General features: G+C 32.5%; 1 protein-coding gene and 1 long non-coding RNA gene across 2 annotated transcripts; both read right to left on the bottom strand.

Annotated features, from left to right (window-relative positions):
- Positions 1-19,560: 19,560 nt before the first annotated feature.
- On the bottom strand, positions 19,561-20,521 carry LOC134259958 (uncharacterized). The gene is made up of 3 exons (XR_009990436.1): positions 20,253-20,521; positions 19,925-19,998; positions 19,561-19,748 (listed from the first exon to the last, which is right to left on the bottom strand). It is a non-coding gene; the product is annotated as an uncharacterized LOC134259958 (long non-coding RNA).
- An 8,322-nt stretch (positions 20,522-28,843) lies between these two features.
- Positions 28,844-67,166, bottom strand: LOC134259957 (probable serine/threonine-protein kinase pats1; the record flags this gene model as incomplete). The annotated part of the gene is made up of 4 exons (XM_062742550.1): positions 28,844-28,850; positions 29,092-29,206; positions 57,991-58,230; positions 66,909-67,166. Coding segments are annotated over 4 exons (620 nt in total), but the record flags the coding sequence as incomplete, so codon positions are not given.
- Between the last annotated feature and the right edge of the window lie 4,923 nt (positions 67,167-72,089).

Genomic DNA, 72,089 nt, shown 5'->3' with positions numbered 1-72,089 from the left:
ACAATTTTCAATACCTATATAATATCTATCTTTGCAAAAAAAAGTGGGGAGGGGGCTAAGCCCTCCAGTCCCCCCCCCCCACCCCTGGTTTAGACGCCTATGTTGAGTATGAACATATGGAGGGGTAGATGGATAGATAATAAAAATCAAATAGGCAAAATAATATAACTGATGCATCAAAGAAGTCTTGAATAAACATTTAAACAAGCAAATTAAAATTGTGGTCCCCCAGCTGCATTTCATTTCCGGAATTTTTCACTGAGACCTTCTCGATTGGCTCATGCATTGCACCTCGAAGATTTGAATGGACCGGAGCGAACTTCAAGTGGTGACTTCAATTGCTTCAAATCTTTCACTTATCATACCCACTTCACACATATTTTCGATTACCAGAGGGGTCTGAGTTTTCCAGGGGGGGGGGGGGTCCATGGTAGCTATTTTCTTGTTTTAGTATATACTTTTTTTTATCTGTTTATTCAAATTCGGTCATTTTTACTTTATGGAAGTTTTTTTTAGTCCTAATCATCGTTCCATGTTTTATTATAATTTTGACATGTTTAATTAGTATTTTTCTTAGATAAAAAATATATATATATATAAAATTACCCCTTCGGGTACCCCATAAAAAGATATCAAGAGTTATCCCCCTCTAGATCTGAATATCTCTGTAGTTACAGTAAACAAACTCCATTATGTAGCATTATGTACAAAACAGGAATCGTGGAAGGCGTGAAAATGACGTCAAATATCATTCACGCTGGCTATATGTGGTGTTGTTATTTGAAAGATCGCTTTTTAGCGCCGATGTAAGGAAAATAAATCTACACAGTTTCTTAAAGAGGAGAAGATTCTCTTTCGATCTATTATTGTAACACATATGCAACCGGTTCGTCAAACGAGTGAAAAAAACTCTCCGAACAAATGCTTACATTTGACTATCCATAATCATAGCAATATACGAATCTGGCGAGTCGTGTTTGGTATCATTATATTCAGAATGATCAGCTGTATCTACCACTGTACAAAGAAATCTGAATATATCCTCTGTTGTTCAATAAACAGCGGAATAAAAGAATGCGGTTTTACGACGCGCTAAAATCGTGACGTTTTATTTCAGAACATGCTTGAAGATTTGAAAGGAATTTAAACAAAATACAGCGTTAAAAAATTAAAAAATTATAATTTTTAGATTGTTTAACAATTTATCTTTACAGTTCAATTAGACTTTTTGAAGTTAGAGACACGAAAATGTGTTAAATACGCCTTTTAAAATTGGTAGTTTTGTATACTGTCACATAGCGTAATAAATAACGTAAAATGACTAGTGGATGCTAATCTAAGTAATCATATTTTAGTTTGACGACTGGTAATAATTTCTTATGTATGATGTTTTAAAACTTTGCAAAGATGGACAATTCTTTAAAAATTCTGGCAAATTATTCCATAGCTGGGAACCATAAATTGTGAAAGATCTTCTATAATATTCTGTTTTAGCCCTCGGAATGTACAATGAATTACTTTGACTCAATCTTGTAGCTCTGTTGTTTACTTCCTGTACAAACTTGAAAACATCTAAATAATCTGGAGTTAATCCGTGAAGAACTTTAAAAACAAGGATGACAGTTCTATACATAAAATAATCATTAATTGGCATCCATCTCAGTTGTAAAAACATTTCCGATGTAGGTGTATAAAAAGTTGTATTTAAAATCACTCTAGCAGCTCGCTTTTGGAGTTTACATAGTTTGCTAAGACTTTCTTTGTTTTTCATATTGCCCCAAACAGTACAGCAATAATTAAAATGGGGAAATACAATTGTACTAAAAATTTTTAACAATAACTCAGAGGACATGAATGATCTTAATCTAGACAAAACACTTATTTTGGAAGCATGTTTTTTCGTTAAAATCTCAACGTGTTCAGACCATGTAAGACACTTGTCAATGTAGACACCAAGTAGTTTTGCACAAGATACATTTTCAATCACAATACTACCCACTTTAATAGATAAATTCCTACAGTTTCTTAATCTTTGTTCCGTACCAATTAACATGCACTGATTTTTTTTTAAGATTGATTGTTAACTTGTTTTTCTCCATCCAACCTAGTGTATTGATAAGATCGCTATGTAATTTATTCTCAATAACATCGATACTCTTATCTGAGACATCCTGAGTTGTATCATTAGCATACATGTGAGCCGCTGAGTGTTTTAAGCAGTCTGGGTAGTCATTGACGTAAAGGATAAAGATCAATGGCCCAAGTATTGATCCTTGAGGGACGCCTATAGTTATGTCTAATTTTTCTGACTGAGTACCATTCCATCTAACACACTGTGTCCTATTCGACAAGTACGATTTGAACCAATTAAAAGAGTCTTTGCAAATTCCAAAAGAAAGTAGTTTGTGGAGAAGTATATTATGATTCACCGTATCAAATGCTTTGCTGAGATCAACAAATAAAACACCAGTAAGTTTACCACTATCAATGTTTTGTAACCATTTTTCGATTACACTATGAATTCGAAGTGCTGTCTCGCATGAATGCTTAGGTCTAAAACCCAATTGTTTTTCATTGATAAGATTGTTATGCGTAAGGTATTCATAAAAAGAATTGTGAACATGCCTTTCTAAGACTTTGCTTATGATAGGTAATATCGAAACTGGGCGATAATTATTGAGCAAAAAAATTCTCACCAGCTTTATACAATGGTGTAACCCTAGCACTTTTCCACTCATCAACAAAAACACCCGACTTGATTGAACAATTCAAAATATGCGTTAAAATATTTCCTAAGACATGAATACTTTGCTTTAGGATTTTAACAGAAATTTCATCTAAACCAGTAGCTTTTGAGTTAGACATAGAAAGTACTTCGTCGATAAGAAAGCTTTCACTAACAAAAGGTATGGAAAATGAACCTTCTGGCATTTGTTGGGGAACCATGGGTAGGGAGTTGTCGAAATTAGAAGCAAATTTATGTCCGATATTAGAAAAGAAGTCATTGAATTTGTTTGCGATTTCTTGAGGACAAGTAATTGTTTCACCATCGACTTCTAAATGAGTTGTTGTGGATTGAGTTCGTTTCGAGGGAAGAAATTCCTTTATACGATCCCATATTCTTGGGCTTAGCGTGTGCCTGCTCGATAACTCGTTTACAAAATCGCGTTTCGCTTCGTTGACCTGGATCCCAACTCGGTATCGTGCCGCTTTGTAAGCTTTCCAATCGGCATCGGATTTAGATTTGAGTGCTCTCCGATGTAGAAAGTCACATTGTCGCATTTCTGACAATATGTTGTCATTAATCCACTTCTCAGAATCCGCCCTGATGCGCCTTTCCCTCATTGGAAAATGTTTATCAATGACTTTAAAGAAAGTGTCTTTAAATAAGGCCCACATATCATTTACATTTTCCAGGTTTCTAATTATGTTCCAGTCCGTGGAAGCAAGGTCGGATAGGAATGCATATTCGTCTGCATGTTTCATATCTCTATATTTGATGTAAACATGTTGTTTATTTTCTTTAATTGTTTTGTTTCTAATTGTATACACTAAATGATGGTCACTAATGCCGATAGGAATAATTCCAGAATTAAAGTAGAGGAATTTTCGCTAACATAGATGTGGTCGATGAGGGTTTCGGAATGTGATGTGACTCGCGTTGGCGTGTTAATAACTTGGTGTAAGCCGTTTATTTCCATCTGAGATTTGAAACTGGTGTTTTTAAGTTCATCGATGTTAAAATCACCAAGAATTACTACCTCACTACTGTCTGTCATTATTTCGTCAACTACGCTTTCGAATGTAGAAACCCATTCAGCTTTTGCGTCCGGTGGTCTAAAGACGACAGCAGTTATGATTTTCGGTGAGTTATATTGCTTAATATCCAAAGAAAGCATTTCCATGTTGTCGCGTATCTGTACGTTGGATATGGTCCATTTTTCTTTAGCATCTACAAGTACACCCCCTCCATTCCGATTTCTGTCTCGCCGAACTAAATTATATCCCTTTATCTGAACTTCAGCGTCGAGGATATTTCCATCTAATTTACTTTCAGTCATAGCAAATATGTCAAATTTACCATTTCGTAACAATATTTTTATTTGGTCTAATTTGTTTCGGAGTCCAAAGACGTTTAGATGACCGAATGTCACACCTTTTGGGAGACCTTGGACAAGGTCATCAACAGACTGATCTAAATCGTAATGATTAGCTATTAAGTCAATACAAGTATCACAGATCCATTCAGTTGTGGCCAAGACTTCTAAATTACCTTGATTGTTTCCACTGACCTTTGCCTTGCAGCCGAAACTCTTAAGGTTGGTTGAGCACATAGCGGTCCTAGATTAAACTGTATATCGTTTGACAGAACCAGGCATATAAGAGACACAGATACTGAGCTGTATTCACTTCACGCTTTGTAACTCGCAATCCTTTAGTACTGTCCATTGAAATAAGTTTTGATAAAATTTCTTTTCCATAACACAGAATTTTCAAATTTGTCACCGGCCATTGCGTTTCTGGTCTAAGAACGGAACCCCCGTCAATTTCATTTTTGAAAAGAACAGTTGGTAACTGAAGAATTAACAGAATTATGAAGACTGATGTCCAACTGACCACGGCGGCCATATTTAATTGTATCATCAGCTCATACATATATATTTTTTTGTTCTTCTTAATTTGTTTTCTATATACATTTCTATTGAATATATGCATGTATATATTTATAATTTTCAATGTAGCTAATATTTACTTGTACATGTATGACTTTGATCTTTGTATTGTGGAAAGGACTTATATAGGCAGTGCCAGCTGTCCAATCCTTTTATGTTCTTCATAATAAACTATTGTTTAAATAAATAAATTGGTTAAGTTAAACCCCTTTGGGTAGGATGGGGCCACAATGGGGATCAAAGTTTCACATTGCAATATATAAGCCTAGGGATAATCTTCCCTAGAACAGAAAAGCCATGATTGATTTTGTACGGATATGGAAGGCATTGGAAGAAGCGTACATGTAGTGTACATGGTGTAGATTAAAGTTTATAATGCTGTTTAAATTGTACTAAAGTTAAAACCGGAGACATATTCCAACTGATGATAAATACACTAGTAGAAAAGATATTTCACATACAGCAAAACTCGTTTACTTCGAACACGGATATAGCGAAGTTATTGTAAATCCCAAACTTTATAAATTTAACAAATTCCTTGTATGGATATAAGTGTAATGGATGTAGCAAAGTAATTTAATAGGTTCCGGTGACTTTGTTATAACTTTGTTTTACTGTATTTCATAAATTAGTATTATTTTTGTTAAAATGAATTATACACCCTTTTTAATTTCACAGAATGAACACGATGGGCTGCATCATAGTTTGAAGGAAAAGGTTACACTATTTATTACAGACAGAAAGAAAACATCATTGAACACCACCAACTAATAAGACTCCAAAGGTGGGAAAATATATGTCATGTAACCATTTTAGAATTTTAATGAAATTACTACATTTCATAAATTTATAAAATCAAATTGACCATTAAGTACCTTAATAATAATGTAGCATAAACTGAAGAGTTTTAAATTGATGAATGATAAATACATGTACATACGTATATTATGTAATAATTATTTTAGTAAAAATGGAAAATAAAATATTAAAAGCTGTCAAAAAGCATAGATCAGAGTTCAGTGGATTCCGTGACAATACTTGCCGATAGATAATGTTAACCAGGCAGCAATTCTCTTCCCAATGATCTTAAATGCTTTTAGAAGAGGCTAATAAACAAAGAACAGTCACTTACTACAAATGAGAAGCAGGGGAGATTAGTGATATTCTGTTTGGCATGACTGCACCTTACAAAGATGTAAAACCTTTAAAAGTGTAATTACATAAACAATGATTATTTGATTAATGTATCTAGTAATACATATTTTTATGATTAATATTAATTTTTCAAATGTTTTTTTTGTTGACATTTTACTGTTCATTAATGAAAAAAATAATTTGTATTGTATTTGAATTTGAAAATGTAAAGGAATTTATTTTGAAATGTAAACTGATATTCGTTCATGTAAACATGGACCGGCGTTTTTCAAAAGGTTGTTAACTCTAACATGGTGTTAACCTGTTGTTAACTTATGCGTTAAATTTAACCACATGGTTAAATGTTTTTCAAAAGTTTGTTAACGTTTAACCACGTGTTAACAATGTGTTAACTTTAATCCACCCTCAATACCTGTGTTAAAAATATTAATATATTTCGTATATTGGACTCTGACAAAAGAAGATGCTTCATCTATTTTGGTGAAATTATTAAAATCACAATGATTATGTGCAAATGATTTTTTTTAATTTTCCATAGAATATGGTATCTATGAAACCTACTCAGCCTTTTGGTTTGGCTATTTTTAAAATCATTGATAGATATCATACCGACACGCAAAAGAAACGCAACAAGCAGTAATCTACAAATGTTTGATTTTTTTATCTTATGATTTTTAAAAGCGAATAAAGTGAGGCTAAAATCACTTTTCAGAACATCAGAGACTTGATAAAATTGTTAAAGATTTACTTTCTACTATACTAAGTAACATATGAATGTTAAAACACCCCTCCCAGCCACTCGCGTAAAATGTAGGACTGTCCTACACAACAATCGCAGCTTAATTTCTACGATACATTAGGTTCATTAACATCAAGATCTGAGCGAAGGAAATATTCTTTGGCATTTTTAAATGCCCGTTTTTCAGATGATTAGGTCGAATTTTCTCTAACTTAGAGCAGTGTAGCCACCCTTTGACTTCCGGTACAAGAACTTTCCGTAATGCATATTTAACGTAAGACGCAAGACCCTGTTTAGGCGTAATGTAGTGAAATTTCGCATCAGCAACTCTCCATCACAGTGAAATTTTCCAGCTAAAGCACTGAAAATGCGTACATAAGAAATTTTCAAGTAACCTTTGAGTCTACTTAACAGAAATCAAAAATTGCATATTTAACGTTAAATATGCAATTTTTGATTTCTGTTAAGTAGACTCAAACTTGACTTCCAGACATGGTATGGAAATCGTTCAACCGTTAAATTACCAATGTTTACCAAATTGAAAGTATTCATATGTTTAAGTTATAAAAATCCTTACTTAATTATTTCCCCCTAAAGTAGGGTGTTGCGTTTCTTTTGCGTGTCAGTATATTATCTTGATAACTGAAATCCTCAAAAAATTATATTTTGTTGGTTTTTGTCAACATGAATTATCTCCCCTATTCAGCTTGAAATTAGAAATAATACTGCACATATATAGATATAATTTTATGTAAAGGAGAAAGTCCGAAAACTGTCCATTCTGTGAGAGAAAGAACTGTTCGAGGCCCGAAGGGCCGAGAATAGTTTTTTCTCTCACAGAATGGACAGTTTTCGGACTTTATCCTACTTTAAACATTTTCTCTATTGTTAACTTAATAAACTGTCCCATGTGATGGTTTTGTATTTGCTATGATTATGTAACACACTTGATTGTACAGAAAGTGATAGGTGAAAACAATAGCTGCATTGTTTAGCTTAATGGACAGTGCCAGGTAAATTTAAATTTAAATGATAGCTCACTTGATTTCTGACTACTTCCCATGTAAAGCTTCATAAGCAAGGTTGTCCTTATCGGATGGAAAAAGTAATATTACATATTTCTCCAAAATACAGGCCATAGGGTGGTGAATACTCTAAAGTAGATTAGGCACAAGCAGAGGCCTGTGGTGTAGGTAAGCAGATTCTAAAGTTAGTGTTCCAGTTTAAAAATATCACAAATCTTTGTGAACAATCAAGATTTTAGGACACTATACGAATCATTCTTTGAGAACAAGAGTGGTGACCCGCATGTATGAAGCTGAGATTGAAGAATGGCTAATAATAGAGAAAATCAGGTCACAAATCTGTTATAGTTTGATCCTAAATTGAACCAACAATGAAAAGCAACATGGAGTAAATGAAATAATTCGTGGAAATATGGGGGATTCAGATGATGGGAAGTGTACGAAAAAAAAATGAAAATTTGTGATTCTTGTCCCAAAAATGATTCTGACTGCAGTGCAACTAGTAAGATTATCATTTCATCAGGAAATATACCTTTCTCATTAAAGTTAATTTGCTTTTGGATATATTTTTATTTGTTGGATATATATTCATGGAATGGATCTACCATATCCAGCATTCATTTACAAATGCTGCAAAGAGGATTGAACGTTTGTGTATTAAAAAAGAATCTTCTGGATGTGGATGTTCTAAAATTATTATGCATCAGGATTTTCATATGTATCTTAATTGCATTGGATTTGTCTTTTCCAAAGATGATATACTGTTGAACATTTCATATACAAATGTTTGATATTTATGCACAATTGTGTATTAAATAAAAAAATTATTTGTCTGTTTTCATCACTAATGAAGTTCAGAAGGTATATTGCATTTTGTAGGCATTTAGATTACATAAATTCCTTAAAATATACATAATTACACTTTTTTGCAACATTTAAAACCTGTACATTAAGTTTTCTTTAAAATTGTACATTGAGTTGACAAAAACTGTCGATTAAGTTAAGAATTGAGAGTTTTTTCAACTTAATGTACAGTTACAGGTGACTTAATGTACAGGTTTTAAATATCCAAATATACTATCCAATATAAAGTACTAAAAACACAAAGGATTACATAACAAAAATGTTTTAATAATGAAAATAAATAATTGTGTTGAATATGGATTTCAAACTATAACGAAATTGTTTTGAAATGTTATTTACGTTTTCACATGTATAAATACATGTATATACTTGACTTTTATTTGATCTTGACTAAAAGTGGATTTCCCATTTTTTGTATGAAACTCTTCAATGACTTTTGGAAATTAATAATCATTTGCACAAAAATGTTTTTATTATTTTATTTACCATAAGGTATGGTGTCTTTGAAATCAGCTCTGCCTTTCTGTTTGGCTGTAGTGTATTTTTTCTTTAAATTTTTATCATAATAGCTGAATTCAGCTGTAAATCCATTTAAAATTAAAATTTTAGTTTTTCTCGACATGGATTATCTCCCCTTTTCAGCTTAAAATTAAAAACTATTACTGGACGTGGTAATATTTCGATTTATTATGAAAATTAAATAATTTCATTGTATTTGAGATTGGAAATGTAATAAACCTGGATCGTTTTGCGTCGAGAAAAGTGCAAAATGTAATAACGCAAAATGTAACAACAAAATTTATAGAATGTACATTTTTCGTTAATACATTTTGTGTCGAGATAAACGCAAAATGTTTAACGTGCTTTTTTGTTGTTACATTTTTGCATTATTTTTCCATTCAAGACAACGCAAAATGTAATAAAACAATATGTAATAAAACAAAATACAATTAATTTTTTGATTGCGTTTAACATATACATATTACCAACATGGAAAACACGTTCTAAAAATATTTAGAACTAGAACATTGAGACCAGCGTTAGGGTTTTTACGGACATAAATACCTCAAAATGTATTTTTTCTGACTCTGACTTTCGTTATATTGAATTCACTTAATTAAAAAGCATTAATTTAATTATAATTGGCATATTTTTTTATCGATTTATTAAATTTATAACCATGTACACATATTTTATTACTATATATTGACCATAGGTCCATTAAAAGCTGTTGATATACATGGTCGGCATTTGTACATTGGTTAACAAAATTAATAAAAAGTGTATGTGTGTGTCAAGCGAGGAGGGGCAGGGATAGGAAGGGGTGTTTACTTCGTGTGTTTATTATTCTATTACTATGGACATGCAGAAACAATCCTTTATAGATGGCGAGAGAGAGAGAGAGAGAGAGAGAGAGAGAGAGAGAGAGAGAGAGAGAGAGAGAGAGAGAGAGAGAGAGAGAGAATTTTGTCTTTGCTTGTCTACAATGCTGTTGATTTGCATGGAAGAGTATCGTTAAATTATTGTCAATAAACACCTTCCCGCTATATATTTAAATCTGCCTGTACAAATAGGGTTTTTAAAAATGATTCCTTACATTTGCCTATAAAAAAGCAAATAAACACTGCTGAATAACCACCCCCTTCCAACAAGTAAATTAAATCAATATATATAATCAAATTCATTAATAGTAAGAAATTGCATATACATGTATCTCTTTTTTCCCTTTGTTTTCTTTTCTTTTCATTTGCCACCATTCTTTTGAAAATTGTACTAAATCTTGCTGACCAAAAAGTATGTTATAACATTTTGCGTTCTTGACTTTTGCTTAAAATCGACGCAAAATGTAACAACGCAAAAGTAATAATCTAAAAATCGTACTATTACATTTTTCGTTGATCTCGACGCAAAATGTAATAACGCAAAATGTAATAATCCTCAAAAGTATGTTGCTACATTTTGCATTATTAAATTCTGCATTGCTTTCGACGCAAAATGTAATAACGCGAAATGTAATAATTCAGGTTTATAACATTTCTCGTTGTTATTACATTTGGCGTTGTAACAGTGCGTGAATATGGTCGATATCAACGCACTTTGAAAATAACTTTTATTTTTCAAAGTGCGTTGATTTTGTCCCAAATTTAACACACTTTGATTTTTTTTTTCAAAGTGCGTCATTTTTCAGAATGCTTTGTAACACAGCCTTTAGAAATATCAGAATTTTGCCACCGAAAGAGCAAGACAAAATCAGTCCGTATTACGGTTTTCAAAAATATTTTTTTCGAATGAAAAAATATTTAAGGTAGAGGAGAGATAATTTTGTGCTGATTAGCTGTTCGAGTGTCTAAATTCAGTTACGTTGAGAAGTAAAATTACTCACAAAGATAGAAATAGATATTCAACGAGGAAAATAATTGACTGAGGATCATTCTTCTAATCGTTGCCTAACTTTCAATACTGTGTTTTGAAGTCAGTTGTTCATAAAAGTTGAAAGTCATATTAGCAAGATCAGTTACAGACGATGATATCTCGTTATTACAAGAAAAGTGTATTGAGGCAGAAGGAGAGAGGAGAAGCAATAACGTTGTCATTAAACAAAGGGCGACATGGACATCAGGGTCATTACACTAACGATACAATAATAAAATGTTTAAAGTATCAAGTTAATTTTTTCAACACTTTCTGTTCTTTTTTGTTTAAACTTCTTTATATTATTTAAGCGGTAAAAATCTCATGACAGCAGCCCACAAACACATGAAAACGCTCCAATACACAACAACTTTTCTCTCATATATGTATGATTTTTTAAATCAAATCCAAACATACCAATTGATTCAAAGATTTACTATTAATTATGGAAAATAAGTCATTAAAAATGGTATGCTAACACATGTAGAACAATAAATAGCATTTTACGATTTTGAATGAAATTAAATGAACGTTCAAAATGAAAATGCACACTAGCTGGATTTATTTTGAAATATCATGTATCCAATTAATGTTCATGACGTCACATAAAGCAACGTCAACGTTATCGAAAAACTATGCTACCATTACAATTACATAAAACATAAGTAAAGCTCTGAACAGGCATTTATTTATGATTTTGTAAAATATACACCCTCTGAAAGAACTTGGAGGAATATAATTAATTTTGACATTGGACCGAATTTGCGACAAGTGAACCAGGTCCTTTAATATTTGGTTCATTAAAAATATCATTTAGAATATTCAAATCTGAATTAATCTTTTCCACATAATAAAACAATCATCCATATATCTTTTCCAATTCCTATAAAGATGTTCGCAAAATTCTTCATCAAATTGTTCACTAGCTTTTTCATATAGTGCTTCATCTAAGTATGTGACGGAGCCATTTCGATATCATTGAAAGTAAACAAATTGTTCCTTAAAACTAATTCTGTTGATTCTAATAAAATTATTTGGTAAATCGTTTGTCAATTTCATTTCTGTAATTTTTAATCCAAATAAAATTTTAAGCCTTGGTTCCTCGGATACTGGTTACATGTATATCGATGTATAAATTTACTACATCTAAAGTTACTTTTGTATTATAATCGTCTTGGTTAAATACATGTGTAGATGTCTTAAAAAATCACAATCGTTTCGGACAAAACTTTTAACGTGTTGGTAGGGAAGTTTCAACACTATATCTATTAGATTGCAGAGACGCTGGTTTTGGTGCATTGGGTCCTCCAACAATCTGTCGGAATGTTAGATCTTGGGGATTTTCACAAACAATATATTCCACGATTTGTTATTTTTCATGGCTTCTTTGATTAATTTTGATTTGTGTTTTAGGTAGGCCATAGAAAGAGCTTTCCCTATAGTCGAAATTAGTTACAATATCTTCCTCTTTTCTGTTAGTTGTTAAGCATGTGTGTTATATTTTTTTAATAGAAAGCTGCGTTTATAATACCACGTCTTCTCCTGTATAGGCTTCTTCAATGATGATTGTTTCATCGCTTGCAAAGGATCCTACTGCTTTCTCCTTTTTTGACAAATTATGTTTTACTTAATTATCATATGTAAAACATCCTTAACAACAGTCACCCGCGTGGCGCAGTGGTTAGAGCGTCTGCTCTAGAGTCACGAAGTAAGGAGTCAATCCTAGCGTCGCGGGTTCGAATCCCACTGTGGGACGTGGAGACCGGTTTTTCGGATGAGACCGTATAAACCGAGGCCCCGTGTCGCAGTAAGTGCTGGCACGAAAAAGATCCCTCACTGTTCAAAGGCCCTGAGTGCCGAGCCTTGGACAAAATTTTTAGCCCTCCACCGGCAAGTGGTGGCGTTTCCATATGAGTGAAAAAATCTCGAGAGGGATTTTAAACAACATACAATCAATCCATCCTTTACAACATCCTTGAAAAGGTGAGTAATATAGGAGAGAAAATGATGTAGCTTCTGCTAGATCTCATGAATAGGCATACATTTAACATTACAGAAAAAACAGCCATGTTAAAAAAAAGTCACCACCCAAGATGTGGAATCAGTCCTTTTTTTTACAGGAAATCCAACAGATTATTTTTTAAAACAAAAGACAATTCAATATTCATTCTTTTTTTTTTTACCTGTGAGAGTTCTAATTCTAATTCAATATATGTCATCAGGATGCGATATGCATTATATAGGCCAAACTGGGGACACCCTTATGAACCGAATGACTGTCTATCGTCAACAAATTCGTCAAAGCGAGTACCAATGCCCTACTGTGAGCGGACAAAATTCTGCTGATAACATTTCTCCTAACTTTACAGTGTCTGCTATATAAAAGTGGTACAACAAAGCCTTCGGGAAAAAAAAACATGAAACCAAGGAAGAAACGTAAGCGTATCCTTTGTGTCTTTACAAACACATCGTGTGATAAACGTTTTTGAAAACAATTACCGGTACTTGATTACATATTTTGGATTCACTCAAAGGTAAAACGTTGTGGATTACTTCAAACCAAGAAAACAGTTCAAAAAACATCATTTGTCGTACCAAAATCATTTGCTGTCCCAACGAATCATTCATCTCTTCAATTTCCAATATCTTGTCAACTCAGCGGTATTGATGATATGTCGAGCTTTGATAGAATGCAAGGGGCATATTAAATTGCGATATTTCTTCCAAATCCTTGTTTCAGGTAAAAAATGGTTCTCTATATCCATTGGAATTGTATTAACCCCATCTGTTCGACATCTAAAGCCTTTAACAAAGTGTACTTTTCTGTAAAATGTTCTTGCTAAATTATTCAACATTTCCTCTATTCTTTCTTGTATTCTCCATGTTTGTTCTCTTTTCAAAGCATATCCTTCCACCGGCTGAAATATTTGGAGTTGTATAGAATCTTTAGTGACGGATAAAATGATATTGCACTCACTATACAAAAACAAGGCAGCGTTACTGTAAAGGCAAGAGGTTCCATCATTTTCGAGTACTTCCCAACCTTCTTCTTGCATACAAAGAACAATAAGGCGAAAAAACAAGAAAAATGGAAGAAATTCGAATTGATAAACAAGTACAGATGATTTACTTTCCGATTTATTGATGAGATCTAGAAGTTCTATTTCGATTTCTTTACGATTCATGCACGGAACATAGTAGGATGTTGTACCAATGGCTAGCAAACCAAGTCTTTGCATAAAATTAAGAAGAGATTTCTTATGATATTGCAGAAATAATTCATCTCGCTTATTAGGCATGTCTTTGTACCTTTCGTCATCTTTCCTAAGCTTGTCAAACAATTCTTCATCTTTATGTCTCCAAATCTCCTCAAGAAGTCGAACGCGCAAATTTCCCGTTTTGTAATATTCATCCCAGTCTCCTTGGGTCACAGGAATACCTTTGAAATGCTCTTCGTCTGTTATGATATGCTTGAAAGCGTCAATAAACCATTGAACATCAATAATTACATATTCGTGCAAATCATTTTCATTAAAATATAAAGCTTTTCCTGCATCATGATAATAACGCAGCATATCGTGTGTTCCCTTTTCAGTATTATAAGAACTTTTCTGTTCTTTAGCAGTTACTTTTGATACATCCATTGTTATTTCTGAGATTGTCAAGATTCTCTTTCTTTTCTTTTGTTGGTTAATTTCTATTCCAAAGAAAAGCCATTCTTTTGGAATATCTTTGCTCCATTCTTTTTGGGAAGCTATCTTGAAAAAACAAGATTCTATTTCATGGAGAGGTAAAGTGAAATCTGCACAATAAACGTTTTTGTCTGTGATGTACCGTGATAAATTCGATGTATTAGGAAACTGGCGACGCAATTTATCAATCAATTCAGTTGTATCCTGCATTGATAAAAGATTTTTATTACACATTCTAACAAGGTGATTCCTAAATACCCCTCCCCAAACTTCGTTTGCGGAGGTGGGGGGGGTATAATATACAAGTGGTAATAATATACGGACTGTTTTCTCTTTCTCTAATAAGATCACATTTGGCACTTCGCTTTTCTATTTAGTATCACATTACATTTCTTAGAGTATTTACAAAAATATACAAATTGGAGGGCAAGCTTAATTAATGACAATTTTAATTATTGTATACTTGTCTTCCTAATACTTCAGATAATCATAGGTAAATATTATAAACATTCATGTACATTTAACGCATTCCAAAATCAAAACAGAAAATCTTTTTTTCTGTTTTAAGCATTTTGCCCTTAGGTATTGACAAAACTCAACAAATAACACAGTTTACAAGATATTTATTGATGAATATCAAAAGTTTAAAGAATGCAAAACATCGTTTACATAGCTAGATTTTACGGAGTAAATTTCCTCCCAAAAACTATCACTGAAACAGTTTTCACTACCACATTACAATTTGAAAAAGATAAAAATCTACAGGGTAAATTTCCGCTCAAAAATGACACTGATACAGTTAACATACAGTAGTCAATTCAAAAGCGACTATCCTTGATATTACAAGATTTTACGGGGTAGATTTCCTCCAAAAGAATATCACTGATACAGTATTCACTACAACAATTACAATTTGAAAATAGCACAAAATCTACAGAGTAAATTTCCTCTCTTAATTCACATTGGTGCATTGTGCATTCAGTATTTCAAAGCCAAAGCAACCATCGTTCACATACCTAGATTTTACGGAGTAAATTTCCTCCCAAAGAATATCACTGATACAGTGTTCACCACTTCAATTACACTTTGAAAATAGCGAAAATATACAGGGTAAATTTCCTTTCTAAATTAACATTGGTTCATTGCATATTCAGTATTTTAATACAAAGAAACCATCATTAACATAGCTAGAATTTATGGAGTAAATTTCCTCCTAAAGAAAATCACTGATGCATTGTTCACCACTACATTTCAAAATAGAAAAAAATTCTACAGAGTAAATTTCCTCCCTAAATTCACATTAGTGCATTGTACATTCAGTATTTCAAAGCCAAAGAAACCATCGTTTACATACCTAGATTTTACGGAGTAAATTTCCTCCCAAAGACTATCACTGATTCGATGTTCACCACTACAACATTACAATTTGAAAATAGCAAAAATCTACAGGGTAAATTTCCTCTCTAAATTCACATTGGTTAATTTCACATTCAGTATTTCAAAGCAAAAGAAACCATCGTTTACATACCTAGATTTTACGGAGTAAATTTCCTCCCAAAGAATATCCCTGATACGATGTTCACCACTACATTTTAAAATAGGAAAAAACTCTACAGAGTAAATATCCTCTCAAAATGCACGTCGGTGCATTGTACATTCAGTATTTCAAAGCCAAAGCAACCATCGTGTGCACAGCTAGATTTTAGGGAGTAAATTTCCTCCCAAAGACTATCACTGATATAGTGTTCACAGCTACATTTCAATATGAAAATAGCAAATATCTACAGGGTAAATTTCCTCTCAAAATGGCATTCATACAGTAAACATACAGTAGTCAATTCAAAAGCAAATAGCCTTTATATAACAAAACTTCACGGGGTAAATTTCCTCCCAAAGAATTTCACTGATACAGTGTTCACTACTAACATTACAGTTTGGTAATAAAAATCTACAGAGTAAATTTCCTCTCTAAATTCACATTTGTGCAATGTACATTCATTGAAAGCCAACGCAACCATCGTTTACATAGCTTGTAGATTTTACGGAGTAAATTTCCTCCCAAAGAATATCACTCATACAGTGTTTACTACTACAATTAAAATTTGAAATTAGCACAAGAGTAAGTGTCCTATCAAAAATGACATTGATACAGTATATATTGGGTCTTTTAGACAGCTTAACTTTACGGAGTAAATACCCCCCCCCCCCTCCCAAAGTATAGCACTGATACACATGTACAGTTTTCAACATATCTATAAAACGTTAATATTTTCAAGTAAACAAAATCTACAGAGTAAATATCCTCTCAAAAATGACATTGGTGCATTGTACATTCAGTATTTGAAACCGAGCCGTATTTGATTTTACCATGTTTACGGAATCAATTTCCCCCCAAAGAGTATCAGTGATACAGTGTTACCTACTAACATTTACAGTTTGAAAATAGAAAAAATCTACAGGGTAAATTTCCTCTCTAAATTCACATTGGTTCATTGCACATTCAGTATTTCAAAGCCGAAGCAACCATCATTAACATACTAGATTTTACAGTCATTATTTGCAGTAAGAAAATAACATTATATATAGAAAACAGCAGACCATCAGAGGGTTAATTTCCTCTAAAAAGAAATTTATACAATATACACTTTTTACAGGAAAGAAACATACATGTTACAAAGAAGACTTTCGAGGGACATTTTTATCTCAATATACTAATGATGTAATACATTATTATTTAATCTTTAAAAAAAATTAACAACATATAATCTATACAAACGCATACAGTTTTTTGACGGATTTCAAGCCGTATTCAACGAGCGGAGGGGGTTCAATGCGCATGCAGTAGCATGTTGACGTCACAAACAATATCTCAAAGAACGTTGAAAATTGTATTGTCCAGTCTATATCCGAGAAGGAAAAAATGGAGAAGGAGGCAAGTCCCTCTCTTGATTATTGTCGAACAATTTGATTTCAAACACATCCATCACGTTTACTTTCTTTGACCGAAGCTCCACTTCTATGCTTTCCTTATGGCTGATGCCATTGAACACTAGCTGAATGCATTTCCAACATGTCCAAAGGAAATCTGGCCGCAATATTTTGAACAAATCCATAGTTGACCTATTGATAAAATTTTTAGACTCGTAAATCATCTCATATAATTAAATTTTTAAACTTTAAATTTTTCAAAACCCATGGGCATTTATTTCTTTAAGCATGCCGGATTACATGTAGCTGACCACAGTCGAGCAGTGGTGCTTGCACAATTTTTGTAAAATCGAAAAATAGTCTTTCCGTTGGTTTTTCGTATGGAAATTTCATTCATCTAAAGAACACGTATATATACCCCCAGTCTACACACACAGTTAGACAAACTGAGACAAGATGAATTTTATTTGAGGATGATGTCAATTTTCTCATATAAATCCAGATCATATACTTTTGCATTAAACACGATTTTGAATTCAGATTAGTTCAGACAGTACATTTGCAATTTAAACACTAATTACTGACGCCAAAAGGGGAGTTCAGAGAGGTAAATGATGACATGTACATGCAGGTAGTTTTACTACAAATAAAATGATCGCTAAAGTGTTTGGCATTTCACACAATAAAGCAACCACCTTGACCAAAGATCGAAATCCTCATGTAACTGTAGATAAGGATAGAATTCATATGCCAGACACTACCTTAATTACACTTATCGTAACATATACATATATAATTGAAAATTTACCTTTATTATTCAATGTTTGGTCTGTGTTTAGTTATTTCTCCATTCATCAGAAAACAGTCACTTTTATATCCAATCGTCACTTAAACCACTCCTGAAATAATTGCGATCACTTATTGAGGGGCAGTCTAACTTGGTTTTCTTTCCCTAACTTGCTTCGTGTTCTCTGCGACTTTGAAGTGAATAAGCCACTGGGCACAATGCAAATATCCGATGCCGCCAATTTCAAAACTGCCTTACACACAAATCATCATTTGGGGTAAATAACGGGAAACGGAAAAATAAACTGTTTTCACACAGAACTTGAAAACAAATTCATTGTTTTCAAGATAAATGAATGAATTAGCGTCAATAAGTTGTTGTGAGAGAAAATTGAGATGGTGTGTTTCTTATCATTTCATCATTTTCTTTTCCGATGCGTGAGTCCCCGCTGTTACATTTGTAATCAACCCCTTGTATTGGATAGAGCTGCGGCCATGTCATAATATTCTGACCTAAATCAAGCTGTAAGTTCACATTTTTTCACCATCAAAATCTAAGCCCGACAAAATCACAGGTCGCCCTATTTACATTTTGTTATGTAACATATACCCAGCTAACACAAAAACATTTTTAAAATGTTTTTAAAACATTTTCAAAATGTTGCGAAAACATTTTTTAAAAATGTTTTAATCACGTGATTTTGTATGGTTTTTTAAACGTTTTTAAAACATTTTAGTGAAATATTTCAGCAAAATGTTGTCAGAACATTTTCTTAAAATGTTGCAAAAACATTTTCAATAATGTTTTAATCACGTGTATTTGTATGTTTTTTTTAAACGTTTTTAAAACATTTTAGTGAAATATTTCAGCAAATGTTTCCGGAACATTTTCTTAAAATGTCACAAAAACATTTTACAACAATGTTTTAATCACGTGATTTTGTATGGTTTTTTTAAATGTTTTTAAAACATTTTACAAAATATTTCAACAAATGTTATCATAACATTATTTTTAAATGTAACAAAAACAATTTCAAAAATGTTTTATTCACGTTTAATTGGTTTGGTTTTTAAAACGTTTTCAAAACATTCAAGTCGAGGTTACGAAAGTATTTTTCCCGAATTTTTACTTTATCTCATTAAATAATGAAATATTTATATTTTAAAAGAAATAAACACAAATTATATTTAATTTTTGAATCTTTCATACAAACCCATATTCAATATGTTAATCACATTTAAATTCCATTCTCGGTACAAGTTTTAATTTATTTTATAAGTCACCGGGTTTTTAAAGGTTGAAAACGGCGTCTAATCCATTCACTGAATTTTAAAAGAACAGAATCACAGAAATCCTATGTTCACTGTAAACATGGTATAGGTAGAACAGAGCGGCGGATCTATAAGACTTAGTTAGAATCACATACACTGAAAAGGCTGATAAGATACTGCCCCTCGGAGAGAATAGCACAATCTGTAAAGATAAGGAAAATTGTGTTTGTATCAGCGTTCTACATCTAATGTATCTTAAGATAATAAATGAAAATATACAAAAAATATTTTAAATAATTATATCAAATTTAAGTTCTTTCCTCATTTGCATTGAAAAAAGCAGAACAATATTATTGAAGAGTAATAGTATTTACGTACACCTTTGCCTTCACCAAAGGCGGGTCTTTTGAATGTGGGAATTTGAAAATACGGATGATGCAACCAACACCATGCTGTAAAGAAATTTCATTTTTAAATCAACATATTGTTTGATGATTAACATTTCACAAAGACAACGAATAATTGAATCAAGGATATATTTGTGTTGCCTTAAGAATGAAATATTCAAATCAAATGCAGCTATATAACCTTAACGCTTTGTCATTGCTACATACATTTGTACAAAGTTATTGTTGATCATACACTGGTAGTATAAAAGTAATTTTAAATGATCTTTTAAAGTCTATGATAAAGGAATAATTCTTACCATTCAAAGTTAATAAATCCCGAGGTTATTATTGTGGTGTATATGGTGCAAAGTCTTCTCATTCAAATCGGCACGGAGTAAGCGCGCACATCTTGTTTACCAGAATTCAAAATTTGGCCTAGATAAGCAGCAAACCACTATACTCTGTAACGCGCTGCCCAGCAGGAGAATTGCATAAGAGGTTATCATGACACTGAAACTGACCAGTGTGCCAATCCCTATCTAATGCCTCAGAGTAAAATTCTGGGAGTGGATCACAGATTTGATGAAGAGCATTTTTTTTTAAAAAGACATTAAGATTTTTATTTAATGCTTATGATTTTATACATTTATTTATATTTTAAATTTTTTGTTTGTCTATCCTTTCATTTATTGATTTTTTTATTTGTGTCATCAAAGGACTTTATATAAATTATGTCTGTTTTATCAATAAGCCAAAACTAGAAATCATTATAAAATACCGCAAAAAAATCTTTCAATTAAAAAATAACTACAATTCCTCATTTTAACACTATTCTTTCTATATATGCTTTTTTTTCTTCATAAACTAAATTTTAGAAAAATCGCAATAATACATTATTTGAATGTTTTAAGAACATTTTGAAAACAACAGCAGCAATGAAAAATGAAGTCTTTAAAAAAAAAAAAACACATTAAATTGAATGTTCTTAAATCATTCTCACAACATACTCTTAAAGTTACTAAACGAATTAAATTGTGCTGCAATTACATAAATGTTTCAGAAACATTTTGAAAATGTTTCCAAAAAATGTCAAAACTTTAATAAAAATGTTTCAATTGTAGTGAAAATAATTATTTTAGTTAATGTTTTAAATAAACATTTTCACTGCCTAGGCCGAAAAATATCCGGAATTGAATGTTTTTAACTAACAGCGATATTAAGAATGTTTTAAAAATATTTTTAAAATGTTCCTTACAAATGTTTTAGAAACGTATATGCAAAGTTTCCGATTTACAGAAAAAGAATGTTTCATTTCATGTTTTAAGAACGTTTTTAAAACGTTTTATAAGATCTTTGATATTTGGAAGCTATAAAAACCCTTAAATGAATTAAGAATGTTTCAAAAACATTTTGACAACGTTCCTTCCAAATGTTTCAGAGACGTATTTATGCAATGTTTCAGATTTATGGAAAAGGAATGTTTCATTTCATGTTTTAAGAACGTTTTTAAAACGTAATATAAAAATCTTTGATATTTGAAAGCTAAACATACCTTTTGAAACATTTTTAAAACGTTTCAAAAATATTTTAGAAAAATGTTCCCAAAGGATTTAATCATAAGCTTTTTGAAAACATTTAAAAATGTTTTTAAAATGTTATAACGAGAAAAAGAAATGTTTTAAAAACATTTTTAAAATGTTTAGTCTGAAATGTTTTGAAAAAAACTTTTTACAATACCAATAAAATGTTTTGAAAATGTTTTGTGCTACCTGGGTACTTTGCTGCAATTGCATAAACATTATCTTCTCATGCAGCAGTAACCGAAATTGAGGTTTCAAAGATGTGATAAAAATCATGGACTTTTATTCTTTTTAGTTGATCTATCGACACTAACACCATGAGGTCAAAAAAATACAAAAATAGACTTTAGAAAAAGCTAACGCCAAAGCAATACTGATAAAAAATGTTTTGAACTTTCAATTTTAAAAACTCAAATAATGTAAATCATTTTAAATAGAAAAAATATATATCGCCTTCCTTTTTATATGCCTGTATTTTCTATTCCTAGCTGCATTTTATTATTTACGACTTGTATTCGATAATGGTGTATTGGGTGTTATACATCTGATCTTAATTACTAAGACTGTTATTCTTAAATTTTGTAAGCATCTAGATATATTATCTATCAAACCTGAAAGCGCAAGCTGACCTCTGAGAAATTGTCAATAATGTAAATCCATTGAAGTTTATTCCATTTTACTATTTACATGTTTTACATATACTCTACTACTACATGTATCGCATATGCATGTATAATTATTTCATGTGACAGTATATTAATTAATACATTATTCAAAATGTTTATTTTTCAGGATATAACAAAAATATGAACAGTAAACATTTACATGCAAAGAAATCTTGTCCGATTGACGCACACCGATGAAGTCAATAAAAGTGTAATTGATAAAAATCACCCATATTCCCCAAACGCTGGCAATACAGTTTACGGCAGCAGATTTCGATTTCAGGAGGGTGGATCCTAGGTTTTCAGCTTTTTTGATTAAAGAAAAATAAACTTGATACATTCCTCCATTTATTTCTATCAGTGATACTTTTACATTAAAATGAAAATACTAACATAGCCAATTAGGTTGTGTCTAGGTATCACAACGGTAAATGTTTTCACAAAAAAATCGTAAAAAAAGAATCAGGTAATTGTTTACTTGAAAGAAATATTTAGCAGGAGATGTTAAACATTACCTGTCACAATAGCTGACACATTCTTACACACAAAACGGTACCTACACGGCATTTTCTTTTTCCATTTGCAAACAGGGCTACCTCAAATCCACGCGATTTTTAATGTGTTTATAAACATTCCGAGTGCATCACAGGTAGTAGCCTCCCATGCCCGGAAAAAAGGTCCTTTCAATAACCTTTATTTGTTCATAAAGTACATAAAATTTACTAGACACAGGTACCAAATTTGTAAAAATGGCTTGGGAGAGAATAGAAAAACGTCTCAAAAGAAAAGAAAATCAATTTGATATGTATCGACCTATATTTGACTAAGTTCATTTTGATTGGTAAATTACCGGTGTGATACCTCTACCCATTTCGTACTCCTCCTCCCTCTTGTTTAATCAGGAAATGATGCCGACTTCCGGGAATTTCGTACCCTTTTCCCCATAATTCGACGTGCAGTACTTCAAGAATTACAAGTTCATCGTACCCCAAGTTAATTTATACTAAGGGAAATAAAATTATATGGAAAAACGTAAATAAAAAATTGAAAGACAGCTTATTTCTACTAACGATTTAGTTTACTACAATTAATAATTTTTATAACTTTCTTTTTCTTTAATTTACTTTTTTCAGTATTTGATAAATATAACCCCCCCCCCCCCCCCCCCCCCCCCGAAAAAAAGAATGGGTGCAAAGGCTTCTTAATAATTAGTTTTGTACTTTTGTTTTAAACCCAATTAATTATTTTATCAGTATTGCTTTTTCCTTATTAATTATTTTATTTTTGTTAAATATTTTTAAAAGTTGATTTTAGCAATATAGATAGATATCCTTTCCAAGAAAGGAAACATGCCAAGAAAACCTTAGCATTCTATCAATGGCGATCGACTTCTGCAGGATGGGCAATGTGATACCTCCATAGACCTAAAGAATACATGCTGAGCACATATTGCTCCTAATCGAGAATTAATGGTTGGAAGATCTGATAACCATATGTACTTAACTGTGTGGGATTGTTTCGCATAACATGGAATAAAGAAAGTAATTTTGCAGACACTATATTTTGAACTAAGATAGAATGTCTTTTTTTTATTTTGGCAACTTCATGTACCTAATAATAGCAATTCTCCCGAACCCTTTCGAGAAGACATGTAAGATCTGTTGTCGAAAAGTTTTGCTAAAAACAGTTATTTTCTTTTAATTTCTCAAAAATAATTTAGTCTATCTGTGCATTTTTTAATTATTAAATATTTCAAAGAGAGTTATGCTAAAACACTCGGGAATTCAACTTAATAAAAAAAAATCGATATCAGCCAGTGTAAAAGAAAAGACAATCTCGGCCTTATCCAAGTTCCCCTGTAGTTAAAATCTTTTTTATACATGTATATTTCTTTAAATTTGTAAATATACAAATTATACAGTATTAGTGTTTAAAGTTAAAAAAAGGCATGTTTAAATTAAAAAAAGAAGGAATAGACGATTGTGTAACTGTAATTACGCTAAATAAAATAATATATATTTCAAATTTTTACTATCATTCTTCACAATTTTGGCAGTCTGACATCAAATAATCTGTAAATAATAAATTACAATAGGATCGAAAGACACTGGCATAAAGAAAGCAATTTACAATATTGGAGTTCTATTGTCAAAAAAAGTTTTTTTTTATATAAAACTTATTTTTCTCTTTTTTAATCTCATTGTGTTAGTGTAGATATATCATCGAAAAGGAATAATTGTCCGTGATTTTTTTCACATCTTCATGATCTTTGAAACCGCATATTTACAAAAAATAATAAATACTACGACACGAGTAGATAATGTTAATGCACTCGCAGCAGAGTATAATGTTAAATATCTACAAATTGTGAGAAATAGTATGGCAACTTGTGCTTTTGACAGGCTTAGATTTTGATGGTGAGAAAATGTTGAAATTACAGCTTAATTTAGGTCAGATTATTATGACATGGCCGCAGCTCTATCCAATACAAAGGGTTGATAACAAGTGTAACAGCGGGGATTCATACAGCGGAAAAGAAAATGGTGAAATGATGAGAAGCAGACCATCTCAATTTTCTCTCACAACATCCTAATTCATTTATCATGAAAACAATGGATTTGTTTTTAAGTTCTGTGTTAAAACAGTTTATTTTTCCGTTTCCCGTTTTATATCCTACATAATGATTTGTGTGTATGGCAGTTTTGAAATTTGCGGCATCGGATATTTGCATTCTGCCCAGTGGTTCATTTACTTCAAAGTCGCAGAGAACACGAAGCAAGTTAGGGAAAGAAAACCAAGTTAGACTGCCCCACATTCTGTGAACGCAATTATTTCAGGAGTGGTTTAAGTGACGACTGGATATAAAAGTGACTGTTTTCTGATGAATGGAGAAATATTGAAACCAAGACCAAACATTGAACAATAAAGGTATATTTACAATCATATAATTATGTATATGTTACGATAAGTGTAATTAAGGTAGTGTCTTCAAATGAATTCTACCCTTAACTACAGTTCATGAGAATTTCGATCTTTGGTCAAGGTAGTTGCTTTCATTTTTTCTCTGAACTCTCCTTTTAAAATTCAATTTAAGGCGTTAGTAATTAGTGTCTTAATTGCATATGTCCTGTCTGAACTAATCTGAATGCAAAATCGTGATTAATGCAATAGTATATGATCTTGTTTTATATGAGAAAATTGACATCATCCTCAAATAAAATTTATCTTGTCTTAGTTTGTCTAAATATGTGTGTAGACTGGGGGTATATGCACGTGTTCTTTATATAAATGAAATTTCCATACGAAAAACCAACGGAAAGACTATTTTTCGATTTTACAAAAATTGTGCTAAGCACCACTGCTCGACTATGGTGCACAACATGTAACCCGGCATGCGTGAAGAAATAAATGCCCATGGGTTTTGAAAAATTGAAATTTTAAAAACAATTATATGAGATGATTTACGAGTCTAAAAATTTTATCAATAGGTCAACTATGGATTTGTTCAGAATATGGCGGCCAGATTTCTTTTGGACATGTTGGAAATGCATTCAGCAAGTGTTCAATTGCATAAGCCATAAGGAAAGCATAGAAGTGGAGCTTCGGTCAAAGAAAGTAAATGTGATAGATGTGTTTGAAATCAAATTGTTCGACAATAATCACGAGAGGGACTTCCCCCCTTTTCCTTTTTCCTTCTCGGATATAGACTGGACAATACAGTTTTCAACGTACTTTGAATATTGTTTGTGACGTCAACATGCTACTGCATGCACATTGAACCCCCTCCGCTCGTTGGATACGGCTTGAAATCAGTCAAAAAACTGTATGCGTTTGTATGGATTATATGTTGTTTATTTATAGATTTAAAATAATGTATTACATCATTAGTATATTGAGATAAAAATGTCCCTCGAACGTCTTTTTTCAAGAAGATGTAACATGTATGTTTTTTTCCTGTAAAAAGTGTATATTGTATAAATCTATTTTTAGAGGAAATTAACCCTCTGATGTTCTGCTGTTTTCTATATATAATGTTTATTTTCTTACTGCGAATAATGACTGTAAAATCTAGTATGTTAAAGATGGTTGCTCTGGCTTTGAAATACTGAATGTGCAATGAACCAATGTAAATTTAGAGAAAAAATTTACCCTGTAGACGTTTGCTATTTTCAAACTGTAAATATTAGTAGGCAGCACTGTATCACTGATATTCTTTGGGAGAAAATTAACTCCGTAAACATGGTCAAATAAAAAAGCTATGTAAACGATGGTTGCTTTGGCTTTCAAATATTGAATGTACAATGCACCAATGTCATTTTTGAAAGGAAATTTACTCTGTAGATTTTGTTAACTTGAAAATGTTAACGTTTTATAGATATGTTGAAAACTGTACATGTGTATCAGTGCTATACTTTGGGGGGGGGGGGGGTATTTACTCCGTAAAGTTAAGCTGTCGAAAGGACCCAATATACACTGTATCAATGTCATGTTTGATAGGACACTAACTCTGTAGATTTTTGCTAATTTCAAATTGTAATTGTAGTAGTAAACACTGTATGAGTGATATTCTTTTGGAGGAAATTTACTCCGTAAAATCTACAAGCTATGTAAACGATGGTTGCGTTTGCTTTCAAATGCTGAATGTACATTGCATCAATGTGAATTTAGAGAGGAAATTTACTCTGTAGATTTTTATTACCAAACTGTAATGTTAGTAGTGAACACTGTATCAGTGAAATTCTTTGGGAGGAAATTTACCCCGTAAAGTTTTGTCATATAAAGGCTATTTGCTTTTGAATTGACTACTGTCTGTTTACTGTATGAATGTCATTTTGAGAGTAAATTTACTCTCTAGACTTTTGCTATTTTCAAATTGTAATGTAGTTGTGAACAATATATCAGTTATTCTCTTTGGGAGGAAATTTACTCCGTAAAATCTAGTTGTGTAAACGATGGTTGCTTTGGCTTTGAAATACTGAATGTACAATGCACTGACGTGCATTTTGAGAGGAATTTTACTCTGTAGATTTTTTTTTCTATTTTGAAATGTAGTGGTGAACAATGTATCAGGGATATTCTTTGGGAGGAAATTTACACCGTAAAGTCTAGCTTTGTAAACGATAGTTTGTTTGGCTTTAAAATACTGACTGTACAATGCACCGACGTGGATTTAGAGAGGAAATTTACTCTCAGATGTTTGTTATTACCAAACTGTTATGTTAGTAGTGAACACTGTATCAGTGATAGTCTTTGGGAGGAAATTTACTCCGTAAAATTTAGCTATGTAAACGATGGTTGATTTGGCATTGAAATACTGAATGTACAATGCACCGACGTGAATTTAGAGAGGAAATTTACTCTCTAAATTTTTGTTAATAACAAACTGTAATGTAAGTAGTGAACACTGTATCAGTGAAATTCATTGGGAGGAAATTTACTCCGTAAAGTTTTGTTATGTAAAGGATAGTCGCTTCTGAATTGACTACTGTATTTTACTGTATGAATGTCATTTTGAGAGGAAATTTACTCTCTAGATTTTTGCTATTTACAAATTGTAATGTAGTTGTGAACACTATATCAGTGATAGTCTTTGGGAGGAAATTTACTCCGTAAAATCTAGCTGTGTAAACGAACGTTGCTTTGGCTTTAAAATACTGAATGTACTATGAACCAGTGTGAATTTAGAGAGGAAATTTACCCTGTAGATTTTTGCTATTTTCACATTGTAATTGTAGTGGTGAACACTGTATCAGTGATATTCTTTGGGAGGAAATTTACTCCGTAAAATCTAGCTATATAAATGATCGTTGCTTTGGCATTGAAAGACTGAATGTAAAAGGCACCAATGTGAATTTAGAGACGAAGATTACGCTGTAGATTTTTTGTTATTACCAAACTGCAATGTTAGTAGTTAACACTGCATCATTGACATTCTTTGGGAGGATATTAACCCCCTAAAATGTTGCTGTCTATTACACTGTTTCATTGTCATTTTGAGAGGAAATTTACCCTGTAGATTTTTGCTTTTTTTAAACTGTAATGTAAGTAGTGAACACACATGTATCAATGGTATTCTTTGGGAGGAAATTTACCCCCTAAAATGTAGCTGTCTTTTACACTGTATCAATGTCATTTTTGAGAGGAAATTTACTCTGTAGATTTTTGCCTTCTTCAATTTGTAATGTGGTAGTAAAAACTGTTTCAGTGATAGTCTTGGGGAGGAAATTTACTCCGTAAAATCTAGCTATGTAAACGATGGTTGCTTTGGCTTTGAAATAATGTATGTACAATGTACCAATGTGAATTTAGAGAGGAAATTTACTCTGTAGATTTTTGATATTTCTAAATTGTAATTGTTGTAGTGAATACTGTATCAGTGATATTCTTTGGGAGGAAATTTACTCCGTGAAATCTTGTTATATCAAAGATTGTCGCCTTTGAATTGCCTACTGTATGTTAACTGTATCAGTGTCATTTTTGAGAGGAAATTTACCCTGTAGATTTTTGCCTTTTTCAAATTGTAATGTGGTAGTAAAAACTGTTTCAGTGATAGTTTTGGGAGGAAATGTACTCCGTAAAATCTAGCTATGTGTTTGCGTTCGTTAAACTTCTGATATTCGCACCAATAAATATCTTGTAAACTGTGTTATTTGTTGAGTTATGTCAATACCTAAGGGTAAAATGCTTAAAACAGAAAAAAAGATTTTCTGTTTTGATTTTGGAATGCGTTATTTATAATATCGATCTTGTCGGTACCATAGTAAAATGCATATTATTCAAGACTTACACGTGCAATTCACCAAAAGATTACAGTTCAATATGTAAAAAAAAGTTCTTTATACATAAAAATATCTTGTGATGGTGCGTTGTAAACGAAGATTTCATTAAATAATAATAATCTAACCTTGAACTTTTTATTTTCTTCTTCCCAGTGTGTTGCAACAATAACAACTACAGGTTTCGTATCGTTTGTATTGTCAGAACCACAGTAGGTATGAATAGACTTTATCCAGAACACAAAGTACTCTGAAATAAAAAGGTGAAAAAAAGAAAAATATGAAACTTCAATTTACGTTTTTTTCCCTAAATGCCACTTATTCTTTACAAACTCATACGACGAATCCAGCTGCAAGTAAACATTTTAATTTAATTATATTTTTATTAAGCCTGCTATATTCTTTTCTTATTATTTTGGCCAGTTTTTATCAACAGGTAAAAACTCTAAAGTCTTTGTCAAGTTTTATTGTTTCCCTGTAAGCGAATGTAAGCATTGTATTGCAAGTATAATGTACAAAATATGTTTATGAACACTTAATGCATAATCTAAAGAATGAGAAGTTAGATTTTACGCTTTAAAATGGTGTAACCAATTTGCTTATTTGTATATTTATAAACATTTTGTTCCTAGACTTTGTTTGGGCAACAGGATTACTAGTAGACATCTTTAGTCTGTTCTTACAAATGAAATATTTGCATTGATAAGCGCAGTATTCTGAATTATTTTCTTCTGATGTGCATAGGCATCTATTGAAGATAAAAGCTAACAGACGATACAAATACATAATTATGCTGATAAGACACCGAAGAGATCAGACGTGCTTCAAGTTGCTCCTGATTTTACCTGAAATACCTCTACAGTTTTTGATTGGATTATGATTCCTGTGTTAAAAATACAATATAATACCGTAAATCTGGAAATTTTTGCGTCGATTTATTTTTGCGAAATTGGGTCAAAGAGCTGTTGATTAATTTTTACGCTTTAAAATTTTGCGAATTGTCACTGACGCTAAAAATAAAAATCACTAAAGATATTCATATCAGTTTAATATGTTTCAAATTAGTATGCACAGGTAGAATACTACCGATATACTCGCTACGTGGCAAGAAATTGCAGAATCGCTCCGAAACAATTTTGAAGATAAAAAACAAAAATATTTGCACTTTAATGACTTCTAAATTAATTATAACAAACCTTATAAGGGGTTGTGTATGCCTTTTTATCTAAAGTATAATCCAACTCAAGACAAAAATATAACTAATTTTCTCATCGTTTGGTTTTTTCTCACCTAAAATTTATACGCCGTGTTTTCATTTGGAACTCTCTAGTAAAGGCACTAAGTTCGAGTTATCGCCCATGTTGATACATGGTTAGATAAAATAACTGGTCTCTCTTTCTTGGCGAAATAATAAAAAAGGGACATAACATCAGACGATATTGCATATAATGAGGGCAATTTACATGCAAGGGTAATTAACTTGTAGTTACAGTAGTATAAACAGGTTTCTTTTTAAAAATGACCAGTGCTTACCGACGCCTATTCACTGAGTTAAAAATAGACACCAACTTTCAGAAAAAAATTTTCTTTACATGTTGATTTATTCTTAAGAAAAATATTTTTGCGAATGCAATGCAAGCGGAAATTTGCTAAAAATTTATCTACACTAAAAATTTCCAGATTTACGGTAGATCAAATAATGGATAAAAGTTCATGTTCAAGCTTTTTAAGATCAATTTTCGATTCATTTTCTAGACTAACAAATGCAACAAATGCCAGTCAGGATAAAATACAAATCAATGTGGACTTACCTAGCTTCCTAAAAGTAACCACCAACAAATGGAGCATTACTGTGAGTTTTGCCCAGGTAAAATATGACACCATTTTCTCATATCTTGAGCTAACTTTCGAGAAAATTACTAGAGGAGATGGCTATATTTTTAAGACTAATTGTAGATCTGTTAAGGCTATAGTATACAGAAGCACCTTAGTACTACACAATCATGGTAGTTCAGCGACAACATGTTCGAGAAATTCCTTGAAAAAAAAATAGGTTCCTATGTTTATGATATTAACAACTCAAATACTATCCTTTCCCAACCACCACCACATAATTATGGCGTTTACTTCTATGAAGAATTCATCAAATATTGTGTAGTGTAATGAAACAAAAGAACATGTCAAGTGTGGTGATTTTGCTCTGGAGGAACTTTCGTTAGTGGTTCATCGCCTAACACAAGATATTGGGTCATTATAAAAGAAACTTGGTGAAAAAAATACACGGAAAAACTTTACCAGTTCAAGTACTAAAACAATTTCGAAAGTCTTCAAGAACAAGGCAATTGTACCGATGATCTGCCGAAGAGATCCAAAAACGTCACTTCTAGACATGTGCAGTGTGACAATAATCTTTCGGAAACATCAGAAAATGCATGTTCAACAAATACAGAACCAGAACACATGTGTACAAAAAAAACACACACACAAAAACAAGGAAGAATTCCCCTCAAAAACTTCTCCAAATTCTGAGCAATTTAAAACATCAACACTCATTAATATTATTGGCAGTTCAATTCTGCAAAGAATTAAGACCGTGGGTTAAATTCAAATGTTCGTGTAAGTACTAACTGAAGAGCCAGTGTCTCATTTATTTAAAAATACGTCAATACGATGTATCTTCTTTGGAAAATATCATTATCCAGGCTGGAGAAAACGATTTATCAAATCAGTGCGATATGGAAGCAGTAGAAAATGATTTTTGCGAAATAGTCACGGATCAAGGATCAACGGAAGAGGAATTCAAACATTCGTGTTTTCGTATCTGAAATCATGCCAATAAAAGATGCAATGGTCACCGGTGTGAAAGATATTATCAGCTTTGTGTGTGAAGAATACGGTGCAACATCCCTTTGTCCTAAAATAAGATTAACAAAAGTCTTGCATGTGGAAATCGTGATTCAAACTAAACTATAAGCGTCACAAATAAATGTACTCCGGTGAACACTGGATTTGGTCTTGTTAAAAGGGGTTTGCGTTTTGGAAATTTTAATATTTGTCACCTTGTACAAAAATCGGATAAACTGAAATTGATGCTACAATACGAACGAACTATGGATGTGCTGGGGCTGTGTGAGACTTTTTAACAAGATCATATTAGTGATTCAGATTTCAGTATGGATGACTATCTATTTACCCTCCTGCTGGGTTGAGGACCTAGCGAGGGAAATGAATTGTGCCCCCTACTGTGATGACCAAGAAATCATATTTCCAGGTGATTTTAATGTAAATTTGCTTATTGACCCCCCTCAATCTTTGACATCTGCTCTAGATGAATTAGAACTTTGTCAACTATTTACCATAATTTCTAGAATAATTAACACCTCATGTACCCTTATTGATCATTTTACACTAACCGACCTGATAAAATTCAAGTACCACCCATATAGATATCTCTGACCATTACCCTGTTTGTGCAACCCGTAGATCTAACAGCATGCAGCGTAAGGGAAAACACACTGAAATTCAATACAGAGATTTTAAAGAATTCTAATAAGGAATGTTTTCTCTCTGATTTACAACATTAATGTACAAGTATCCGCTAATAAGAAGTGCTTTTAATTTCTGACGTTTCTTTACTCTTTTAAAATACATTAAATCGTATGATCAGACTTGTATCATTTGAAAGAAATATTAATGAACCAAATGATTTTAGTTATTTACCCTAAGTCCATATCAATTAATGTGATTACTTCTATATGTATGAATGTTTTAAAATTTGATATTGTTTTTCTGTGAATTTTTGTATCCACACGCGCTGACCTAGTTAGAAAATTTTATGGAATATCTGATCATCATTTATGTAATAGCCAAGAAGAACATATACAGTATACATGTATATTTTTATGATCCCCTACCACACAGTCGATGTTTGTCTGAATCTTAATGATTTTTGTGCAGCTTTTGGATGCAGGATTCACGATAGGATAGGATAGAATTGTCAACTAATAGGATAGCAGCACTATAATACTAGCTTTACTAATGGCATATTCCCTTCCCAGCTAAAACATGCTAAAGTCATCCCCAAATATAAGAAAGGTGATAAATATTATCCAAGTAACTACCGCCCGATATCTATCTATCTTACCAACTTTGTCAGAAAATTTTGAAAAGCATATTGAAAATCAAATATGTGAATTTACGAGAGATTTGGACATCGTTATAAGGTCTTAGTCTTGTTTTAGAGAATTTTACTCTTGTCAAGCAGCACTAACCAAACTTACTGATTACATGCAATTGACCGAAGGAGTTTAATTGCCATAGCTATTCTGGATTTTAGGAAGGCATTTGATTTTGTCAGCCATGATATCTTAATAGAGAAATTACGACAATATAATTTTGATTCACCCACAATCAGGTGGTTTCAGTCTTGTTTAGTTTAAACCCTATTTTATTTGAACATGACAAGCAAGAAATACAAGAACAAATACAGGCAAGAAGTATAAAGATCAAAAAGGATTTGGAAACAAGTTTCAATCAAAGTACTGAAAGTACTGAAAGGCGGAAGCATGATTGCAAGTTCATATGTGCAAAAACTTTAATGACACATATTTGAAGCACTAGAGGATGGGAGTGAAGAATATTTTGAAGGATTGTAGTATTGAAACCAAAGAACAAACAAAAATAAACAATATGTATTCCTTTTGAAGCGGAGACATGAGAATAAAAGACGTCAATAGCAGCATGAACATTTTAACATTTATTATACCCCACCGCTTGAACAGTAGAAGGGTATGTCCGTCCGTCTGTACGTGTTTACGAGAGTGCATTTATTGGGTATTTTTCATGTCAAGAGTGTACTTATTGGGTACTTTTTGCTTATTGGGTATACCCAATAAGAAATGTCGCTGAATATGCTTAAAACGCCCTAATTGGGTATTTGCATGTTAGTACCCAACAAAACTTGGACACGACGATTTGTCCAAAAAAAGTGTCCATAAAAGTTGCTTTCACGGACGCACCGTGTTTTGTGTTTCAGTTTTACATTCGGAACTCTAAATTCTCGAGAGTTCCGAAAATCAACTTCCTTTGATTCTGATCATAACAACGTTTGTTTTCATGGAAAAAAATATGGCGACTAAGAAATTCTTAATGTCATCAAGATTTTCTGATTGACAATAGAAAAGGTAAGTTTATTCGATTAATATTTATTTATTGCTGGGTTCTTGTTTAAGGAAAATAGATTTTAATGTAATTTTGAAAACAATTGGGCACAAAATTAAAATAGATATATCGGAACAATTAATCCTAAGTTGCACTTGTTTGTATTTTGAATTTTCTCTGTCTTTTCAACTCTCTTGAGGGCGAGAAGTATTTAGTAAATGATCGTATATTGTTAGATAATCTTTAATAAATCGAAAGTGTTTATTATTCAATTTTATATCATAACCAACTGACAATGTATATTGGAAAGGAAAATGAAAATTTTAACAAGCCTGTATATTCATAAATCAGCTGTAAGTCATCGGTTCATGTAAACAGTGTTACAATCGCAAAGTTAGCTGAGATGATGATAAATGTGATAATTGACAACAACTAACTAATCGTATGCAAGTTTATCTCATCTGACATGTAACTTATGAGATTCATTGTATTACTGAAAAACGTTCAGTCAAAAAAGTGCTTCTTTCTGTCTTTGGTTTTGAGTGTCTGCTTTATTTTGATTTTTTTAATTATTGTTTTTGTCATTTGTTTTAATTAATTTAAAACAATACTGAAATTGATATTTTTCATTTCATTTTTGATTTTATAAGTTTAGTGCTTCGATTTAATTAGATGAACTAGTGAATGACCAGAAAAGGAATATCTAAAATCTTTTTTTTTTCATTTTTTAAAATCATTAATTTTTATATGATTAAATTTTAATAGCAAAAATTAAACTAATTAAAACTTTAATTTTGAAAAGAATCATCTGTAGTTAATACCCTGACTTTTTTCACGATGACCTTTTTTTTCAATGTTACTTTTTAATTTTTGTCTCTATATTTGGGCTTGTCACTTTTTACTCGGGGATAGTAACTTTATTGCTACCAAGCTGTGGATTAGTACTTGATTTCCTTTATTGCACGGCGATGACTATGATTCAATTGCAGAAAAAGCTAATAGGTTTACGTATGTGAATGTATATGATTAATGCTTACTTATGGTTTTAGGATAACTGGAGATAATGATTCCTTTTTTTCATTGATATTACATAAATATTTTCCTAAGTATTATGTTACAATAAATTGGTTTAGATTTTTTTAATAAAAGTAATCAATAATTGCAATGGAAATTAAAACCACGATGTTCATTGAGGATTTTCAATGTGTAACAGGTCAAACAGGAACTTCAATTGTGAACATCGCAGAGAACCCACTCATCAGAAGATGACCCTCAGAAATAGGACAATTGTAAGTAATCAGTAAAATGATTAGGAATACTTCATGCCAACCATAAGATTTTTAGAGACATTTTCGCTTCTTAAATTAGAAGAGATAGCGGGGAAAACTTGTACATAGTACAAAACGTCTACTAGGCAACCAACCTTTAACTGCAGGGAAGCTTTTGGTACATGAATGTGCAATACAGCTACATAAAACCTCTTTAGTATTCATGTTGAGTTTGAGAAAGTACCTTATTATTTTTTCTAGTGTATGTCAACATTTTCATGCACACTGTTTGTTTGTTTGTACTACATTTTATTTTAAATTCTTCAGATGTCGTTTACCTTTGCCAGTTTTTAATCATTTGTTTTAAGGGCATCTGAGGGTTGGTTCCAGAACTTAATTAATTGTAAAGTAAATACCGGGGTACTATACGGTCAAAGGTTATGTTAATACGTGTATAACATTTTGTTCTGATAGAGGTGGCATACAGGAAAAGAAACAATACTAGATATCACTTCAAAGGAATAAAACAGCTTCATCTTTTAGGTGTATTTTATTTAAGGATCAGTACTTCATGTCTGATGTATTGAAAAATATTCATAATCTGTTTGACTGTAATTTTTCATATTTTCAACTTCTATCCAGCTTAGTCAATTTTAATTAAATTTTGTGCAAAGCATACCCCAGGAAGGGGGGATGGAGTGTCAAGTGTGTCTCTGTTCCTGTCAAAGCAGTTAGTAAGGTTTGGGTCAATTTTAAATCCTCTTTAGCAGAACTATTGGGCTAAAAATAATACTAATGTGAAAGCTTCTTATCATTAAGTGTAGAGATGTTTTTGAAGATTATGTACCCTAATGTACTGATAGTGTTACATTAGAAGTCTTAAATTTGCAACGAATAGGTGTAAAATCTTTTTAAATTCTCCTTCAACCAGAAACTAACCTACTTTCTAATTAATAAACAACACCGTTTTGTGTGTTGAATGATGATTCCATTTTGATAAAATTATGGCAGATGGGGGGGGGGGGAGGAGGATGAAGATGCATTTAGACATAGAAGAAACAAGAAAAAAAAGAATTGATAGAATTTAGTTTTCTTCCATTTTATTTATCAATACATATTTCTGAAGAAGAAATATACTTCTACTTCTTGGTTGGGTTTGTTCAACATAAAGAGTGATCTTGCTGTAGTCAAGAAAAACATGTTTTATACGGCAAAGAAATGTCTTTATCTAATTGCAGAATAAATAAAATGGACAGAGGCAGATCTAAAGGAGATGCATGAAATGAGGAATATTTTAAAGATTGCCTGAGCATAACCACTGCTACTGGATAAACATATGGCAACATAAAAGAGCAGGGCCAATGGAGGTATCATACAGTATAGGCCATGGGATACCCTGAAGAAGAAAGTATTGAACAGAAACAAAAATAAAACCATTTTGACATTTATTGAAATATAGGATCAAAGCCCTACATGTAAAATTTGGGCATGTAATGACTTTTCTCTTGCTCTAAGACTTATAACAGTGATGATTTGATTTAATATCTTTATCCCGATTTGTCGAAAAGATTTGGACATAGTGCATCATTTTTTTTTAAGTTTTGATACAACGAATTCATTCATTGTACTTGTAACTGAATTTCTGGTGCGACACTGTGTTATCGGCTTCAAAACTAAGTTTGTGATTTCCAAACCAGATTAATGAATCCTGTAATAGCTTTTAACATCGGTGACTATTAAATCTATTCTTTCGCATCTCAGAAGTATTTTTATTATTACAGGGAAAATATGCATTGTACATGTATCTGTAATAAACAGGATAATAGAAATATTCCATATAATACAACACAATCTTAGCAACTGAAGGCACCTATTTTATCAAGGGTGTGATCTGTTTATCAATATGGTTTTCAGAATCTTGCTCTACCTGTAATGACTTTCTCCAATATTTAAATTTAAATCTAGCAAACATGGTTATAAAATTCTTTAAAAGCCAAAGTTTTGGCACAAAATGCTTATATGTTTCCTATCATTTATAAAGTGTACACTGAATGAGATGTGGAATGTTAGAATTAAAGTATTAAATATGTTTTTGACTTATGTATGCTAGTGCAGATAAATTTTGATTCAACTAGGGAAGGTAAATGTCATACTTTGCAATCTAATGCAAGAGTATAAATATCCAAGACAAATTTGACAATTTTAATGAAGGGTATAAGTAACCCAAGAAGAATTTGACAGGTGAACATCACCTGTTGGGTTTAATTCTAAGGTTGGGATGTAATATCCAAGAGGAGTTGAACCAATGCCCAATACCTATTGGGTTTTCTTTCTTATGAAAAAAAATTCAGGAACCCAAGAAGAATGTCCAATACCTTTTGGTTAATATACTATTGAAGGGATGAAGATATCCAAGAGGAATCGGTCAGGTGTCCTTTACATGTTGGGTAGTATTTTGATGAGAAGATTCTCAAAAAACCCAAGAATTTAACAAGTGTCCATTGCCTGTTGGGTGGGATGTAGATATCCAAGAGGAGTTGGACAGTTATTCATTACCTGTTGGGTGGTATTCTGATGAAACAATTCAAGAAACCCAAGAAGAATTAGACAAGTGTCTATTACCTGTTGGGTGGGATGTAGATATCCAAGAGGAGTTGGACGGATGTCCATTACCTGTTGGGTGGTATTCTGATGAAACAATTCAAGAAACTCAAGGAGAATTGGACAAGTGTCCATTGCCTGTTGGGTGGAATGTAGATATCCAAGAGGAATTGGACAGATGTCCATTGCCTGTTGGGTGGTATTCTGATGAAACAATTCAAAAAGTCCAAGAAAAATTGAATAAATGTCCATTACCTGTTGGGTGGAATGTAAATATCCAAGGGGAGTTGGACAGGTGTCCAAAAGCTGTTGGGTTGTATTTTGATGAGGAGATTCAAGAAATCCAAAAAGAATTGGACAAGTGTCAATTGCCTGTTGGGTGGGATGTAGATATCCAAGAGGAGTTGGACGGATGTCCATTACCTTTTGGGTGGTATTCTGATGAAACAATTCAAGAAACCCAAGAAGAATTGGACAAGTGTCCATTACCTGTTGGGTGGGATGTAATATCCAAGAGGAGTTGGACAGGTGTCCAAAAGCTGTTGGGTTGTATTTTGATGAGGTTATTCAAGAAATCCAACAAGAATTGGACAAGTATCCACTTCCTGTTTGGTGGGATATAGATATCCAAGAGGAGTTGTACAGATGTCCATTACTTGTTGGGTGGTATTCTGATGAAGCAATTCAAGAAACCCAATTAGAATTGGACAAGTGTCCATTACTTGTTGGATGGGATGTAGATATCCAAGAGGAGTTGGACAGGTATCCATTACCTGTTGGCTTGTATTTTGATGAGGAGATTCAAGAAACCCAATTAGAATTGGACAATGTACACATGTTCAATTGTTCTTGGGTAGTTTAATCCCTTCGTCAAAATACAACCCAACAGGTATTGGACACCTGTCCAATGCCTGTTGGATACCTTCATTCTGTCCAACATGTAATGGGCATTTGCTTATTATTAATTGGTCATGACTCAAAAAGGTTTCTCCTTAAAAACTTAATTTTGTTATTCAAGAAGGGTTGAACAGAGTCTGAGATGTGTTGATTTGTGTTTTCACAGTTTTTTTGCACTTAGGTATTCATATATTTTAATATCAGATATTTTTGAAATATACAGGTGTATTTCCTTACTGCTAAGAACAAATTAGTTAGATGTTACAATAAAAGAGCTATATCATAGAAATTGACAAAAATATGGGTTCAAAACCAAAAGTTTTCAGTCTTGTCTGAATCTACCAGCAAATAATAAATATATAATAAATTAGAAATGAATAAAAAACAATAAGAAAAAACCCAATAAATCCGGACACGAGGATTAATATCCAATAAGATTTGAACAGTAACTACCCAAATAATGCTCTCTCGTGTGTACACTTTTTTGTATCCAATAAGCAGTATCCAATAGGACTTGGACTTGATGTACCCAATATATAACCTAATGTGTGTTCTAGACGTCTAGCTGTCCGTCCGCTGTACGTCTAGCTGTCCGTCCGTCTGTTTTACTTTGAAAATTTTATGAAACCGTCACAGAATCTTTATTATATATTGCCATTGTTTACTCTTATTTTACTTTTTGATCCAACACATAGTGTGGGATTCCTGGTCAAAGCAAAACATGGACTTTTCCATTATAATCATATGGGAGGCAGGGGTTTCATATAGTGAGCTCGTTGCTCACAGTACCTCTAGTTTTTGTTAAGTAGAATTCGACAAGTTAAAATTGAAATGCAAGTTGCAATACATAAAATTTGAAAGATATGGTTTTTGGGAACAAGAAATGGATAATTATAAAATTTCACACGAAGACGAGTACTAATGAGTAAAAGAAAACAATAAATATCACAACTGCATTTTGGTTTCTTTATGTATATTAAGTTTTAGTACCAATGAAAATAAGTCTTGTTAAAAACAGTTAATTAAACAAGAATGCAACATATATAAAAGACCTTGCATAGATTTACAATGTGTTTGTGGTTCTATGAATTGTTTTCATTCAATACACGTAACTATGATCCAGGTAGAACAAATCACAGGTCTCTAATGCTGATGACAGGTGAACCCTGTGTCATTATGTCCATAATAAATGGAATGTTTTTTCAGGACAGCTTCTACCATGGCAAGTCCTTGAACGCCAGACAATTTTATTTTTATTCTTGTGGTAAATTTGTCTTTGATGATTGTTAAATTTTGTAGACATACACGCCAATACCAGTGGTGATTTCTTTTCTGGAGATTATCTACAAAATTCCCCTCACAACTGTCTCTTGGCAGAATTTTCTACAAAGTGTATTATTGAAAAAAAATTAATATCTCATAATGTTTATTTAACAAAAAATATTTTACAATGTATCTGACTTAAAATAAATGAAATTAAGGACTTCAAATAACCTTTTACGATGTATTTTAGTATATTTACTAGGGAAGTAAATTTTACCGGGTACTCGATCAAACGTCCAAGTATCCATTACTAAAAATAGGTTCTCGGTTACTCGGATACATATTATTTCTTATATCAATGTACATATTTTTTTTTTATTAAAACCTTATCAATAATAACTCAAACAGGCAAATGGTAATTAGCATGTCTTCATCTATACATCTAGCTGTTAAACACCCGTTATCGCCTTGATCTACATTTATTTTTCCATTCAGTAAAATCTGACATGCAAAGAAATTAATGCCACTATACCCACTTCAAGAGTGAAGTGGGTATATAGAAAAAACAATAGATTTAAAACTGCTGAAAGTAGTAAGTTTAGTGTATATACTGGAAACAACCAACGAATGATATAAGACTAGCGATCCTGACCAACAACATCCGTCCCCTCTCTTTCGCAAGTTATATAACCTACATATGTACTCAGCAGTTTGTCAAATAAATCCAATATTAAAACAACCTTTTGTAATTTTTGGTGTATTATGCATTTGTATTTTATTTGATAACTAATTTTAGTACCAAAATTTTTTCCCAATGGTATTGATAATTATTTGTACATGTATTACATTGATAAACATGATAAAATCAGCTCTTTGGGTTAATAGAGCTTAATTTATCTACGATCAAGATCAAACTTTTATCTACATTTTACCATGTAACTTTCTATACAATTGGGAAAAAGCCAGAGTAAGCGATTACCAAATATTGATCGACTTGACTTCCATAGTATATTGTTGGTTTTTTTTCTATCTCAAAACATAAGACAATTTGTTATACTATCAAAAATATGTATCATGACTTATGAAAAATTTTTCCACTAGAAATATAATAAATTGATGTATTCACCTTCAGAAAAGTGTTTCTGGTTGTGCTGAGTTGAGTTTTCTTCTGCCATTTATAAGAGGGGACACAGAGCAAATTCACCATGCAATCTTAATCATATTCTACTTTCTGTTACAGTAGCTGCTCCGTAGGGACACATCTATACAGACTAAAATACATTATGTAGTTCTTATGCTTGCGTCTTAATTTCTGTCCAAATTTTACATTTTGGTCCATCCTTCAACAAACATGTATTTACATTAGAGAATGGATATATAAATGTATTATCATGCCGAGATAGTGTATAGTATACACTATCTCGGCATGATAATTCCTCAAATAATTTTTCCCAGGCATGTAATCATGGTAATTAATTATAGAGTACCAGTTCGTTCGATAAGACCCTACCATAACAGCTATCATATATAATCTAAAGCATGCCTGCATAGGGAGGCGACATTTTCAAGTTAAAACTAGAACTGTCCAATAGGGACAAATACCCCCGCTGGGTTTTTCAGAGTAGGTGCCAATTCAGAAATATTTTATGGATCTAGTTAGAGGTGTTCACTATTGTCTAATAAAGTGCCCCGCCACAGCATGATACGCCCATCAAATATTGTTCAATAATCATAAATTGGTTAGGGTGCAAGAAAATCAAGTAACCTTGATTAACAGAATGACACAGATTTCAATGATCTAATTTCCATTTCTTATCATGTTTAAAATATTGTACATATACATCTCTAAGAGACTTAGAGTGTAGGGATTAATTAAAACAAAAAGTACATCATATAATTCTAAACTGGCTGTGTTAGAGCTTAACAAATATCCATCTGTAGCTTTAAATTGTTTATTGCATATTTTATGAAATAATGGAAATGCTACAATATATAAAACAGTATTATGTTAAAAAACCTAGTGTCTTTAAATTGATACAATTGTTAAGTGTACAAAATGTTAAAGAAATGTCTAAATTGGGAAAATTTTTGTTCAGTGCTTTACAGCGAAGAAAAGATTTATTATACTGTTCGTAGCTCATGATATGTATGTAGACATTTATTATACAATTGAAAGATCTGAATATATGTATACCTTGTTTATAATACAATGTACATGTATCTGTCTGATGTGCCATTTGGCATAAGGAAATACTGTATACAGTGTTATTTTCGCCCCGTCTTATTTTCGCCCTTTCACTCTTGCAAACAATTTTGCCCCGTTTTAAATTCGCCCAGTCCTAGTTTTGTTTAAGAAATTATACTGTATTATTTGAATTCGCCCCGTTTTAAATTCGCCCATATGAGGGTAGGGCGAAAGGGGCGAAAATAAAACGGGGGCGAAAATTTCCCTGTATACAGTAAAGAATTGAGTACAGTCTCATTAAAAAAAAATCAAAAATTAATTATTCTTTAGACTATAAAATTCTAAGTGAGACATGACTACAATTTGTTGCAAATATATAAAAATTGGAATGTAATTTTTTTTCTCAATGAACACATTTTTAATTAATTTTAATTATATTATACAATACTAATTCAGTTTTAATCATACACTAAAACATCAATTTGTTTTAATTACATTACACCGATTGAAAGATCTTTATCTGAACTACAGTCATCAAGAACTCTTAATTAACACAAGCAACTATAAGGCCATTTCTTTTTGCCCAACTCCCAAGAGATAAATTAAGATAATACTGCATGATGCTCTTGCCAGTTAACTCCCGACAATGAACTCATTAATTTCTCTCTAATTTGACATGCACATTTCTGCTATCAAAAATTCTCCTTGACCAGTGCTTGATAATTATGCCCATGGGACAAACTGAATTCCTCTCAAATGATTAACATTTGTTACAGAATTTGCTGTAAAGTATATGATGAAAAAATAAGTTTTTACTTAATTTAACATTTTTTAATAAGGATACAACTATATTTTTACATTCTTTAGGATTATGAAATTTAAAATTTTAAAGACTTAATTTTTTTTAAAATATCACTTAAATTAAAGGTCACTGTGACCTTGAAATAGGTCGTGACACGCCGTCTACCCAAGATGCATAAATTGTCCAAGTTTGATGATTGTAAGTCTAATAGTTTTCTAGTTATGAGCCAAACAAAATCACAAAATAAAAAAGAAAAAACGCCTGTTAAATTCAGAAAAATCATCCAATCATGATTAAAATCCCAGGTGCACACCTTCATACGGTGAATAATAAGTGTATAAATTTTCAGACAAATCCATCCAATAGTTTCTGAGAAATGGTCGGGACAAAATCTTGTCTACAGACTGACAGACAGACGGACAGACAGACAGACAAGGTGATTCCAATATACCCCCCTAAACTTCGTTTGCGGGGGTATAACAATAAAATATAAGAATAACAATAAAAAATAGGCTAATCACAAAGCGTGAGTTACCTTGCTTATTTTGAAGAGAAGGCCTGTCACTTCCATTCATTTCTGCTCCACGTGGGTTTGTTGACATTAATTTACGCTGAATGGTCTTATGTTAGATTATTACGCGAATATAGTACATAATAAATAAACAATTGATAAAAGGAGTTACATACCTCTTTTCTTCTATTTTATACAAGATTATTGAAAAGATTAATTTAGTTCCTCAGTAGCTATGTACCTGTCAATAATTCTTAAGCATAATTACTTACTTGAACTATTTTGTCCCTCGTAGCAGGGCCCTGCTCGTAGTATTTCTAAAGATTGCTTCAGGACCCCGTGCTAATCAAATATTGAACCCGATTTGTTTATGTGCTGTCGTTCGTTCTTCTCTCAAGCATGAAACGTATCAGAAGATAAAGATTGGGAAGGGGGTCGAATATGATTTAGCGGGTTGTGTGCCCTTAGTTTAAGATACATCCATTTGGAGTACCATGAAACGGGGCCAACATCTTGAGAGGTCGAAAGGTCAACAAAGCAAATGTAATAGGCGGAAGCTAAAAACTTATACTTATCCGTTTCTTTCCTTATTATTAATGATAAAGATATAACATACCCTTATTAGATAGTTAAATAACACGATTTTAAGCTGCATTACAACAGTCTTATTTAAACGAAAGGATCCAAATTGTAAAAAATTGGCACATATTCTTCCGATATTTCGCCTATCACAGCAGGGGTGCCACTGGGATCCATTTTAGGACCACTACTATTTTTATTGTATATAAATGATCTTCCTGTATGTCTTAATTACTCTAATATTGATATGTTTGCAGACGATCCAACTCTGCAAATACATAACAGCAATGAATATAATATTGAAACACATAAAAATTCTGAATTACGTGAAATTGAAAACTCTTGTTTACAGAATCCAATGATACTGAACACAGACAAATCAAAATGTATGCTTATGTGTACACAATAAAAGAGATCATGATTAAGGGGGCCGACTATAGTTTCCATTGCGCAATATTTCATAGTAAAATGAAGCGTATTTACTGTTTCAATGCAATTTTTTTCGCTTAATTATTAAAATTAAACAAAATTAAGAAATTATAAGTATAAAAATGTAATCAAAATTTGATATAATTGATTTTTAACCAATTCTTTAAAAGATAGGTAGGTTGACGTCGTTGCAGTGTGTTTTTGACGTTATGATAATCTGTAGCTCTTAAAGAAAGGGGTAATAAAAATATCATTAAAGAAAAAGTAATAAACATACGCTCTTGAAATTTAAAACATAAAAATTTGAGAATACCTGAAACATTTTATTATGTTTTCATGTAAATCCATTGTGCACGTCATAATTTGTCAAACTCTAAAAAAATTAGTAGAATTTGCTAATATTTTAAGTTTTGAGATGCCCCCTCTGGTAACAAGACGGTAGAATTTTGTGTTTCTTACATATATTGTGTAATATAGTATTACTCATCAAATATTATGGATTGAACAAAATCTCTATTGTAGTATTTGTATAATTTGCTTTAAAGTGCTAAAAATTGGCATTTTCCTATATAGTCCTATAGTAAACGTACCTGTATTTTGAGACGGTCCCTCAAAAATACCTAGGCGGTAGAATTCTCCCAAACTTTACATATACGCTAATGTTAATGTAAGTTATAAATGATATAAAAATGAAGAGTTTCGCTATTTTAGTTTTCGCACAATAAAACTATAGTCGGCCCCCTTAAATGACCCAGGATTTGATGCAAAAATTTCTGACAAAAACTTGGAAAACGTAAAATCCTAGGTATTCAGATAGATCACTTTCTTCAGTATAATTGGTATGTTGATGCAGTTTGTAAATCCTTGAGATACAAGTTATTTACGCTCCATAAAATTTAGAAAATTCTTCCATTTAGTACGAGAAAACTCTCCTATAATGCATACATGTGTAATAGGCCGTCCAAATGCAACATTGAGAGAATTCATAAATGTTAGAAACGGCCTGCTTGAATTATTCTTGATGCAGCACCTGACAAACCATCTAAGCCTTTGTTTGAAAAACTAGGTTGGTTAAAAGTTTTTGAGTTAGTTACGTTTAATAAAAGTATTCTATTGTATAAAACTTTTTATGGTATGAGCCCAGAATATATCCAGGATTTTTTTTATCTTTTGCAGTTCCGATTCCTACTAATTGCGTTCAGAATTGAATTATAATCTTCGATTACCAAAGCATCGAACAATCCCATTTTCAAACTCAGGGGCGGATCCAGAATTTTTTTCCAGGGGGGGGGGGGGGGGGTGGTCCAACCTCGTCAAAAAAAAAACAAATCCCAGAAAATTCCTGACATGCAAAAAAAAAAAAAAAACTTAACTAAACTAAACTCGCGAAACGTGAAAATTCTATTTCGTTGGGGGGGGGGGGGTTTCCATTGCCTCAAATCTTTCCCATTTCACATATATTCTCGTTTACCAGAGGGGTCGGCGTTTTCCAAGGGGGTCCAAGGTAACTTTTCTCTTGCTTCAGTATATACATTTTTACATGTAACCTTGTAAATTACAAGGGGGCCTGATCCCCGAAGTCCCCTCTAGATCGGCTCATGAAACTCTTTAGAATATTCAGGAGTTCATTTATGGACTAGTCTACCATTACATGTTAAATTATCACCATCTTTACCTATTTTTAGAACGATTTTCAAAAAAGATAGAATTAGCCAACGTCTGTAATTTTTATTATTATAGAGATTATTGTTATTGTTTTTGACTACGTCTTTTAAACTTTGTATATTGACTCAGTTATTGTCCTATATATTCATTATTTTGTCAAATACATCCGATTATGAAGTTATAAAATGAGCTGATCATTTTCATGTACAGTGTATATATATTTGATTGTACCATTTTATGTATATTCTTTGAATTGTACAAACTATAAAAGGCCCCGGGGAAGAATAGTACTTCTAAACGACTGTGGCAGTGTTTATACAGTAATCACTGTGACCAAGCACCTGTTCCCTGGCTTTCCTCGCCTTCGACTGTCTTCTACCCCTACTTTTCATTTGCTTAAATTATTTGTTTTCACTGAACGTCTTTTAAGATCAGTTATGTTTAAGTAAATTAGATAAAGATCAAGGCTCATTTTTGCCTTATTTTGCCCTGTAGATTTCTGAAAAACTGGAACTACATACATGTAGTTTTGTAACGTGTAGGGGAACGGATTACAGCCAAACCGGCCTCCCTACAACACTCAAGGATGGGGTCTGATAAGAATCAGACCTTAAGGGATAGAACTAAGACTCTAATGTGCGTTCCAAAAATATACAAATATACGCAACGTATATACAGACTAAATATATTCAACGTATTTACAAAACATGCTAAGAAATCATACTAAGACAACGAAACAGCAGACAAAAACCAAACCAGTGCTCCACCGCACAGACAGACACAATAGAACAAGACACAGGGTCCCACACTTTACAAACACCGTAAAGCGACAGTCATACACTTAACTAGTATGACCCCCAGATTCCAGCACACTTCAAAGGCCACGAATTAACAAAACTAATAAACAGGACAAAACAGTCCAAACCCCTATTGCCTAATACTTGTAATAGTTAGATACTAGGAAATATACAAATCTTCCTAACTCAAGTACCCATGTACATACAATCAACCTAACTATGCCTGCATACACCTCAAATACGTCTGCCTATCTCAACAGCCTTCTTTGTTCTCCCCTAACCGCGTGCTCGGCACTCCCCATATCTAATTAGACCCAATGTGTTACATGTCCCCCTGGGGTCAAGAAGATAACCTGTTCACGCGTATTTCGTTAGATATTAGGTAGCAAATACTCTTTTATTCACTGCCATTGCAATATTAAATACACAACTATACTAAAATGTTAATGCACAGATTAGATTATCCAATTGATGCTAAGAATTCACTAAAATAAGAAAGTTAGAGAACTGAAGTCGAATAAATCAGGTACAGGTTAATTGACTGAAGAAGTTCAACATAAATTCAGACTTTTCAGGGCCGATTCTCCGAATTCCGGAATACATCCGCGACAGTTTTTGTTAGCAATGCATTGAATATAACTTAGATCTTTGGGGATCGCCTTTCTATCAAAAATGACGTAATTGTCTGGCTAGTCAATTCATTATGACGTCACAAAATGCGTCAATATCCTCATATTCAGAAAAAGTCTACAAAATCGGCTAATTTTTAAAGCTACTTTTCGATATTTAATATAGAGCGCAACCTCTGATTTAAAATATGCAACTTGTAAATGATAGAACTTAATCTGAGGATGAAAAGAAATACTTTTTTTGAAGTTCAGAGAGTGCATTCATTTCTTTTTCTTCACTGAAAGTACTCAGTACCTGTTTACCTAAAAATTCCATTTTTATTAGATATGAAAGCAGTCTATTCTCTATTTTATTTAATGCTTCAAAAGAAAAATCTAATGTTAATCAATCAATTGGTGCATCTACAGGGCCATGTTGTACATAAAATGAACCAACTTCTTTGTCATATCTCCGAGAAACAGTTAATTCTCTGGAAATGAGATAGATAATATTACACGTGCGATTGTTGATATGGTTGTGTTTAAGGGGGGCGATCATAGTTTTATTGTGTGAAAACAACAATAGCAAAACTCTTCATTTTTATAACATATGTAACCTACATAAACTTCAGTGTACATGCAAAGTTTGGGGAAAATCTACCCTCCAGGTATTCTTGAGGGACCGTCTCAAAATACAGGTACATTTACTATAGGATTGTATAGGAAAATGCCAATTTTTAGCACTTTAAAGCAAATTATTCAAATACTACAATAGACATTCTGTTCAAACTATTATATTTGATGAGTAATACTATATTATACAATATATGTAAGAAACACAAAATTCTACCGTCTTGTTACCAGAGGGGGCATCTCAAAATGCCAAAAATTAGCAAAATTTAATATTTTTATAGAGTATTACAAAATATGACGTACACAATGGATTCACATGAAAACATTATAAAAACATTCTCAAATTTTTATGTTTTAAATTTCAAGAGCGTATGTTTATTGCTTTTTCTTAAATGATATTTTTATTACCTCTTTCTTTAATACCTACAGATTATCACAACGTCAAAACACACTGCAACGACGTCAACCTACCTATGAATTGCAAAATCGGTTAAAAAATCAGATATATCAAATTGTAATTACATTTTTATACCCATAATTCCTTAATTTTGTTTAATTTTATTAATTAAGCGTAAAAGTTGCATTAAAACAGAAAATACGCTTCATTTTACTATGATGCGCGAAATATTGCGCAATGGAAACTATAGTCGGCCCCCTTAATTACATGCCAATACAGGCCAATACAAATGGCTAAATACAAAGGCTTTAAAAACAGATGTCCATCCTTGCACCAATCTACAAAATACCGCCTCTTAGTTCTATAAAGTCTAGGAGCGAAAAGTGTACAAAAATCGTAAACCAGCTTTAACGAATAATACCTGGACGTCAATTGCAACAAACAGTTTCCTTACAATTACATTAAACAAAAACACTGTGAACCACTTGAACTGAAAAAAATGTATCAAATTTTATCGGGCACAAGTGCTCATCATCGTTACAACAGATGTATCATTTATATGTTTTGAATTTTACCCCTTTTGTGTATTACTATTACGTCATCAATTATGTGAAGGAACACAGAATTAAAAGCCGACGCCATTCTTATGTTGTTTCTACAGGCTAATAAAAGCCTTATAGGACCACTTTAACCATAACACATGGTGTCAGAAGTGTACAATGGATAAACTGGAACCACCATGAGTCCTTTCGCTCACGGGGAATGTGGCTGAAAATTGGAAGAAGTTCAAACAGAGGTTTGATGTTTACATGACAGCTACAGGTGCGTCCGAAAAAGGTGAAAAACAAAAATCATGCATTTTCCTACACGTAGTAGGAGAAGAGGAAGTTCAAGTTTATAACCCCTTTGTATTTGATGAGGGTGAAGAGTTTAAATTAAAGAAAATACTCGATAAATTTGAGGCGTATTGCACACCAAAACGTAATACTACGTATTAGAGACATAAGTTCTTCACGAGGGTGCAAAGGTCCGATGAGAAAATAGACCACTATGTGACGGAATTACAAACTATGGCAAAAAACTGTGCGTTTGGAGATTTAGCAGATTCTCTAATACGTGACAGAATAATTTGTGGTGTCCCAGATAACACACTTAAAGAGAGACTTCTACGTACAGTAGATCACACATTAGACAAAGCACTTGCAACCTGTGGAGTTGCAGAATCTACAAAGGAACAAATAAAAAGTATTGTCCCTACCTCAGAATTAAGTCCATGCTGTTGGTACCGAACCCAAAGACAAAAACGTACGGGTATCTAAACAAGGTAAAATTTGTGGACGGTGTGGATACGATGATTCACATAAGACTGCAAAAAATCTGCAAAAAGTGTAACGGTGCAAATCACTTCGCCAAAGTCTGTAGATCAAAAGGCAAACAAAATAGTACTAGAAAGAAAATGCAGAAAAAGAAACACATTCATGACATACACATTCATGACATTCAGGATGAACAAGCTTTCTTCATCGACGCTCTGGAGACAGTTCATTCCGACAAACCAGAGGAGTGGCGTGTAACTCTAAGCACCAATCGCAAAGGAATCAACTACAAACTGGATACAGGTAGTCAAGTCAACATCCTGTTGGAGAAACAGTATCACAGCCTACGATGGAAGCTAAAACTCCACAAGACAAATATACAGCTTATGTCATACAGCAAGCATAGTATTCCGGTCCTAGGAGCATGTGCTCTGGACGTTTCTCATCAGGACAAAGCAGCTAAGGTCTACTTTGTCATAGTTAAGGAAGTTAGGCCTAGTAAAACACACATATACCATAGAAAACTGCACAAAGATTACAGACACCGCTGCACAAAACAATATGTTGATCAAAACAATATGACTTGTTCAAAGGATTAGGATGTTTACCGGGTGAACATAAATTATCCATAGATCCAGACATGACACCAGTAGTGAGTCCATGTCGTAAAATACCTTTCGCTTTACATGAAAAACTCCAAGATGAACTTAAACGCATGGAGGATATGGGTATCATATGCAAAGAAACCGAGCATACAAATTGGGTGAGTCCGATTGTAATCGTTCCGAAAAAAAGACGGAAAGATCCGCGTGTGTCTGGATCCAATTCAGTTGAACAAAGCAATACAGAGAGAACATTACAAGCTGCAAACTCGAGATGAGATTCATGCGAAGTTCAAGAATGCACATTATTTCAGTAAACTGGATGCTTGCACTGGATTTTGGCAAATGAAACTGGATCAGAATTCCTCAAAACTTACCTGTTTCAATGCACCATTCGGAAGGTATTGATTTCTGCGCCTACTGTTTGGTATCTCATCATCGCCTGTGATATATCACAGGACCATTCACATGATATACGATCACACCAGGGTGCACAACAATGATGGATGGCATCATTGTCTGGGGCTCAACGCTTCAAGAACATAATCAACGACTACAGCAGGTGTTTGATGCATCGCGCAAAGCAAATCTCAAATTGAATCGCGAAAAATGCGTATTTGGAGTCAAGGAACTTATATTCGTCGGTGACATTATATCGGCAGAAGGAATCAAGCCGGACGAGGCAAAGGTCAAGGCCATAACAAACTTTGAGACTCCAAAATATAAGAAAAATGTACAACGCTTTTTAGGCGTGTTGAACTACCAGGCAAGATATGTTCCAGACTTGTCGTCGAAAACACAAGTTTTGGAAATCTCACAGAGGAAAAAAATCAATTTCAGTGGACTACAGTTGAGCAAAAATCATTTGAGGAGCTAAAGGCCATATTAACAAGTACATCAGTACTTAAGTTCTTTGACCCGAACAAAGAGATTAAAATCTCTTCAGATGCCTCTAGTTTTGGACTAGGAGCCGTGCTCTTACAGAGGCATGATAATGAGTGGATGCCGGTGGCTTATGCATCGCGAGTTATATCTGATGCAGAAACAAGATACGCGCAGATCGAGAAAGAAATGTTAGCCATATCATTTACATGTGAACACTTCCACCAGTACATACTTGGACAGGTAGTAGAAGTGGAGACCGATCATAATCCCCTAGTGAGCATTTTTAAGAAGTCTCTGAATGACTGTCAACTACGATTACAAAGACTGCTGCTGAGGGTACAGAAATACGATCTACGTATTGGCTGCACACCTGGAAAATTCATGCATACCGCTGATGCGTTGTCAAGAGGAACGGCTATGTCAATGAAACTGACCAAATCAGAACAGGAAGAGGATCTAAAAGTGTATGTTGACTCTGTCATTAAGAGCCTACCCATATCAGATCGTAGGCTACAGAAGATTCGCGAGGAAACTCAACATGACCCGAAATTGCAGTTACTAGCAGAAGTAATTGTAACAGGATTTCCAGAAACGCGCACTGAATGCCCTAAGGAAGTCTCAGCATACTGGAACATACGGACAGAGTTGAGTTTATGTGATGGAATCATCATGAAGACCGACCGCATTGTTATTCCAGTCTCATTACGAAAAGAGATGCTTACCAAAATCCATACAGGTCACCTTGGTATCGAAAAATGTAGAAATCGAGCCAAACAAGTGATGTATTGGCCTGGAATGTATGCACAAATCAAGGAAATGGTGGATTCATGTTCAACATGTATCAAATTCCGTCCAAAACAACAGTCCGAACCGCTTAAACCACATAATGTATGCAATTATCCGTGGGGAAAAGTGGGAGCAGATTTGTGTGTATTCAATGGAGAAAATTATCTTGTGTTGTGTGATTACTATTCCAATTATCCAGAAGTGTGTCGTTTGCACAGTGTGTCAAGTCATTCAGTCATTAATGCAATGAAATATGTGTTTGCAGGCCAAGGCATACGTAAGATAGTATTCAGTGATAATGGGCCACAATTCAAGTCAGCTGAATTCAGCGAATTTGCAAAGTCATATGACTTTCAGCATCATACATCAAGTCCATTATACCCAAAATCGCATGGGTTAGTCGAGAAAACCGTAGGTATTGTAAAAGGCCTATTAAAAAAAAATCAGCAGATGATGGATCAGATTTCCACGTGAGTCTACTCATCTACCGTGCAACTCCTATACTCGATGGGAAATCACCAGCCGATATACTGAACAATGGACGTAAACTGCGTTCGAACTTACCAATGGCTGATAGTCGCCGTGGAAACAATTTAACCGAGTCTTATGAAAGAGCAAAGATGTAACAGAAACTCAAACAAAAACAGTATCATGACAGAAACACGAAAGAACTATCGCCGTTGAGTCCAGTACAAACCGTTGTCTTCGGGATCATAACGACAAGGATTGGGATAACTGTGGCAAGGTGCTAGACCAAGTGGCTCCGAGGTCATACTTAGTTCAAACTGAAAATGGACATGTATACCGCAGAAATCGCAGACATATTTTGCAATCAAAAGAACAATTTACACCATATGAACAATATGATTGTCAAAATAATGATAATGTTGATCATTCTAGTCATATTCCATGTGATAATGAAAATACTCAATCACTTAGTCAGGATATGTCTATTTGTACCAAACATGTACCAACACAAAATATGTCAGGGACCACAAGGTCTGGTAGGTCAGTTAAGAAACCACAGAGATTAATTAAAGAAATTTAATTTGCTTGTTTGTGGGTCAGATCAGTACCATGAAAATGGGGTATGAGAGTAAGGACTTAAACATCTATGTCAGTTGTTGTAAATTTTGGATAAGTTGTACTGTATGTTTTTTATATTTGAAATGCTAGTTAGTTGCATTACACAGACAATTTCTTAGTTTCATTTTGACATAGTTTCAGAACAAAACAGAACTGTTAATGTACCAGGTTCCATTACATTGTTACATATCAAATCCTAATTTTCAACAGAATCTAATGTATTAACCTAAGAATAGTTTATGCAAGGTTTAACATTTTTTGCTATCTTATGAAATTTATTGTAGCTCTTAACTCAATTTTAAAAGAGGGAAGATGTATCATTTATATGTTTTGAATTGACCCCTTTTGTGTATTACATCATCAATTATGTGAAGGAACACAGAATTAAAAGCATGGAACCGACGCCATTCTTATGTTGTTTCTACAGGCTAACAAAAGCCTTATAGGACTACTTTAACCATAACACAACAGATATATTCAGATTTAATAATATCACGCTTATTCAATTCTAATTTTCATATTTACAAGCTTCAATAATTGCTTGATCTAAGTTGCAAGTACCGCAAACCTGCGTGTCAATCCTCTATAACGTCATCTCAGTAAGTACAGCTAGATCAACGTGGCTTTTATTCTACACTCAACGAGTGGTATAATGGCAAGAAAAGCTACATATTGATTAATGTTTACAATATTTATGCAAAATGACTGTATATAAGAGTGTAACAAATGAACGCAGTACAGTTAAGGCAACATATGAAAAAAATATGGTAATGAAGTCATAAGGAGGTCTGACGTCATGACAGTTGCTCCGCCCTGATTGATCCATATAAGGAAATGGTGCTCAAATTAACTATTTACCGATATTTGCAAGACTTTGTAATAAACATCAATATCTTCATGTTTAAATAGAAAATAATTAGTGATTTTCTCGTATATAAAACTGCACGTTTTTAAAATAATCCTCTTTTTAATGTGTCGTTTGTCTGCATTCAGCTTCAGCCAAGCGCTTGCACTCGGTGACACGGAATGTTGTTTACATCTAAAAACGTGGGGAATCAGCTGAGATTTGCAGTGGATTTTTATGCAATAACCAAACAATCGTTAGAGAAAATAGGGATAAAATAAGCGACAAGGCATTGCTTCTCCCTTTTACCAGGACATGAGGACATTATTTCGGAAAATAGCAGAAAACCGAGACGATTTGAACCAGCTCAGCTCCGTAGATCCATTTCTGCACCAGGCCAGGTATGTAAACAGGTATACATGTACGCATATGTAGGTACATGTGTAGATCTACAGTACAATATTTAGACATGCTTTTGTTGACATAAAAAACCCCGAGTGTGTTCGTGTTCATTTAAATGTATTATCACAGTCAGTGAAGAACTGCATGTAATGCAGTGCCTTGTGTATACCCCCCCCCCCTTATATCCTACTAAGTCATACACTTTCTAGAATTATAGAAAAATGAATTGCACTAAATATGTACTGATCATGCATGAGTTCCTGACTATTAGCTCATTTTCTTTGAGACAATATGTATACATGTAATAATGGAGGTCACCAGTAACACAAATTTAAACTAAATTAAATGAGATGTTTTCATTGTTTCAATCAATGATTCACTTGTGATTAGGCCTAAACATTAATTAGACATACAAATATGCTACACAATTTAACTGTTTCAGAAAAAAAAATATCAGAATCATTCTGTTGAAAACATAGAACCCCAACTTCAGATTTATGGTTGCAATTTTCTAGAATTTCTATATTAATGAAAAAATATTCATTTTTTGCTTAGATTACATGTACACTAAAAATATTGATATAATGCTTTAATTTATCATTGTAGCTGTCAGGAGTCTCAGGCTTAAAGAATGAATATTTAAAAAAAAAATGCATCATTTCTCCACAGGGTATGTATACATTGTACTTCTAAAGCATTTCACATTTTTAAAGTATGCATGTGCTATACATTTTGTTTGTGTTTATTTTAGTAAAGGAGAAACTTAGAATTTTTATTAAGAAAATATTCTATCAATATCTATTGTAAATGTCAGAGGTTTCACTTTCCCAGAAAGTTTTGTAACACAATTTTTTTTTCATTTATATGAATGACATCAGTTCACTACAGTATACAATGTAGCATATTAAATTTGTATTGTCAGATGTAATGCAATTTTATTCTACAATGGTTGTATATTTAGTAATCTCATAGCATTTAACTGCATATATATGTGTTGTAGGCCCAGCTATTCCCAAATGTTGGACTAATGGATTCATTCAGGCAGCAAGTTAATCCATCATTTAAGGAAAATGGTATGCTCAATATTAGTTATAAATCATACAAGGTTTTGATAATAAAAATAACAGAAGCATTGAAAACATATATATGCATTCTATGTTAAATGTTTCAATGCATTTTTTAATTTCATTTATTTTTAAAATACAGTACAAATTACTTTCAATAATGGTATTTTCTGATTTTCTTATATTTTCAGTTTATCCACAAGAACATGAAGTGAAGGAAATAATTTACACCTGTCCAACATTCATACAGTCTGTCATTGGATTTGAAAAGAAATGTTTATTAAATAAATTTTGTAGATAAATAATAATTTGACTTTTTCATATATTTACCGTACAGGTGTTGAAAAGGCCATTATGATTTGAAAATCTTAACTTGTGTACGGTTTGTGTGGAGGGTACAAAATGTCCATGGCATCAAGATCTCATTTCCAGCATGTGCATTGTGTTCATGTATTTTTCAATAATATTACAAAAAAAACAGGAGTCTAGAGGTCCCCCTAATTGATTCAAAATAGGAAAGGGGGCACCATTTGATTCTGAGGGAAGGGGGTGAGGGGAGTTGGCGAGTTTTTCTAAGTCAGGTTTTTTTTTCCTTTTCATGTCTATGAAGGACAGATTAATATTTATTTCCGATCAAGATGAAGGATAGATTATTTATTTATTTTCCTTTTCATTGAAAAGTCCGACTAACAAGCCAAAAAAATGTATACATATAAAAAAAGCTCTGATTCGTGGGAGGGGAATATCACTAATCTGCGAGTACATTGTATTTATTTTTAAAATCTGCCAGCCCTCATGCACCCTCAAAATAAAATGGCTTTCCCCCTAACAATAAAATCCGAGTATACCCTAATCCTTTCTAATTAGTTCCTAAAACGTATAACTTAGATTAAATCCCTTAATTAACAGTAAGCGGTCTAATTGAAAGCGATCGTAGAACATGATCTCGAATGCAGAAAGGGAAAAAAAAATTAACACAAGTGTGTGTACCATAGGCGTCGGAAGCAAAATGAAGGGGGGGGGGGGGGCTAAACCAAAAGAAGACGGTAAATTCAAATGCATACATTATGTACCCCCCCCCCCCCGTTCCGACGCCTATGAATACAGTAGTGAGAGAGGAGTATAGATATCTAATTAATTATTAATGGAGGCTATATTTTAATTAACCATTTGTGTTCTGCATAAATATATCGGCAATATATTTAGACCTATGTGTGTGTAATACTAGATCTACATCTTTGAGGAAAAGCAGGAGGATTGAAAGCCATTAAATGTATACAGTGTATGGAGAACGAGTACATAGAATAGAAAGAAATGTCAAGAATTTTATGCATACCGTTTTGATTTTAAATTAGTAAAAAGGAGTCCAGCCCTGTCGGCATGTATATTTATTTAAAATTTACGAGGTAAACAAACTATATCAAGTACTCAAGAGTTATCTCCCATGCTGGGTCATTGATGCGTTTGAAAACTAGAATAAGATTGACTCTTCCAAGATTTCAATTTTTAATCAAAAAGTGCAAGGGCAAGGCGACAATCTAAAAAGTAGGTTTTTATTTTAAATTATTTATTTTATTCTATAGTTTTCGAAAAGTGATGCTCATTTCTTTGTAATCCTTTAGTTAATTAATAATTCGCGATGAAATTAAGAAATTACCCTATTTTTTTCATGCATTACTGTCTGTTTTAGCTAAATAACGTAATTTTATCGGAAAACTAACTGAATGAGCATCACTTTTGACAAAGTATAGATATATAGTGACAACATAAAACATCGTGCAGTTAATTTTTTGCTTGCCTTGCCCTTGCACTTTTTGGTTAAATTTAACATCTTATTTTTTACCTAAAATCGAAGCCCACGTGACTTCAGGGGGTCACATGATGTCAAAAAATACCGATGGGAAAAACAATGGACATACTTTTCAAGATAACAAATAGCTATTTAATTAGAGTGCCTTGTCCAAATATAAAACTGATAAACATTATATGTATCGAATTCCGTGAATTTTTATAGAAAATGTGTACTGCGAAGTATTTATTCGCCGAATTTCACTTGTGCAGTTTAACTGTGACGTCATAATCGATTTTTCAAAACTGTGCATAGGCTGATCTCCAATTTCAAAGTCCTTAGCCTAGCTGCAGAATTATTAACACATTGGGAAGACTAAGATATATTTTAAGTTAGTATTTGAAAAAAGACATGATATATATAATGAAAAGGAAAGAAATAAAATGTTTCCGTATTAAAGTATACCTCCATAGGTCCATCCAGAGAACACACTTCCATCTTGATCGCACAATGCCTTATCCACCTTTTGGTCAAGTCGTTTAGAGGCGTCCACCACCACAACATAGAAAGCTCTCCTGGTCAGGTAAATCTGATGATAAGCATAGTACGCACACTGTCCTCCGAAGTCAAAAAACGTCAGAGTCTTTGCTTCAACATGTGTAACATTGTTTTTTACATTTTCGTTGTCTTTTTGTTGTGAGGTTACTGAAAATTTTAGCATGAGATCTTTAATCAGAATGAACCAAACTCCGCCTTTGTGATTAACCGGGTCTTTAATAAGAAAAAAAAACCCCGGAATATAATGAAATTGTGAAAATGATGCATACAGTACATGTAGTGGGCATTTATTATCAGGATATTTCAATGTAAGATGTATTCTAAATTCCAGATCAAATATACTTGTATAACAAATATGTTCATTTATGAACATCGTAATCGAATTGGGATTATTGATATAAATCTGAAAAAAAAATGGAAAAAAGTTATCAAACTTCGTCGTCTTACATGCAATATAATATTATGTTTATATAGAAGGTTTTTTGTCTTGATTTTGTTTTAATTTTGAGGCAGAGAAAGTAATTCTTTTACAGTGAAAAATGCATTTCATTTTAAAAATGACTATTACTTACAGATATTTTATAATTTATTTATATTAGTATAAAACCTTTGTTTTATGCAATTTAAAACAAAATATCGACAGAATGTTTTTAATTAATTTTAGCATGTTTTCAGCGTACAAATTTGACATGCTTAACATCAATGTACCTATTTAAATAACGTTTTTGCAAGGGCATATGCTTAATATGTCTTAACAATTTTTGAATATAAATAAAGGATATTTTCCTTGACTTGAAAATGTCTGCTGCTTTCTTTAAATAGTGAATGAAAGAGGACACGAAATACTTGATAAAGGTCAAGTATATTTGAACAATAGCCCTATAACTTGAAATTTTAACGAATAAAATGCCAGTTCTATTGAAAGCAGCAGCACTTTCCAAAAAGTTAATAGAATGCAGAAATTATTTAGGACGGATGATACAAATATTTTTTTTTCTTGAAAAAGATTTAATATCATGTCACAAATTTAGAAATGTGGATGGTTCTTAGAATTTTTTTTCTCATAAGAACTGGAATATGAAAAAGACTTGGAAAATATTAGTAATACATGTATTTAAAGAAAAAAAACAAATATAGACAAATCATATTCAGTAAAGGTTTGCAGGTGAAAAGAAATTACAGAATATGTTAACATGGTGCTAAAAGTGTAATATAAACTTTAGAGAAATATACCAAGCCAGGTGAATTTTAAGAGGAAGACAAAAAATAGCACTTAGGCTGATTTTTACCATTTAGCTTTTCTTAATAAAATTCACCTGGCTAAAAAAAGCTAACAGAACAACAATACCCGAAGTTTGATAATGTATTTGAGAGGAAAACATCTGTTTTGCCTAAAAAAAAAGTGCCTTATGACTTCCATTTGATAATAGTGCAAATTTAAAACCAAGTTTGCCGCAGCTCTGTTATTTTTCAGATTGAATGAAAAACCAAGAATGAGTACAGTTGTAAGTATGTCATTTATTAATGACACAAATGAAACACAAGAAATTCCAATGACTTTCTACAATTTGTATCTACACCTTGTTATGGATCTCCCAAAAAATAAAATAACATCTTGACAATACTCAAAAACATCAAATATCAAACATTTAACAGCCTGTCTCTGAGAAAAGCATGCAAAATCTGGAAAATTGTCCAAAAGGGTTGCATAGAGCTTAACACCTTGTCATGTATTTTTTAAGATCTGGGTTGTATTAGGATATAAAAAAATGTAAAAGTGTGTCACATGTATCTACTGTATTTTTAGTAACAACCCAGTTTCTATATTAAGCTATATCTGCAGTCTATACTGAAGCCACATGCTAGGCGAATTTGGAACTTCAGAATTTTTATGGATATTTAATACAGTGATACGATGGAGGGGATGATATAATTTGATCAAATAAAGTTCTAATAATAATCGATTTAAGTTTTATCAAATATAAAAAAAATCACCCTTGGCTATTCAGTGCAGATATATTTTATAAATAAATTCATTTGATGAGCAATAAATATATTTTAGACTGAATTCATATTTAGAAAGTCTATAAAAGTTTAAAAGTTGATAAAACTAAAGATTTCTCCAAAAATGATAAGAAAAAAATAAGATGACAAGAATGAGTAAGTGTGTATACATTGTGAGAGTTACATGTATCTCCCGTTGTGGAAGTCTTCAGTGAAAAAGGCGGATATGGCATTCCAGTGTGACTGGGTCGCCAAGAGGACAATGCTGCTGCCTGCTATGAAATTTAGGTTTTGGAAACCTTTCGTGTCGTGTATGTCATGTATTTTATTTGTATGACTGTATCAGGGATCCAACACATTGTTTGCGCTTCTTAAAAGCTCCGACTGAGACGCTATAGTATCAGGCTAAATGGGAAAAAGTTACGGACCGACTGGAGGTTTAATTGTGAAAAGTGGATTTTTTTCTCATGACCATGTATACGATGGTATATTTAAAATTATGAATCTATCCAAGACATACGGATAACGTGGGGGTAAACAAGGTTAAAATGGCGAAGAAGAATAACAAGCTTCTGCTATTTGAAGGAGATGAATAAATGAAGGATCTGACCATGTTGACAGGTAGGCCAAATATCTGATCTCTACTTCATGCGATAGGAGTTGCATATTTAAGATTTTTTTTGGTCATGAAATTACAGGCACGTAGCATCGTTTTTGAAAGTGGGGGGGCCAACCTGAGAAAATTTTTTTTACTTACCTAAAAAAAGTTGACAAGCAAAAAAAAAAAAAAAAAACGAAAATTACACGAACTATTTCCCATTTCGTGGGGGGGGGGGGGGTAGTGGCCAACTTTTTCAGGGCAAAGTTCCTCTCACTTCCAATTTTTTCCTATATTTTCTGGCTATGTATATACTGTGGCAACAAGTGGGGGGGCCAACCATCTTTTAATAGACATTTTCTATAGTAAAGGTAATGTTGGGGAAAAGTGGGGGGGAGGCAGCCCCCCCCCCCCCTGGCCCCCCCTGATACTACGTGCCTGAATTATATAATATATACTAATGTTACACTTTTATTTAGATTAAAACCTTTATGCTCAGTAAGATTAAAATGAAGTATTAAAGTGTTTCAGCAAAAGAAAGACTTCCGTACATGTACAAGCAAATTAGAAGTACTAGTATTTAAGAAATCAATAATGTACAGAACAACAATCGTTCTTAAAAAAAAAATAGGGCATCGAAGTTGCAGCTCCTACTGCTTTCAATATCTACAGTGAGCTATATAGAGAAACAATGTTCTAACTAGGAACAGTCATATTTATTGTTTGATATGACACTTAAGCATCATGGAAAATATGCCAGCAGAGCTATTGCTATTCATAACGCCATGTTCACTGAGTAATTGTTGTTTATGCATTCTTTGATGTTGTCAAGAATATCAGAGGAGATCCTGGCTTACATTAGGATGTGGCTTGTTGTCTTCAGTCAAGAAAAACACAAGGCTATAAAACTAGTATACCTGATCCAGGCGCGTAGCATCGATTTTGAGAGTGGGGGGCCAACCTGACATTTTTTTTTATTTACCTGAAAAAGTTGACAAGCAAAAAAAAAAAAAAGGAAAATTACCCGTTGCCCAAAGTCGAAAATCCTATTTCGTGGGGGGGGGGGGGGGCTAACTTTTTTTCAAGTCCAACTATCTTTCAATTCAAAGTTTTTGGCCTATATTTTCTTCATGACACTAAAATGTGGTGGGGGGGGGGGCAACCTTCCTTTCAGTAAACATTTTCTATAGTAAGGTAATGTGTCGAGAGAAAAAGTGGCTGCCCCCCCCTCCGCCCCCCTGATACTACGCTCCTGTGATCACATAAATTTATTATAATTATATACAGATCAAGTCTAAGTGTAAATGTGAAATATTTACCCTTTAATTTTTCACTTTGTCAAGAATGAAATAGTTATTATGCTCCCCTTCGAAGAAGGGGGGCATTATAGCCACATACAAAAAGTTAATTTAGAATTATTATTTTATTTCCCTTCATTTGCAATAAGTGTTTTTGTCGAAGTCATTCCATGGCACTATTAAGATCTACCAGATGGCTTGACTATCACATTATTGTTAATTCCTTTGAAGTTTAATGTGTTAATCCCTTAAGTCAATTAAGTTGCCTAATTATCTATACCTGAGGCGCGACAGGTGTGACAACAACTATCACTCTACCAGTACATGTCACCTACTTTTTCATTGACAAGAACATTTGAGTTAATCATATCAATTATTTAGATAATCTCAAAAGAACAAGTCTAATTGTTACTGCGTGACCGAGTGTTGTAAGGTGCACTACTTATTCCGGGTGGACCTCTACCTTCCCAAACGGCCGGTCACAGCATATTGCTTTTATAATTCCAATATGGGGAGGGGGGCATTAGCGTTTTACAAAACATCTCTTATTTCTTATGTTTTTGTAGTTCAAAAACTCACAATTCATTCATTAGATATGAGACAAAATAATTTCAATCAATCAAAAGTTGACAACTGCTTTTTTTTAAGAAAAATAATATACAAAATATATGATATGCAACTTGTCAATATGTTATGTTCATATGTTGAAACCTTTAATGGAATAAAAGGAGATACCAAACACTACAATTCACAATTCATTAATAGGATATGAGACAAAATACTTTCAAGCAATCAAAAGTTGACAACTGCTTTGATAGAAAAAAATATTATACATGTATAGGATATGTAATTTTTTTCAATTTTTATGTTCAATTCTAGAAACCTTTAATGAAATATAAGGAAATATCAAACACTACAATTCACAATTCATTAATAGGATATGAGACAAAATGCTTTCAAGCAATCAAAAGTGACAACTGCTTTAAGAAAAAAAATTATTATATAGGATATGCAATTTTATTGATATTTTATATTCACATGTTGAAACTTTTAATGAAATTTAAGGAGATATCAAACACTATATTCCAGCCTCAAAATTCCAATAAACAATAAAAAAATTGCGTAGAACAAACATGGACCTCCAAAAAATGATAGATGGTATCATGTAATTATTTTTCTTTTTTCTTCCTGAGGAATTTTTGTCACAGTGTCACATCTAACTTTGGTCTGATTTCTGACATTCTTCTACAAATTTTAGACAGAAACCAGGTACATGTACTTTCATCCCTTTTTTGTCAGAAAATATGAAGTAGAAAGTGGTGCAAATGAATACAGTTGCACCAGTTTTACCTGCCGGGTTATATTATATTTAAAAAAATGTTTTCAACATACATGGTATCACATTTTTTTTTCATTCTTGGTCTCTCCAATGACATTTATTTAATTTTTCAAGATAAATCTTTATCATAGAGTAAGATATAATGGTAAGAGCAATCTGACTATGGCCGTCCTATTGACTGTTTCACCTTTGACCTTCACTTATGATTTATGTAATAATAAACTCTATATTCTTAAAATCAGTGTTGATGACATCAATCATTTTTTTACGTAGACCTTTCCAATGACCTAACTTCACTTTTCCTCCATTTAGCAGTTACATATGAATGTACAAAAAATTATTCTTCCTGTCATCACATTTAACTGATATGTACTCATAAAAGGAAGACATATTTCTTTTCATTTCATGGTGCATTTTGTTTCAGGCAATGCAGTTTTTCCAAGATAGCAGGAACAATGGAGCAGAACTAAAAAGTCATTTCAATAAAACCATGATCTGATTGATCAAGTGAAAGTTGATACCAGTTGTGAAAGTTGTCGAAACACTACAGCAAGCAATGATAGTAGTAAACATCAATTTATGTATCACATGTACTTATTTATTTAAATGAAATCCGTGTATATTTGTAGATGCCTTCTTAGCAAAATTCTCTTTACACAACAATACCCAAGTTACTTGATGTACACATATGACGTCATCGATGGAAGCTTTTAATTAAAATGACAGTCACAGCATTACAAAATGAAAACATTTTATTTTGTTAATGTTTTCACGTCTCTAATCATTTTTGTAGCGTTAAATCCAATCTCTAAATACCATTATTATGAAAACTTTCTAAAATTGACGTCATCTCGCCTATACTATGACGCCATAATGTAGCACTGATTTAGGCAAGGTAGAATATATTGTTTTCTTCCTGATTACCCCCAAGTTCTTCCTTAGAAAGAAAAAAATGAGTATAAGTTGGATTACCATCTGTAGAATTAAATCTCTTCTTCTAAAATGCTATTTATATAATGAAACTTACAATCAAAGACAACATTTTTACCTGCTTTGTAATTCTAATAAGCAGGGACCAGTACGTACTGATCATGTATCTAATTCTTTTTTCACTTCTGGATTATTGAATACAGAAGAATAGATAATTTTCATATTGAGCCTCAATATTTGAATACGTGATTTAAATATGGACCTTATACATCTGTCCCATAGTCTGTTGTAATCTTTAAAAGAATCAATAATATTGATGAAATTCCGACTCATGTTGAAGAATCGGGGTTCCCTATATTTAGGACCTTTTAAATAATTGATCTAAGGTTCAATTATTTACTATTTTCGTAAGCTGTGATAACGTGTCCAGCAGGACTATATTTATATGGCAAAGAAGAACATGAACACAATGAAGGATTATATTTCAACTACTTAATATCAAGGCCATAAAAAGTTTTTCGTAATCAAAAAGTTTGAATACATATAAATATATATTTGTAGGATATACAAATTGTCTGGTAGTCTTAATATAACTTATATATTAATACTTATATCAACAGCGTCAATCCCTTTATTTCATACGCATATTAATTATATATTATTTTTGTCATCTCCCTCGGGAGATGACACATTAAGATTGTATGCCGGAAGTAAAGTCCTAGTGTAAGCCTCCATTAACTTTTCGGGAATCCTCGATGTTTTACAATATCTCAAGTGAGAATCTACACAAGGAGTTCCAAGTAGCCTGTAAATTGGTTTTCTTTTAGAAGAACTAGCTTAGAAGTGTGTGATCTACTTTCGTTTTAGGCCTATTTGCCTTGAAAGCCAAAGAAAATTAAGAAAAGAAGTACGATGCTTATAAATATCTAAAGTTTTGGTGTGTCGTATATATATATTGATCCTCAATACTATGCCTTGTTAAATTGGTAAGCCACACAAGAAGAACTGACAATGACGTGATTTCAATATATAGATTTGTAGTAGTATCCATAGTTAAATCACTGCGTGGTACCCTACCCCTCATTTTTCTTAAGTAGGCACAGGTGGCTTCTTTTGAAAGGTTTAAATACTTAAGCTACGTGGGTAGGGAATAATCTCTGGACTGCTCTTGCTTATGTTAATATACCTGTCATCTTAGTTTTCTGTTTGCTGAATAAGTCATTCGGGAACTTCAGGTATAATTATCCATATATTCAATGCATTAAAATATTTCCCTTTCTGTTTTATTTCTTTGACATAATTGATACCAAAGAGATGACATTTCAGGCTTTCTGGAAAGCCAAACTTGTTATCATTTCATATTATATTGGTTTCAGATATCTCTTCAGGAATAACATTACAGAGCTAGACAGATTACGGGGAAATACCAGAACATGACGGGAAAATTATTGTATAAATTGTGGAATTAAAATTTGTGAAATTATTTTGTTCAGGTTCCTTTTTTTCACTTTATATTCAGGTAAATCTTAGGTAAACAGTATATAAATATACGTACTCGCGATCGATACTTATCAAAATTGTTGAAGATCAATTTTGCTTATTCGGAGGTTTATGAAATCATAGAGTTATATTTAATTGTTATTTATATATTATATTACTTTGTATATGTACTCAATTCCAATTTATGAATAATTATCTTGAGTGCAAGAGAACGTTTTTTCTGGACAGCAAAACAAACTAGCCCTAGAGATGATTTGTGATGTATATAGGAATTTCTTTAATACATATACTTTTCAGGGAGAAAAGTTTTTTTTGTTCTTACAATGTATAAATATGTTGTAGTGTATTCGGTTAAATGATTTACTGTGGTGCAACCATTCCTATAGAGCTTTCTGAAATAAACACAGTAAACTTCAAAGGGAGGTACATGTAATAATAATCATTTGCAAAAGGCGTTGATATCGTTAGACAGAGATTGATCTAAAGTTGAAAGATTACAAACACATACAGTAATCCTCTCCCTTAAGATCAAGCAAAAAAAAAAAAATCAAGTTAAATTCAACTGAATAATTAAAATAGATTCTATGAGAACTAGCAATAATTTTATGGCAGAACAAACTTTTAAGAATCGCAGCAATAGCCCTTAACAGCTGAAAGAGTGAATTAAAAATAAAATATCTTTCCATAATAGACAAACTGTAATATATGCAAATGTTTACATTCAGACATAGCCAGAAAGGATTATGTTATAGCAGAAGTTGAAGAATGCCACAATTTTATACTCATTTTTCACTTCCCACAATTTCAAAACCGAAAAAGGTGACTTTTCTTGATAGTTCTACCTTGATGAACAAACACGGTGCCCAAAATCATTTCTATTAACCTAAACATTTTTAATTTCACATACATGGTTCATAGTGTGAGAAAAAAACTATGAGTGGAAAATTATCAAGTTCTGAGAACCTTCATACATCGCCATTTGCATAACTTTAACACGGACCTGTACTTAAATCAAACATTCAATGCGCATATTTTATCTAATCTTATGTTAAAACACTTTCAAATAAGCTATTAGATGCATGTAAGGTTCCAAAAAATGTCTGAATGAAAATAATTTTTTAAATTATAAGATTCAAATCAACGTAATATAAGATACCTTTTAATGATTTTGTTTTGTCACATAATTCAAATACTTCCTCATGCACCTCCAATCCCTCAGTTGATTTTACTTCCTTAATAACTTCTTCACTAAAACCAAGCAGACGTTTAAGTAGCGTTGCTTTTCCTGCCCCAGCACATCCTACAATCATCCCCCGGGCGTGGTGAACTGTCTGTGTTCCTCCTTTAGCGTGTAACTCCACATATCGTTCTCGGGCGTTTTGTTCCCATTTTAGAATTTCGGTTGGGACTCCCACTGTACCATGTGAAAAAATAAATAATAAAAAATAAATATAACAAACGTAAATGTTTTTAACTTCAGTTAAGGAAATCAAGTTGAATTAGTGTACAGTGTAAGCCTCTCCCCACTTTTTTTGGGGGGTGGGGGTGGGGGGGGGGTGGGGGTTGGAACTTCTTAGGATCTCTGCTGTTGTGCAAGTGATGGAGTTACTTATTTGAGAATGCATTTCGGATAAAATTATCAACACAGCTAGGTTAAGGTCACCCACAGGAAATATTAATATTCATGCCTGAAAATATATTCCGAAAAAAATGAAAATAATGTTGACATTTTATATGAGAATAAGCTTTAATTTATTGGGAATCGTACTAATGCAATTGTATGTATGGGGTCTCAACCGAGTTTTCAAAAGTGATTTCGAATACACCAGGTGTTTGTCACAAAACATACTTAAAATTGGAGAAAATATATGTACTGATACAAAGATCTTTAAAGCTCAACGATAAAATAATATTTTGTAACTATGAAAATGATGAATGATAAATTGTATTTCCTGACAAGGTCATTAATTGGCCATGGAACTTACAAAATGATGACTTTAAATGAGACTGCAGAGATTCTTACTTCATCAACTTGCTTGTCAATAATTTACCTAGCTCTTTTTAAAAATTGTTCGTACGTAGAACATGTCCTTGTGTATCGAATCAACTTAGATATATAAACTCCGTATGGAGGTGGTGAAGGTATATTGCTGCATAGGTAAGGGATGCTGACGATTAAAAAATTCAACTCGTCACGTTTATCATATAAATTGGTTGTTAGGTTACCATTGAAGTCTTTTTCAAAGAAAACATCCAAATATGAAACAAATTTGTCTGCGGTATCTTTTTCTCAAGCTGTCCCGGATATGTTGTATCGACGTAGGAATGGAAATTACCATTGTCAATTGACACTACGCCGTCGATATACCTGAAGTTCGAGTTGAAGTTGTATATTATTGAGAATCTGTTTGTTGATAGCAGTTTAAACTACAATGAGAAGCGCATTGAAGTGGTAAAATTTTCTGTTTGGATGGAACGTTTTGAGCTACCTTTAGACACGCCAATTTCTTTAGAAAGGAAAAATCGTTCAAATGATGTAATCGAATACCTGTAGAATAGGTTTTTTCATAAATATAACATCCAACGAAATTGATGGTCTACATAAACGACGATTAAGCACGTGTTCGACTGATACATGTGCTATGCTAATTCCAAAAAGCATGATAAAATCATGATTATGCAAAATTTCGTTGCAATGCGTGTTTTACATAAGCGGGAACTATGTACATAGCTCTTTCTTATTCTAAAATTCCTCATTTTAGTGTAACTCATGTTGCTTGTCGCGGAAAGTGTTGTGTCCTAAAACATTACAAATATGTCTTTCTCGTTTCTAAAGAAATGGGCGTGTCGTTATGTTATAATTGACGTTCAAAACTTGACTCAGAACGTATTGTCCAAAACACTACTGGACGAAAAAAGTGCTGAGAATCCCAAATGTTACTGATAATGTTTGATAATTACTGATACGGTGCTGTTCTTGCTGATAAATACTGATATTTACTGTTATAATTACTGTAGTTGCTGATAATTTTAGTTGTTTCTGATAAATACTGATAATTACTGTTGCCTTTTACTGTTGAGTCTGATAAATACTGATAAGTACTGTCGCTGCTGAGAATTACTGATAATTACTGTTGATGTGCTGTCGATGCTGAGATTTACAGATAATTACTGTGGTCATTGTTTTTAACCTAGTAATTGGTTTAAAATAAAACAGAGGGCTATAAAAACCTTAAATTATTACTTTCTTTTACTTGAATTATCATGACAAAATTTTCATATTTCTTTAAATGTTCTGCTTGTGACAAAATTACATGTATTATGCTAATCTCAATTTCTACATTAAGTTTGTGAACATTTTGACAATAATCAAATGAATTATTAATAGAATGAATATATAGAAATAGAATTAATAAAAAAATAATAACTGCAGCAAAAAAATGGAATTTTACTTTTGCATAAGATCTTATTGATAATAAACTGTAAAAAAAAAAAAAAAAAAAAAAAAAAAAGAGAAAAGAAAATTATGCTATCTTAAAAAAGATCCACCGCCGCCTTTCCCGAGTCCAAGAAATTTATGTAGGGAGATCAGTGATCTTTTTTTATCAATAATAAGAAAAAAGTTCTTAATTGATGGAAAAAAAATCAGGATAAAAATGTTTCCTGCAGGTTAGAAAAGTTGGATTCGTACCTTTTTCACTAGGTCAACTGGTCAGGTTTGGACAACATTTTCTTTTTGAAGGCCTTTTTTCTCGAAAACAATTTTTATCTTGTTAAATGTTGTTTTCTGGTCTCATTTCGGGAAATATTTGAAAATTTGCTCGAAAATTAGAAATTTTATCCCTTTTAAAAAGTAACAAAGAGATGAAAACAGGGTCGAATATGTTCAATCTGTGAGCACTGATTTTAATTAATTATTTATTTATTTATTCATTTATTTTAATGTTATAGACGTTTGTAGATCGTCCAAGAATTAAACTCCTCCACATGTACATATGTACATGTACAAGTTCACACTGCATGCATGTGCAACCGGCAAATGGGGCGAGCTGATAAAAAATTAGAGGTTAAGAATCCCTAGAGCAAAGGTACATGTGTTTAGTTTTTCTCTTAAAATTTCAATACAAAATACATTTTTTATTAAATTATTTTTGAAATCTCATTAATTTTTTTTAATTTGATTTTATGGAATGGGAAATAAGAACTGAAATGAGACTTAATTTTATATGTTACTATAAGTATATGATCAAATTGATCGATTTTAATTTTGTATGGTAAAAAGTTTTAAGGAAACACCTTTAAATTGATTTCAATTGATCAGAAATCGGTGATCGACCTGTGATTTGGCTGTATTGTGTACATGTCTTCAGCCCCGGGGTAGATCGGGGTACAACTTGTATATTCCATGCAAATTGTAGTGGTCAGCGTAACAATGGGCACTAATTACTAAGTACATCTTGTACATTGTACAGATTTATTTTAATTATTAATTCACAAAGATCTATCTTAAAGTTTCTTCAGTATTAAATTTCATTTTTTAGTTTTACGCATATTTCTTCAATCAATCATTCATTTATTTGAATCTTTTTACCATTTTACAATAGTATGCAGAGACCACAAAACATATAAAATGTAGGTGATTTTATACATAACAGTAGGTCTAAAAGGCATGGGTGAATAAGAAACTAAACAAAAAAAAATTGTAGGTTGCTATAAATGCGAAGTAAAGGAATTTAGGCTGGGGAGTATATATTTCGTTTATCAGAAAAAAGAATATCCCGGGGGAGGTGGTCACATTTTTTTTCAATTCTGAATTTCTGTTAACGATGGTTTGGGACCGGTAAATACAGTCGAGAAATTGACTTCACTTTTTGATTTAAAAAAACGTGTGCAAAATATCAGTACAATCATATAAATATAAAGAGAAAGATGGTTTAGTGAAAGCACTTTTTTGAAATAATATTAGCATTAATTGTTCACAATTCAGATGCAGGGAAACTCCACTTCGCTTAATCCGAGAAAAAAAAACAACCCTGAAATGTATGGATTTTGAATGTCAGAAACATGACGTTGTTTATCGCACTCATGAATAAATGTTAATTACTTCAGTTCTAAATTTAGTATTGTTCATTGCAATTGATTCTCTAAAATATTATTATTCATGCATTTAAAAAAATCGATAAGTATAATTTCATAACTTGCATGACTTATAAAACACACAACTAAAGAACAGACCTTGCCCTATCGGCTATCACTTACATGTAAACAGTATTTAACCCCCACCTTCCTTTTTGTGCTTGTGTCAAGTAAAATCATTTAAATAAGCACCCAGTCTGTACTATTCATTTATACAAGGTCTCGGACAAAAATGGAATTTAAAGTAGGTCTATACTCGCACTATGTCATTTACGAATAGTAAAACCGGAACCGCGCTTCCTTTTTCCGAGATGAGATTTTTTAACTACATTGGTTTGACTTTTACTTAGCGTTTTAAATATCCGGTAACGATTTTGCTTGAAGTCGGTCGCGTCAACAAACACAGATTCTACAGTTTAAGGATAAATAAATTAAAAAGAGAAGGCTGGGAACAACTTTCGGTTGACAGAAATAATTAGGTAATAAAACGATATTTCTGTGAATGATGCATGTTTTATATGCCGCACCGAAAACACAGACCATATACATGCTACATGAGAACATGTATCAAACTATCGAGGCGATTATTGTCGGCTGCCAGGTTGAATCTAATAGTTATAATTCGGAAGAAAAGTAATGACTACGATTTGAATTTGACAATTTATGGATTTTACTAATCAATCATTACAAAATTTAATTTGAATAATAATTATTGCATAAAACGCATACCCCCCTCCCCCAACCTGCTTACCCACGAATCCCATATGCAAAATTATCTTTTGAATAAGTGTTTGACAAAAGTTGATTCACTTGCAGCACACTTCTTTACTTTCTGTAGCAAAATCATCCAGTTTCTGAGAATCATTGAATTACTTTCATTTCATCGTCTCAATTTAAAGACAAGTGTGTTTTATTTTTTTTTTATTTTTGAGTAAAATAAGATAAATTTTAGGGACAATAGGTTTTGGGTTTGTATAATTATTGTTTTAAATTATGTACAACTTTGTTAATACAAGTATACACTCAAACATTAACAGTATTACAGAAATATGTGGCAATATATTACTTCTGAAAGAAAGAAAATAGGGGGTCCCTTTAGTGTAGAGCTCATACCACGAAAAGTAATGTGTCAACATATATACATATATATATATTTTTTTTAAGCTTATTATTTTTCTTAAGTATAATTTAGCAAAAAAAA

Source organism: Saccostrea cucullata, unplaced genomic scaffold (genome assembly GCF_032062105.1).
Source record: "Saccostrea cucullata isolate Sc308-1 unplaced genomic scaffold, CSIRO_AGI_Scuc_v1 ctg529, whole genome shotgun sequence".
In the NCBI taxonomy this organism is placed as follows: domain Eukaryota; kingdom Metazoa; phylum Mollusca; class Bivalvia; order Ostreida; family Ostreidae; genus Saccostrea; species Saccostrea cuccullata.
This window is presented reverse-complemented; position numbering and strand designations above follow the sequence as displayed.